Raw genomic sequence first — 71,931 nt, 5'->3', positions numbered from 1 at the left:
ATATACACAGACGAGTCTGGAAAAAACAAAGGCAACGCATGTTTAGCCTATGAAGATCCCTCTGCTGCACATTCAGCTGGTGGATTTTACAATTGTAACTCTTTTGCTTTTATTCTTCAATAAGATGATGTTTAAGCCGTCCTATTCTAACTGGGTATTGTGCTTACAGATTAAAGTCGTCCTATTCTAACTGGGTATTGTACTAGTGAAAGCCTTCACATTAGAAGTCTAGAATTAGAAAAGTTGAAGCATCTCTATATCAAGTTTCAATCAGTGACCTAATCATTTCTTCTTCCTTTTTTTTTTTTTTAATTAGAGGTTAGTTTATTAATCCATTATAAGAATGTAACCCTTAACACACCACCTTACAGCACAACTTGATGACAACCATGCGCTACATGCATCCATGTTCATGAAGGCATTCATCTTGTAGTTGAATATTCGTTCAAGATTTGTTATTTAAGAACCCATCATTCATGTTAATTAATCTAAAAATCCACTTTAACTAATTGCCAATATCCAATACATGACATATATAATATGACAGATAATAAGAAAATCAAACCAAAAATAACCATCCAAAACACCATTGAAGAAAAATACAAAGCAAGAACTCACCAGTAAGCAGGATGTGATTCAAAATCTTCCAATTTCCAAACTTTCCCAGTAAGTGGCTCCAGAATCTAAAACCAATTCCCAAACAATCAAGAAAATGCATATAATATTCTTCAAAATGCAGCAATGCAAGAAAATGCAATCAGAAGTGTCCTTAAATTATAGTAAATTATAGAACCAATATATTAATGAAACCCATAGATATATGAACCCCAGATTCGAACAGATCTACAAAAAAAATTGAAACAGGAAAAACTTAAAAGAGAGACTCTGGAATAGAGCTTCATGCTTAACAAACAAAGCAACAAAACCCATAAATTAAATGTCTAAAACAAGCTCTTTAAACCCAGAAAAAGCTATTAACCCAAAAAAACATAACCCAGAAAAGTTAACACATTTTCCATAAAAAAAGCAAAGAACCCAGAAATTCATAAAAAAACAACAGAACCCAAAAAAGATAACGAGAGAGATCGACCTGGAGAACGACAGAGATCGCTGGGAGGAAGGAAGTTTCAAGTTGGAGATTGGGTCTTGGGGTGATGAGTTGGGAGTTAGGAGTTAGGAAGTGAATGAGTGGACGGGAGGGAGTGAAGTGAACGGGAAGGAGTGAAGTGAGATGCCAGAGCAAGGAAGAAAAGTGAGAAGTGAGACGCGAGAGGGTAGGATGGCCATTTGAAAATTTTCATTAAATGGTATTGTTCACCCATGTTTTCATAATAAAAAGCTGTTTTTTGAAAGCAACAAATAGTTGCTTCCATTTTTCAGCTGTTTCTGGCAGCAACTTTAAAAATAAGTGCTTTTTTTTCTGGGTTACCAAACACAATTCAAACAGCAACTTTTTTTCATCCCAACTTTTAAAAAAATTTAAGCTATCCTAAACGCAACATCAATCTACTGGTTATGTCTAATCAAAGGCTGATTATTCTTTGTTCACACGACAGCAAGGCAAGTCTTTTACAGCACTCTTAATTTATGTTGATGATATTTTGATCACTGGCAATGGCCCTAATGCAATTGAGGCTCTCAAAACATTCCTTAATAGTCGTTTCAAGATCAAGGACCTTGGTGACTTGAAATACTCTCTGGGCATTGAAGTGTCATGTTCGAAGAATGGGGTTTTCATTTCCCAACATAAGTATGCTTTAGAGATTTTGAAGGATGGTGGTCTTTTAGGAGCTCGCCTGGTTGAGTTTCCCATGGAACAAAACCTTAAGCTTTCAGACAATGGTGAGTTGCTTAAAGATCCAGTACAGTATAGGAGGTTGGTGGGTCGATTGATCTATTTAATGATTACTAAGCCTGACATAACATATTCAATGCATGTGTTAAGTAGATTTATGCATGAACCTCACCGTCCACACATGGAAGCAGCTTTCTGAGTTTTGAAATATATAAAGAATACTCCTGGACAAGGTTTGTTTTTCTCTTCTAAAAATGACTTGACCTTGACTGCATATTGTGATTCAGATTGGGCAGGATGCCCTATGACATGGAGATCAACTACAGGGTATTGTGTTTTTTTGGGCTCTTCATTGATCTGTTAGAGATCAAAGAGACAAAAGACCATATCTTTGTCATCAGCTGAGGCCAAATATAGAGCTATAACCGGAACCTGTTGTGAACTATCGTGGCTTCGATATCTTCTAAGGGACTTGGGTTTGTTGCATCCAAAACCGGCCTTATTGCATTGTGACAACAAAGCAGCCCTTCATATTGCTGCTAATCCAGTTTTCCATAAACGTACTAGACATATAGGGATGGATTGCCACTTTATTCAAGATAAGATACAAGATGGTTCCGTTGTCACATGATTTGTTCCCTCTTCACACCAACTTGCAGATGTGTTCATGAAAGCATTGGAGAATGACACTTTCTTGACTATTATACACAAGTTGAGAGTTCTTGACATCCACTCTCCAACATGAGGAGGAGTGTAGAGAAGTCAACGATATCATTCCTGATATCTTGGTTTCGTTTAGGAAATAAAGTTGTAATTGATTTGTATAGATTTATTTTCCTATTGTATACCTAGAATGTAGGATAGTTTACTTCTCTGTTAAGAGTTCTTCTTTGTTTAAATGTCTTGGTATCAATAAAAGAAAATCACTTCAGCAAAATATATTTTTACTCTATTTTACATGCTACATTAAGGCGGAAAATCAGAATCAGAAAATGTACTGCGTTTTAGGATTGCTTTGACCAACAAAACGGTGCTGTGTTGATATGATTTTTACTCCTTAAAGGTTCCCCTACTTCAACTGGCACAGGCATTTCTGGGATTGACCTTATAAAATCCAACCACAACCTTATCCACAACTTTGTTCGCCAGTGGCAACATACTATGAGAAGATCATATCATCGATGATTCCAACATGAGAAGATCATATGCGCATAATCTCTTTTATACTTGTAGACATGGAAATTTTGGTGAAATAAATGTCACCAACAGCTTAAATTTTGACTCACTAAGACCATCGTCAATCCAAGGGAAATCTCAAATTCTAAGTGAAATGTCATTTAATCAAATTTAAAGGTAGGAATAAACTCCAACCAGTATGTCAATCCTATGTGGATTGACATATGAACTTTCATGAGAAAATGTGATGTCAATTTTTTTTTGGGTAAATTACATTTTCCCCCCTCAAGTTTGTGTGCAATTACAACTTCTTACATCATTTTTAAAACATTTCAACCTCATACATTTGTATTTCTTTCATTTCAATTTCATACATCTGTTAAAAAAATCTATGAAGTTAACTGTTAAGTGATGAATCAACAAATATGAGGTCATCATTTATGCTGACGCGGCTGCAAACTTATGCCATATGGCTAAACAATTAATTAAAATAATAAAATAATAAAAAAAATTTAAAAATTCCCAAATCTTCATCTTCTTCTTCCCCCCCGAGCCACCCCTTCTCTTACCACCACCCCCTTCCCTACCCAAGCCGCCCTTCTCCCATCACCACCCCCATCCCTCATCACTTCCTCACCAACAAGCTTCTTCCTCCAGCACCACCACCATCAATTTTGCCCCACCTTCCTCTTCTGCAAAGCCCAAAGCAACCTAGAAAACCCCAAGTCATGCCCTCCACCCCACCTCACCAAACGACTCGCCACCCGCCACTCAGCTCCACCTGTCTCACTTAACTGGGAGGAGTTTGGGGACTTCATCGCCACACAATCCTAGGAGGAACTCGACTCGGGATCATGGCACCCAATCTTTGAACCAGACCTCATTCAAACCTGACCCAGCCATTCACCATGACATTGCGCTTATGGACGACGACGTTTTGAAGATCGAGGATGAGCTCGACTTGAGCTCCAGGCATCTCTAAAGATGACTAGGGCCTGAAGGTTTTTCTGAGACCCATCATTCAATTGAATTACTCGGATTTGGGATCTAGGGTTTCAAACGTAAATTTGGAATTCGGACAAAATTAGATGCAAAAATGAGGAATTTGGGATTTTTAGTTAGAGAATGAGTTGCGAAAGTGATGGGAGATGGGGGTGATGATAGGAGAAGGGCGGTTCGAGTAGGGCAGGGGGTGGTGGTAGGAGAAGGGGTAGTTCGGGGGGAAGAAGAAGATGAAGATTTGGGATTTTTTACTTTTAAATTTATTATTTTAATATTTTAATATCCAAATTAAATTTTAATTTTTTTTTATTAATTGTTTAGCTACATGGCACAACTTTGCAACCACGTCTGCATAAATGATAACCTCATATTTGCTATGTCATCACTTAATGGTTAACTTAATAGATTTTTTAACGGATGTATGAAATTGAAATGAAATAAATACTAAATGTATGAAGTTGAAATGTTCTAAGAGGGGGAAATGTAATTTACCCTTTCTTTTTTTTTTTTTGAAACGAAGACGATATCATTAAACTGTGAAAGCTTACACTGGCTCTTAGATGAGAAGGTCTCGGAGGCTCCTCAATCCTGATAGTTTTGAACGCTAGACAATGCTACCCTTGCCAGATGGTGGGCAATTCCATTATTATTCCTAGAAACAAAATTAAATTTTGAGGCATTAAATATAGCTGGACTATGAAGTACGCCGCCCCCCAACAAAGTCGTGGAAGCAAAATCCACACAAGTGTTGATGATGGATATGGCTTGGGAGGAGTCACTCTCAATTCGTACCTTTTGGAACCCCAAATGTGATACCAATTCTGCCCCATGAAGGATGGCGTAACCCCAAATGTGATACCAATTCTGCCCCATGAAGGATGGCATGCATCTCTGATGAAATGGCGACGAGATTGCACGCAAAAACCATGCCCTCGTTGCCACAAAATTCTCCTGTGCATCCTACAAGACAGCACCTACCCCACCTACCTTGCCCTGCAAATTTGTCGCCCCATCCACACTAAGCCATACCCAACCCTCTTCCAACACCCCTTCTTCTATCCTATGGCTGCCCTTATGCGGATTGGGCAGCCTCGTTGTTGTGCAACAAACCCGAGAGCCGCAGCAGCCTGAAATTTCTGCCACCATGCCATGGCGCGTTGCGCCACCACCTCTCTCGACCCATGCTTTCCGCTCCAAATCCGTTCATTCATTTCCTGCCAAAGATGCCACTTCACCATACAAGCAAAATCGAAAGCAGGATTTCTGCGTTCTAGTAAAGTTAAAATCTACTCTTTGACGGTATGGCCGGGTATTGAATCAACCAAGAAAATGAATGGGACCGCAAACCATGTGGCTCTAGCGAAATGACACTCTTTTAGAACATGTACCTCTGCCTCAGGACCCCCATTACAGAAGACACAAATCATATTTGTCGATACTCTTTTCCTTGATAAATTTGACTTTGTTGGGAGAATGTTCTGGCAAGTTCTCCGCGCCAAGTTCCTCACTTTCAGCAAGACTTTAGCCCTCCATATAACTTTCCATAATGGAGAGAAAGGGCTACCACTAGTGTCTAAAGAAGAAGCACTGACCGATGGGGTGTAACGTAATCCCATGCGACCCAATAGGCATTCTTCACGATGAATATTATACGATCACTATAATGGCAAATTATTTTATTGGGTGCGTCACATTAATGCACCAATTATAGATCTCGAAAATGATTTTTTTAAATGATTTTTTTTTTAAATGGATTCTACAAATATCATTTACAAAAAACAAAAAAACAAAAAAAAAAACATATATGTTAAAGGAAGAAAAAATATGACATTGTCATATCAGCCATCAAATTAACATTTGACATTTATCTTTGGAAAATTGACATCAATGGACCATTTTCTTAATTTTGGGACCAAAATAGGATTTTTAGGATATGCATAGAACATGCACATGACATACATAAGAATGTGACAGAAATAGGATTTTCTTAAAACTTGAAATGACGAAATTGCCTCCCATATAAATGGTTATTTAGTCTAACCTAGTCAACATTTACTCATGGTCTGAAAATTTCTCTCGCTTGACCCCCAGCTCAAAGAACCCTAAGCCCCAAACGGCGAGACCTAAATCCTCTCCAATTTTCCGACCGACTCCCAGTTTCTAATCTTTTATATAAGTTTCGCGGCCAAGGCGAGTTTGGTATCCATCGATTCAAACAATTGTAATGGCAAAATAAAAAAAGAGGTATGTTTTGAATTGAATTTTCATTATTTGAACTTAGGTTTTCCCAATTTGGGAACTCAGGGTTTTGGGTGCAATTGACTCTTTTGTACAGTTAATTTGGGGAAAATTAACGGATTAGGCTTTAGGGTTATGTAATTACATGAAAGTTATCTATTTTTTGTCTATGTGAGTCGCAACCTAAGCGGGTGCCTAGGTCGGTTTGGGTAGGCTAGGCGGGTGCCTCGTCAGATCTAGGCGACCTTTCTTAATTTTCAAACGCCTAAGCATTAATCAGGGCGGTGGCCAGCCGCCCCACCTAGGCGACGCTAGGCGGGGATTTTTAGAACAGTGGTGCATACTATGTACGTATTTTGTGCATGTGCTTTGATATTGCTGGAAATTAATTGATTAAGTTGTACTTTGGTTATACAGTGTAAATGGTGGGCACACTTGCTTGAATTCGATTCATGACTTGGTTGAATTTGTGCATAGTATATACATATATTGTGCATGTACTTTTGATATTGCTGGAAATAATTGATTGAATTTGGTTCATAAATTGGTACATATTATGTGCATATGTACATGTTGGGTATACTTGCTTGAATTTGGTTCAAGAATTGGTTGAATTTGAGCACATAATGTGCATATACTATGCATATCTTGAGTGCATGTTATATGTTATTAATTTGATGTGCATATAGAACCTTATGTTTGTCATTGTTGGATTCAAAGGCTCTGTTAAAAATCTTCCAGGTTGAAAGTCAAATCTTCTCCACCTTCAGAACTCGTGTGTCCGTCGGATGAGGTGTTTCCTACCACCATTTCCTGTCTATCATACACATTGGGGTGTGTGTAATATAAGAAGCCAATTTTCAAAACAGCTCAAGAAAATCTAGGATTCTTGTTTCGGTCATTTGGTTGACGTGGACCGCATCAATTGGTTTGGCCAATCACTACGCTATCCTTAAGGCTATTAAGGATAGAGTGATTGACGATTCCATATTCCTTCTATTTGAGAAAGATGTCGCTAATAAAAAAATTTAAAGCGTCAATAATAATTTTTTGTTTTTATTTTATTTTCTCAAAACATCATAATAACGGTATATATATGTTCCATATAAAATCTCCAATGTCAAATTTTGATTCTTCGTTAATAATTGTAACTTCATATTAGTGTGTAGGTCTTTTTAAGTTTTATCCAACGAAGTTCCATGTAAAGCAATTTTTTTTTTTCCGTTGAAAAGTTCCCTGTGAAGCTTATTAACACTAACGTACAATAATCATAAGATGATGTGTTAGCATGCGACAAAATGGAGAAATGTTACAAACCCACATTCCATTTTTCTATCATTAAAAAACTACAATAATTAGCATATCACGTGTCTACTCTGCAGGGTTATAATAGTTGATCAAAATCAAATAAATGAAAGCTGAAAAATTAAATTAATTCAAATAATAATATTATAGTGTAGTGATATGTTTTTTTTATTTATAAGTGAGAAGTTTTATGTTCAATTCTTGTTAAAAATAGATTTGAATTGTATTATTACTAATCTTTGTGAGACTAGGTTCATCAATTTATGCACATCTAATCAATTTTTAATTTCTTTGACATGGGTCATGGAAATTATATCTTTTTCTTTGATTTTTTTTTTCATTTATTAGTAGCTGAAAATTTATTTGTTGTTCATGTCCAGGAGGAGCTGAGGTTGGCGCTTTTCAAAACTCCGGCTGGTGAAAATCTTTTTCTGGATAGAGTAAGCTTACTTGTGATATTCTATTTTAAACTAATTCTAACTGCGGGAAGGGAGATTGGCCGTCGGATGAATAGGGAGAAAACATCCGCTCTAATTTCTTCTAATTTCTTTGCCGGGTACATATATTAGTCGCTGCTTCTGTTTTTCGAGGAGGAAAGAAAGTGTGAAGCCTTCATGATCTCTATTCTGTAGTGATATTCTTTAGCGTATAATAGCAGATTTTTCATCCTTCATGTCAATGCAACATTTTACCAACCATGTAATGTGACGAAATGGGATGTAGGTGTTTGATGCCAATGCAATATTGTTTGAACTCTGAACCAATATATTGATCTGTTTCCCTTTAAACTGTGATGAAATGGGATGTAGGTGTTTGATGTTTTTGACGAAAAGCAAAACGGGGTGATTGAATTTGAGGGGTTTGTCCACGCGCTAAGTGTATTTCATCCGTATGCTCCTCTTGAGGCCAAGATTGATTGTAAGTAGTCAACCAACTTCAGCTGCTTAACATTATGTTTGGAGGCCCTTCGTGTTAAATGTTTTCTTTGGTCTTTGGTTGCTTGCAGTCGCGTTTCGGTGGTTTGATTTGACACAAACAGGATATATCGAGCGGGAAGAAGTAAGTATCTTGATGTGTTTGAGACTGAACAAGTTCTGTCGTTTTGATTTATCATAATTCTGTCGACGATTAATTTGTCTATTGTATTACTTCTACGGCTCTACCTAACAGCTGCAGTTGCTTTCAGGTCAGGCAAATGGTAGTTGCTACTTTGTCGGAATCTGGCATTCAGATGCCGGATGAAACTCTGGAAGCTGTCGTCGATAAGGCAAGAATTTTGGATGTTTAAAACTTCTGTTTCTTTACCTTTACTCTGAAGTTTCACACTCTCAAAGTAATGTTTTCTTGCTCAGACATTTGAGGATGCCGACGCTGACAGATGTTTCAAACTTCTGTTTCTTTCCTCCTCGAAAACAATTGAAAAAGAAGAGATGCGATCCATCATTTTTCCAGTTTTATTCTATACAAATCCTAAGACTTCAGAACTGTGAACGAGAATGCGACCGGACGAGAGATGCCCCGATTCAATCTCCGATTCGACGAGTGAAAGTGAGACGGAGGGCAAAATCCGTGTTTACACGCTCCAACAAGAGACATGATTCCTCCATCTGGCCATGTCGAAAAATCAGTTGTATGACACTTTTCTTTGTCAAAACATCGAGTTGCCTAGCAAGTGTATCTGAACTCGGTGAGAGATTTTGGGTAAGATGGCACAAAAGATTTTGCATCACTCTGCAGAACAATTGTTGGACTTCCAAATATGTGTGACTTGAACACCTTCCCATACCTACAAATTAAACACCCCCAAAGATTCAAATACGATTGGGATTTTCAAGTTTTCGACTTTCGAAACTAATGAAATAAATCAGCTGAATTAGAACTGAAAAGTTCTTATTGGGAATTTCAAGTTTTCAACTTTGGAAATTATCAGTAAAGTTAAATCAGCTGAAACAAGAAGCTGAATCATCAGAACTGAAAAGTGCTTATTGGGTTCTGTATCTGTAATGCAAAACACAAACCCAATGAAGCATATTCATTAACACAAGCTTAATCAAAAGTTAAGCATGGCACATTAATATTACAAAAAAAAAAGAAAAAAGCGTTTATATGAAAGTAATACAAGTTATTTGGGTACTAATTAGTTTCTGTTTTTACTAATTACGTTTTAATATACTTACAAGTGGCGGCGCTTGTCCATGAAGCTCTCAGGGCAGTCGGAGTAAGCACAAGTCACAAACTCAATGGTTTCACCAAGAAAAGGAAGCCCAAGAGTTCCCAAAGGAAGTTGGGTTCTTCTGTGTTTTGATCCGATGAGTGAAGTAGCAGCAGAAGCAGTAAAAAACCTCAGAAAGTTGGAGTTGGTGGTGTTGTTTCTGTAGAGGAATATTATGGACAAGATCGACACGATTGCTGTTGCTGTTGCTGCTGCTGCTGCTGCTGCTGATATTAGTACAATCAGTGAATTTTCCATTTTTTGAAAAGTTGCCGCACGAACAATGCAGTTCGCTCCCCTAAAAATAAGCTTATGCTTTGCCTTTTGCTTTACCTCTCTGCTCCCTCTTAAATAATAGTATTATCAATCATGGTTGCAATGAGGACATTTTTGTGACTGAAAAATAAATGTGCATGCGTGCAGTGCCCGCGTGTGGGAAGAGAGAGAGAATGTTTGTTTTGGTCAAAGAGAGAGAGAATGTTTAATTAAGGGAATATATTTGTATTGGGAGATGGATGAGAATTCGTTTTTTTTTTTTTTTGTGGCAGTTTTTTTAAGGTTTAAATGTAGAAGGTTAGTGTGGTGCCTTGAGATTTATAGCCAAGCATGAGAGCCAAAATAATTCTTGAGATTTATATAATTTTTTACTTTAGTTCTTAAGATTTGAAATCAATAAAATTGGTTCTTGAGATTGTCCACCATCAATCATTTTGGTCATTCCATGAAAAATCTCCATTAAAGAAGAATAAAATGACAAAAATACCTTCAATTTTTGTCAAATCATTTTGGCCTACTATTTATTAAATTGAGGGTATTTTTATCATTTAGATCCTTATTTAACATAATATTGGAAGGACCAAAATGATTGATGGTGAAGAATCTCAGTGACCAATTCTATTGATTTGAAATCTCGGAGACCAAAGTGATAAGTTATGCAAATCTCAGGGACAATTTTGGCTAAAAAGCCGCTAGTTTTAGGAGTTTTTTTTTTTTTTGTTAATATTCATTTTATACGAGCGATATTGTGAAAAGAAGAAATTGAACCATGATCTCATATATAGAAGTATATAATGCTATTGATAAGTCTAGTTATAAACTCTCTTGATTATGCATTGACAATGAAATATACGATCACTAATTCGTCGATTTAAAATTCAGTGATTAACAAAAAAATGTGGAAGATCCCGAGTTTGATGCTCCAAACTGGTGAGTCTGTTTGACTGTGGCTATGAGCAGAGTTCCCTATAGCCTTTCTGGGCCCTGAATGAGTGGATAACCATAGCTTACCACCAGTTGTCCACTTTTTTTATTTATATATAAAAATAAATAAAAAACAAGGAACATCAATCAAGTATTTGATACATTGTATTTCTTGAGAAGCCAACTTTATGAGTTGGATTGACTAATGAGTCAACACTATGGCTATTAAGCACAAAGGTAATCTGTTTATAGCAGAAGTTATATGTTTATAGCTTTAGTGGAATGACTAATTAGGTAATCTGCTTATAGCAGAAGTTATATGTTTATAGCTTTAGTGGAATGGCTATTAAGCACAAAGGTAATCTGTTTATAGCAGAAGTTTCCTAGAGCAAGAAGATCTCTACACCTGCTGCCCTTTCCTACGAGCAGCCTAGCAGGTGTGGGGGCATTTGTGGAGCCAAAAATAATCACAATGCGACATGTGGATTTTTGGTGAAAATGACAAAGTCACCCCTGAGACACACTGGTTGTCCTACGCGCAAGTAGTGGACAATCAGCCAAAAGTGTCCAAAATAGGTAACAAATTCCAAATTATCTCATCCATCCTCATCTTAGGTAATTACTTCATAACCTACAAATTATTCCATATAGATAGAGATTAATTGGCTAATTAATGGATTAATTCCTAATTAATCCATTAATCACCAATTAAATCACCCATTTTCACACAAAAAACCTCTAAAGCCCGGCCACCTCCATTCCCTATGTATATGATCTTATTTTCTCTAAAAAGCTAGTTCCACACTCTTGCAAAACTCCCAAAAACTCTCAAACACTTTTCTCTCTAAATTCTAACTTTGGCATCGGAGGTTCTTCGGCCAAAGCCCCCCCCCCCCCCAAAAAAATCATCGGGGTGCATGAGGCACTTGGCCTTGACCTAAGGTGTTATTTGTTTTGTAGGTGCAATTTTGTCCAAGATCAAGGAGGAAGAAATTTGCATCCACATACATGTTTATGTTATTAATTTGATGTGCGTATAAAACCTTATGTTTGTCATTGTTGAATCAGGTCGAAAGTCAATCTTTTCGTTCATCAAAACTCGTGTGTCTACTAGATGAGATGTTTCCTGCCACCATTTCTTGTCTATCATACACCTCGGGGTGTATGTGTAATATAAGAGGCCAATTTTCAAAAGATCAACTCAAGAAATTCAAGGATTCATGTTTTGGTCATTTGGTTGACGTGGACCGCATTGATTAGTTTGGCTAGCTCAACCACTATGCTATTCTTAGGGCTATTAAGGATAGAGTGATCGACGATTCCATATCCTTCCTGTTTGGAAAAAAATGTTGCTAATAAAATTTTTAAAATACCAATAATATTTTTTGAATGTTGCTAATAAAATTTTTAAAATACCAATAATATTTTTTGTTTTTTATTTTATTTACACAAAACTTCATAATAGCGGTATATACAAGTTCCATACGTATTCTTCTTTTTAAAATGACACATTTAGAAAATGAAAAGATGAACCCAATATCAAATCAATGCTTTTGATTCTTTGTTAATAATTGTAACTTCAGATAAGAGTGTGGGTCCTTTTTAAGTTTTATCCAATTAAGTTCCGTGTAAAGCTTATTAACACTAACGTACAATAATCATAAGATGACGTGTTAGGAATAGGATTTGACAAAATGGAGAAATGTTACAAACCCACAGATCCGGATCCTCTCCGATCTTCTTTGTAAAGATTTCAGAAATTCGTAAATTATGTTCATTTATCGCACATTATACAAGTAGAAATTATTTTAAATTTTTTATTTAAAATTAAATACAAACAATATCTAACAAAAATTAACTACATAATTTACGATGCATAAACACGATTTACGAATTTCTCAATCCTTACCAAAAAATCAAGAGAGAATCCGGTTGGCAAACCCACGTTCCATTTTTCTATCTCAATCCTTACCAAAAAAATCAAGAGAGAATCCGGTTGGCAAACCCACGTTCCATTTTTCTATCATTAAAAACTACAATAATAGCATATCGCTTGTCCACCCTGTAGGGTTATAATAGTCAAATCAAAATCAAATAAATGAAGAATGAAAAATTAAATTAATTCAAAAGTCCTTTTTCATGATTTGTTTTTAAAATAATAATGTACTCAGTAAGCAGTGAGATGATAAATTTATTATTTACAAAATTTGAATTAATAACTAAATTTTTTGTCTTTCTAGCATTTCAATAAACTTCAAGTTGTATTTAAATAAAACAAGATAATACGAATATTTTCCCTTCCTTCTGCATTCACAGGCAAACTCTCTCTCTCTCTCTCTCTCTCTCTCTCTCTCTCTCTCTCTCTCTGTCTCTGTGCAAACGCCGATGGCTGAGAGACCCAGATTGCAAATCCGTGACCTATTTCGTATAGATTATTCCGCCTACAGCTTTACGGTACTATTCTCACTCTCTAACTTTTATCCTTCTTTGTTTGTTTGTTTCCCGAGAAAATAATTAGAAAGAAAATTTCACTCAAACGCCAATCTGTGCTGCTTCTGTGAATAATTCAGACGAGTTCGAGCTCGCTGAAGATCGGTGAGACGCTCTGTGCGTTTTGCATACCACTGATTGGCCTGGTCGAGGCTTTCATCTTCAGCTTAGCTGGTTGCTTCGATTGCCACTGTCAACCTCACCGCCTTTCCTTCAGCCATGATGACGTCGTTCGACTCGCCGCCACCTCTCCATGTTTGTACATAGCTTTTCTTCAGTATATAATTTTTCAGAAATGACAATATGTTTTTAAATAAATAAATAATTAATTGGATAATGTTTCTCGCTCTCTCTCTCTCTTTCTCTTTCTCTCTCTCTCTCTCTCTCTCTCTCTCTCTCTCTCTCTCTCTCTCAGTTAGTGTGAATGAAGTGGAAGCATTGCGCGAACTGTTTAGCAAGTTAAGTAGCTCCATTCTCGACGATGGATTACTTCACAAGGTTCATCCACTTATGCACGTCTTCTACAATTTTTTGTTTTTTAATTTTAATTTCTTTGACATGGGTCGTGGAAATTATATCTTTTTCCTTGATTTTTTTTTCATTTATTAGTAGCTGAAATTTTATTTGTTGTTCATGTCCAGGAGGAGCTGAGGTTGGCGCTTTTCAAAACTCTAGCTGGTGAAAATCTTTTTCTTGATAGGGTAAGCTCGCTTGTGATATTCTAATTTAATCTAATCCTAACTGTGGGAATGGAGATTGGATGTCGGATGCATAAGGAGAGCACATCCGCTCTAATTTCTCTTCCGGGTACATATATTAATTAGTTGCTGCCTTTTTTTTTTTTTTCAAGCAAAAAGGAAAGTGTGAAGATTTCATAATCTTTATTCTTTAGTGACATTCTTTAGCTTAATAGCCGCTTTTTCATCCTTCCATGTCAATGCAACATTTTTTTCAACTATGTAATGTGACTCCAAGCGATTTACGTTATCAATCTTGTCTGAACACTGAACCAACATATATATTGATCTGTTTCCTTTTAATCTGTGATGAAATGGGATGTAGGTGTTTGATGTTTTTGACGAAAAGAAAGATGGAGTGATTGAATTTGAGGAGTTTGTCCACGCACTAAGTGTGTTTCATCCGTATGCTTCTCTTGAGGCCAAGATTGATTGTAAGTACTCAACAACCCAATGTCAGCTGCTTAACAACAAGTTTGGAGGTGTTTCGTGTTAAACGACATTGTCTTCTTCTTTCTCTTTGGTTGCTTGCAGTCGCATTTAGGTTGTATGATTTGAGGCAAACCGGATACATCGAGCGGGAAGAAGTAAGTATCTTGATGTGTTTGAGACTGTAAACAAGTTCTGTCGTTTCGGTTAATCATAGTTTTGTAAACAATTAATTCGTCTGTTGTATTACTTCTACGGTTCTACCTTAACAGCTGCAGTTGCTTTCAGGTCAGGCAAATGGTAGTTGCTACTTTGTTGGAATCCGGCATTCAGATGCCGGATGAAACTCTGGAAGCTATCGTCGATAAGGCAAGAATTGTGGATGTTTTAAATTTGTGTTCTTTACCTTTATTCTTAAGTTTTACACTCTCAAAGCTATGTTTTCTAGCTCAGACGTTTGAGGATGCCGACGTTGACAAAGATGAAAAATTTGGCAAAGACGAATGGAAAGCTTATGCTACTCGGTACCCAACACTCCTAAAGAACATGACCCTTCCATATTTAAAGTACCTTTCCCTTACTGTCATTCCTTCGCGTTCAATTCTTTTTATATTCTTCCCCAATCCATTTCTTCTCCTAAACGTGTTCTAATTATGTTATTGACACGCCAGGGACATCACGACTGTTTTTCCGAGTTTTATTTTCAACACTGGAGTCGAAGACTGAAAATCTTGGTAATGCTCTGCTATGTAGAGTATTCAACGATATCATTCCTATATCTTGGCTTAGTTTAGGAAATAAATTTGTAATTGATTTGTATAGATTTATTTTCCTGTTGTATATCTAGAATGTGGGATAGTTTATTTCTCTATCAAGAGTTCTTCTTTGTATAAATGTCTTGGTATCAACAGAAGAAAATCACTTCCGCAAAATATAATTTTACTCTATTTTACATGGTATCAAGAGCTAGGTCAAAATCCTAGTTCTTGCTGCTACCCCTTTTTTTGCTATTTTTCAATAGGTTTTTTCCGTCGACAGTCATGGCCACTAACGACCGCGGCTGATGCCAAGGCTGATGTTTCAAACCTATTGCTTATCCATCATTCAGATCACCCATCTATGATGTTGGTTTCAAAGCCCCTTAATAGGGACAATTACTCTACCTAGTCACATGCGATGAGGATCTCCCTAAGTGCCAAAAACAAGCTCGGCTTTGTTGATGGTACTGTCACACAGCCTACCGAGAAGATCAAACCAGATGACCATGCTACATGACAGAGAAGCAACAATATGATTGTTGCGTGGATTATCAACTCCATTGATTCAGAAATTTTTGTAGTATCCTCTACATGACTGATGCTCATGCAATTTGGGAGGAATTGCAAGAGCGTTATTCACAAAGCAATGCTCCTCATATTTCCCAATTACAACGGGACATTGATTCTCTTACTCAAGACCAACTTTCAGTTGCTGCGTACTACACAAAATTGAAGAAATTGTGGGATGAACTAGCGTCTTACAATGACTCCACTTCCTGCACATGTGGAGCGCGAAATGAAAGGAACAAGTTGATGCAGTTTCTTATGGGCCTCAATGTGTGCTATGGTGTCATTCGAAGACAAGTCTTACTGATGAATCCTTTACCCACTGTTTGTCAAGCCTATGCTTCAATTTCCCAGGAAGAGAAACAAAGATCTCTTACTGATTCACGTGGGGTCACTGAGACAACAGCTATGGCTGTTCGACAAGATGGTTCGCGATCATCTAGGTCCTCCAGTCGCAAGCCCCTGCACTGTATTCATTGTGATCATGACTATCACACAATTGATACTTGTTACCAGCTTCATGGATATCCACCGGGGCATCGTCTTCACAAAGTCAAGCCTCAAAAAGGAAACAAGCCTTCTAAAAAGGAAGGCAGCACTTCTTCAGTGAATCAAGTTTCTGAATATGCCACTTTGGAGGAGATGAAGTCGATGATGTCCGGGTTATCTAACAACCAATTCCAGCAAATCCTTCACATAATAAATAATAAAGGAGGTGATGCATCCGTTCCTCCAAAAGCTAATGTCGCTGCCATGAAGGCAGGTTTGTCAACATCCCATTTGCCCTTACATCGATGGATAATCAACAGTGGTGCAACGGATCATATAACCTCCTCATCAGATTTACTCACTAATGGTGTCAAAAATACCCATTTGTCACCAGTTTTATTACCAAGTGGAAAGCAAGCTCACATAGTCTCCACTGGGAATGTCCCTTTGAGTTCTACTTTTTTGTTGCGAGATGTGTTATGTGTGCCCACTTTCAAAGTAGATTTGATGTTTGTGAGTCAAATTACAAGTGGATTACATGTTCCGTAACCTTTTTTCCTTTGTGGTGTATTATGCAGGACTTGACGACGAAGACGGTGATTGGTTTGGGTAAGCAACGCGGATGGCTCTATTATTTGGTGGCATTGACTCCCACAACATCTGGTAATCCACACCGAGTCTGCAACCTTGTTCTCTCCCTTACATAGTTGTGGCATCAGAGTCTGGGTCACTTATGATCCTCTAGACTAGATTTCATGTCGAAACACCTGTTGCATTTTCCTTTCAAGTCAAATAATGCTTGTGATGTTTGTCCTTTAGCCAAGCAAAGTTGTTTACCTTTTGGTGTCAGTTCCATTACAACTACAAAACTGTTTGATTTGATCATTTGCGATATTTGGGGTCCTTATAAAATTGCTTCTACTTCTAGAGCAAAATATTTCTTAACCATAGTGGATGATTATTCCTGTTTCACATGAATTTTTCTTATGCAACACAAATCAGAAACACAACATATCCTCAAAGATTTTTTCTCTTTTGTTCACACTCAGTTTAATACATCCATTTGCCAAATAAGAGTAAACAATGGTGGAGAATTTTTTTTACTTCGTGGTTTCTTTCAAGACCATGGAGTAATTTATCAACACTCTTGTGTCTATACATTTGGACACAATTCCACCTCTGTATAAAACATGTCCTCTGGCTTAAGAATTACAACTCCCAATTATCCTACTGAACCATAACCCTTAAATTGGACTCTAGATAATTGCCGGAGAAGTCTAACTTGGCTATTTAGAGCATAAATAGGAACACTAGAGAGTGGTCTACAGTACCTTCACAATATAAATCACTTCAACCAAGCCCCAGAAAACTTGAACCTATACAAACAAGCCTTTGGTACACCCTCCTCCTCTGTTAGAACATCATATCAGGGTGCCCATGCACTGCAGATAAATATTGAGAACAATACACCAGATACGACTGTGCTGCAGAACTACTGCAATGAGGGCCTAAGCTGGCCACATTTCCAAAATCCATTATTCCAATACCAGCCAAAAGATATGGATACTACCAGGAACTTCTCAATAATGAAAAATTTTCATCCATGTTTGAACAGAAAAATCTAGTGCTTATCCAAAGGCCACTAATCCAAAGCAGCCACATAAATATGATGCTGTGACAGAGCTGCAGATGTTAACCTGGCAAATAAACCATATGGAATTCTGGGGTCCTAGTCAAAATATAACCTACAAATGGAAAAGCCTAAACCTTACTTCCAGAGCATTACAACTGCTTAGGCCCTAGCTACCCACCTAAAAGAGATCACGACTCCCATTTAATTTATGAATACTTTCATGTATGCAATTTTCTAAACCCAATAACTTCATATAATGGGAAGCTCCATTTACATCCTAAAAAATATTCAAGAAAGATTATTTGTTAGCAAGTCATCACACGATAGAACTCAGAACTCACATCCAGTAGATTTCATCTGATCACGCAGCAACAGGAAATGTTGTAATTTTTGTGATGCAAAATCGCCAGCATAGCTCCCAATCTTCAAATAAGTATATACTCCACACCCAGATAAATTGATGCATAAGAAGTAGCTTTATGTCCAACTCCAACACCAAAACCAGCAAGAGGGAATTTCCAAGAAATAAACCCACATCCCAGCAAATTGAACACAATATATGTTATGTTCATAAATTATGAAACGACACAACTCAAATCCAACAATTGCATCATCTACAGAAATGCAGGTTGCATTACTTTCATGCAATACAATGATCACATAGCTTCCCTTCAATTGCATTTCAGACATGCTCCTGCCTCCACACAACTTAGGGAAATTAGGGTTAAATTGGACAGAAGTAGAAAAAACGTCAAGTTCACAAAAGATATACTAAAGTATAGCACCATTCTAAAGTTTGATTCTACCCACCATGAAGAGAATGGAAGAAATCTAATCTAAAGAACATTGCTAGATAGAAAACAATCCTTAATAAGTTACCATGTCAAATGACCAATATAAGATATAACTGATGCAAATTAAGACAGGAAATCACAAACATTATATTACTATCACGGACATGGTAATTAACGTCTAGCTATCAAGCAAAGAGATATTAAAACCCTGTCTACATCAGTTTGAGATGACTAACAATGTATTGAGAAAAATAAAGGGCTGCTGATCTGGCGTGCACATATAGATGCTAAAGCTTCTTGACCACTTATGCTCAGATGACGAGCAACCAAAGGTGGGACGTACAACTCTGTAATTGAAACAATAATCACCCAGATTTCAACAACGAGTCATGCGAGGCTTTTCAGATCCTCCCCACGAAGCTGGACCCCGGCCATACATAGGCCCTTTGTCAGCAGCACCCTAACAGATAAGCATAGAGACAACTTTAGAGAGAAGTGTAAACCTAAAAGATACACCATTAGACATTTCTGAGAAAAGAGAACACCAACACAAAAAGCTACTGGATACGAAAAAATAATTGGAATCCCAATCATACAAGCAAGCATACCATGTGCATCCCATATCCATCTCCATATGCAGCGGGAAAAGCCCCTTCTGGGCTGGTGAAATTCATACCATATTGTCCACCTTCAAAGAAAGAAAAGGGCGAGATATGAATTAAGAGATTGAAAGTAAGATGTCACACCATAATCCCAAATGCACAAGAAACTCTTTTGTGCTCCGCAACCTGACCATTGGGAAAACAATTTCAAATATCGCCCATGCAAAGAAATAAAAATAGTTCATTTTTGTAATAGATTATAAGAAATACGAGATCTCAACCCAACTCCCAAGTGGTTGTGGAAGATGAAATTCATTCCTCTATTCAACAACCAGACAGAGCTCAACGAATCAATAAACATGAAATTAAGTATTTACATTAAAAAGAGGAATATAAGAACCGAATGTGATGAAATTTTTTTATGTTGGTAAGCAAAATACGATTGTTTCATCAATGTGTGAGTTTGTCTTCAAGTATACTTGTGTGTTTCTGGCTGTGGGCCTGAATGGGTCCAATGCACGCGTGTGAGAGAGAGAGAGAGAGAGAGAGAGAGAAAGAGGGGTTACCATTCTCATACGTATGTTACATGACATCTCATCTCTTCAGAAGCCAATTTTACCATATTAAGTGAAGGTTCAAGGAATGTGCAAGAAGCAGGAAATAAATGCCTCCAGAATATGGTAAGACAACTAAGTAATACCTGCACCCCATGGTCTACCATCAGCCCTAGAAAGTTCTGCACGTAGTTTCTCAACTTCATGTGCCATAGAAACTAGGTTCTTCTCCATTGCCTGTCTTTGCTTCATAAGCTCAATATTTGCCTTGTTTTCATAATCGATTGCATGTCTACAAAACAAAACTTCTAAGTTAATATACAAGCAGTCAATCTAATACACTCTCGATAAGATAGGTACAATGAAAAGGAGCTCTAAGATAAGAAAATGAAAACAAATACAATAGAAGCAGGTCCATACTGGCATGCATAAGCTCCTGATGCAGACCATCAATCTCAGTCCTTAGCATAGGAATCTGCTTATTGTTGGACTGCAACCTCGCAAGGTCCTGCGTGAGGTTCTGAACTTGTGTGGTAAGTTCCTTCCTAACACTAGTCAGCTTCTGAACTTCAGAGCGAAGTTGCTTAGCCTCATTTTTGAAGGGCTCAGTTGCCCGTAGATCAGCCTCCAATTTCCAATTTCCTACTTTTCTCATAGAGCTCCCTTGATTTCATTTCTTCTTCGGCACAAATATCTGACAAGGCTACAGTCATCCGATGAATTTCTTCCTTGGCAGCACCAAGCTCAAGCTGCAACGTCATCCGGTCTTCACCAGTCTCCGGTTATCAGCCAAAAGTCTTCGAATTTCAGCACGCTGCATTTCAAGTTCTTCCTCCAACATTGTAGGATGGGGAAGTGGCCACATAGGAGGGCCTTGGCCATAAGGTCCTTCAATAGGATAGCCACGCCAGTCCATCGCTTCACGCAGAACACAATGTCTCCCTGCCATTGTAAGTTATCCTGAAACCCACAAATTTGTAGGAAATATCAACCTAAAGAAGGGGAGGAACATGTCAGTGACTGCTAAATCATTCTCCAAACTAACATATCCATAGAAGTCAGGATATCTTTTGTAATAAAAAGATTAAACAGTATAGCATTTGCAAAAGCTGAAATTTAATCAATTACACAATTTGACAGTCAATGTGAAGCATATAACAACTACATTTTATCCAACTAATTAATCCACTCATATCTGATTAATCCTTATGGGTTAGTTTGGATTCCGAGAAACTGAAGGAAATTAAACAAAACTATTTTCTCAAAATTCCAAATTTCTCATCACTTCAGACAATATGCACACACACGCACACACGCACACACGCACATAATCCTGTATATAATCGTAATGCAACTTCTCAGGGCAAAAAGAAACGTACTTTTCTCAGTTGGGCACCGTTCAGACAGTAATTAATCACGGTTTCAATTCCATTAATACACGATTAAAATAACTGAGAATCCAAATTTCAATTTCTTTTGTATTCCAAAAAGTTAATAATCAAACTGGTGCATCGAATTTCTGAACGAATGAGAGGTCCTGAGCTGTTTGTTTTCTGGGCAAGCGAGCAATTTCTCAAATTTGTTTTTGCGTGCCAGGCTATATTGAATGCTGCTTCCAGTGACGTCGTTTTGTCCTATTGGGCCATCAGATTGTAGAAACTGTCGACCGCATTTCTTACGACTTTGGAGGGATTTTAATTTTTTTAGGGGTATTTCATTAAAATTTTAAATGATTCTCCGAAAGTTTATGTGTATTTAATTAGGACTTTGAGAGAGTTTTTTTTTTAATTTTTTTTTTTGGAAGGAAAGTACAATATTTATTGGAAAAAAAAATGAATACGTACATTAGAGAGGATAGTATGCATAATGGGCCGTGATAAAAACCTTGTTAAGGATTTCAATCCGGTCAAAGAAAAAAAAATTTCATACACAAACGACTTGGAAATTTGCTATCCTCAACGATACAATGAAGAAATAAAACAAACTAAAGTGAGTTATCTTCCAACAAAACGTCAGAGATGAAGCAAGGTGGTTCCACAAATTTTCAATCTTGAGAGAGTTTACTAAACTCAATAGAAATCTTGGTGTAAGAGTTTATAACTTTCTAGATGTATTCAATTAAGAATGGATTTTAAAGGATTTTAAAGGATTTTAAAAAGTTAGAGAATTTGAAAAAACCCACCTCTCGTAGTGAGAATTTGAAAAAAAATTACATGAAATCAGTTAAACTCGACCAAAATTCATGAATTAGAGGCTCATTAACGAATTAATTGGGCTTTTTTTAGCCTAAGATAGAAATTTAAAAATAAATGCTAACCACACGTCTGAATGATATATATTTGTGTTAAGTTTGATGTGTGATTCCATCTCCAATGACGGAAGATGTAGTAAGTTCGTATTTACACTTCCCGTTGTTTTCCATCAGTCCCTACACCATCAAAATTATCGGTAATTAGGGAAACTTTGTCTATACAAGTATTAAGCAAACCTTAGACATTGCAATCATGCTAAGCACTAGTTAGCTAGCTAAGTTTCTCTTTTTGTTCAAATTATTTTAGGAATTTGAATTTGAAACTTTTGACAATAGTGGAAAGAGAACGATCACAAAAATTTGATGTGCTCGAATTACGATTTAGAAATATTTAGAAAGACCTTTAACATTTTGGGATAGTCAAAATGTCGCTGCTCATGTTGTAGCATCATACGTTATCTCGTATGAAGGTGTTTTCCGTTAGGATGCTCTGGGTCTGGAGTTTCTATTTAATATTCTTGTTGAAGATGTAAACGTTTCTATTATAATTTAATAAATGTTATTCTTCGAAAAAAAAAGGATATTAATGTACATCAAACAAGCGTATATAAATTTAGTTGTAGTAAAAAAATTATAGATTTGATTGGATTTCATAAAATTGTGAATTTTGGTGTATTCTAGGATAGATATATGTCAAAGGATTTAAACAATCTCATCCTTCCACCAAAGATTTCATTAAATTCTGCTCCCCTCCCTACGCAACCTTACCAGCGGCTATCCATGTTGGCCAACCATTACCAGACTCACACCCACTACTCACCCCTCCTCCGAGCACTACCACCACCTCTTTCCAGTCTCCCTTCAAAATTTTGTAATTAGTTTTTATAAATTTGATGGTTATTCATATATACATACATATACATACATACATATATATATATATAACATACCATTATATTGATTGGAAAGTATTACATTAATTTAAGGTAGGTGAAAGTTTCAAACCCCAGACTAGTGATGGGCATCAATGCAAGGGGAAGGAATGTGGTTAAGTGATGGGGATTGGTGATGGCATGCATGTGGGTAAGCGGTTGGGAAGGAATTAATTCATTGGTCTTCATGAGGTTAAGATCTTGAAGGACTTTGAAGGATGTCCATGATTCATGTGGTACAGTGGTAGGGGTTGAAGCTTTGAAGCTGATGTACAGGATACGAGTTTGTGATCTGGTTCGCAGGGATGGTGGCAGGCTGGCAGCCGCTGTTAGGGCTGGAATTTGTCCCCAAATCTCAGAAAAACCAAAAACCATAAACTGATGAACTGTTCCGTAGTCGATATCAAAAAAATACCGATTATTCAGTACAAGATAAGCAATGTCCATCGCATACTATTTCTATACTAGAGATAAGATTTGTATGTGTTAATCGGTTTTATTTTTATTAAAAAAATAATACAAATAAATAATAAATATAGTACTAATCGGTATAAATAGATAATAAACATAGCACTACCTAAGAAGTTTTAATTAAGGACCCACGACGAAGACTATATATTTGTACTGTCTTTTGTCTATATGTGCAAATAAAGAGTATCAAATAGGACAAAAAGAGCGAACTTTGTGATATCTGCCGACTCAAACCACACGTGTGCAACTGGAGACGCAACCCAGCACACTCCTTTTCTTTTCCCTGTCTTTTCAGGTCTGGCTGTTTTGTATCATTGCTTGTTTACAAAATTGTGGATCAAGATTCTCTCTCCTCATAATCCTTCAGATCAAGTTCATTGAATCGTTGAAATTTTATTCAACAATTACAAACGGAAGATCTTTCTAAAAGTTATAATAATTATAATCATTGGATAAAATTTCAAAGACCCGATGATCTTAATCAGGAAGATCCTCACCTTTTACTCAGGAGAGGATCTGATCCCAATCTAGTGGGTCCCACCAACTTTCCTTTTGACCCTGATCGGCATCCTCCGCTTCATTCTTACTGTGGGGAAGTTCACAATTGTGTCCTCCTCAGCCGCCCACCTGCATTTGATCATTTCAAACCAATTTGTAATTTTCAAAAAATGTTATGTGTAATTAAACTATTTAATTATTTATTAGTTATACAAAAAAAAAATATTAGATCCAAAAACGACATCACAACAGAGAACAGACCTTCATATTAAAAAGTTGTTGTAAAATATTTGTGTGGGCAGAAGAAAAAGATTTAGTCAAAGTTAGACCTAGAGATCAAATGGTATCTTTTTAATTTTTACCACTTTCTATTTTTTAATATTTGATGGTAGTATGCAGCAACGCTATCGCAAGGCTAAGAAACCCTCCTTGATTCTGAGTGGTTTTGTATTAAAAGAAGATCCAGAAAACCGTGATTTGTCTGTCTACTGTGTATCCTCCTTATTTATCCATTTGTTTATTGTCCACTTTCATGATTGTTGATTTCGTCCTCCCACAGTACTGAACTAGTGGCTACTCTACTTATTACTACCTACTTTGACTGCTTTTGGGAGTGCTTTCCTAAGAAATATGCGCAAGTGCTTTTAGCAGAGGAGGAAGATTCTCTGTCCTTTCTTCCAATGCTTTTCTATTTATGTAATTACAATTAAGCATTGTTAATATTTTATATTATTATTTTTTTATCTTTAATATATAAAAAATATAAAATATTAACATAATTTAACCATGATCACATAAAACAGAAGAGCACGAAAAATAAAGGGCAGAGAATCTGCCTCCTTTAGCATAAGCTCTTTACATGCACATATAAACTTAAGTGCTTTCTTGAAGGAAAAAAAAAAGCACTTTAAACGAGTGTTGAGCACTAGATACATGGTGTAGAAAATTGTCGATGAAGGTGCCGATAAATAACTAGACAAATTCCATGCAAGCATGAGCTCAAGGCACTAACATGCATACAAAACATTGGTTTAGAACTATACTATTATTGTAATTTGTCTTCAATAATTTAGGGCTAGTCCGGAAAATGAATAACAAAATTTGACTGTAAGATTGAATCTTAAATATCGAATAGTAAAAATTATTTAAAAGATCGGACTATAGTAAATTGGATTACCAAAGACAAACCATATTATTAATGAATTAATAAGTTATATGCATGAAAAGTTGAGTCATTCAAGATCAATCCAGTCTGGTGAATCACATGTGGACTAATGGTTGAGTTAGGTCCAGGGAAGAGAACATCGTCTGTTACTCTCAAGAGCTCGGGTATCTGCCACTATCTGTTATGATGTTACTATATTACCAAATCATGTGTATTATGGGCTTCTCATGGAGTCTTTAGATTTTTTTGGTCTTAACTTTCCTCACACATGGAAACCCATGTGGGTAAATTGGTGGTTGATAGCAAAGGAGGGTTGGAACATTCTTAAGTGACTAATTATCTGTATATAGGGTGTGACTTAGATGTTATGTAGTACTGAGTGTGCAATGCTACGAGGGTTGTGTTTTTTTAATTCAAACTTAAGTACGTAGAACGTAAAACACAATGCTCAAGCCCATTTAACTAAAGTCAGGTTTTCATAAATATAGCAATTTACCCTAGCAGTAAAAGAGCATGGTTGAAAGCAAATATGAAAGGGTGCATGTCAAAGACAAGCTACTGATAGTGGAAGTGCCAGAAAGTTTGATGTATGCAATATTGTCTTTTGCTCAAATGGTAACAAATGTGGAAGAAATGCAGGACTACTTTTAACAGACAACTTTGTTCAATATCTCCCAAAAAGCATAAAGTTTGCATCTGGTTGAAGAAATCCCAAAAAGTATACATGCCATGTATATTCTTTCATTTTCCCTCGAGTTTTTGTGTTTGACAAACAATATACCATACTACTCTAATCTACAGGAAGTAATATTCAGGTATAAAATGACCGACATAATATTCTGATCAACTGACCTAATTCACATCTGTTCATTTTCTTTCATAGTTTTGAAAAACGCACGATATTGTGCAATATAACGTTCTATATCGCTTCATGGAAGAATAAGCTATGCAAGTCTTGAATAGCTTACACAAAACTGCTACATAACGCGACATTGCATAGCAAAACCTCCCACGCGATATGATTTCAAACTATGCTTTTCACTTAAGTTAATCCCTTAATATTATCTATTCAGTGAACTTAGACTTCATTTTCCACCAAACTCTCCCCACATAGACCTATGAATTAATTAACAAAAGCCTATAATTAAGGAAGAGGGATGCTCATTCTGTCATTCGTATCTAATTACCTGAATCGAGTGACAAAGTGGTGTAAGAAAATGGAGGCTTCAAGCCTTGCTAAGTCAAGTCCAGGACACAGCCTTTGTCCTCCTCCAAAAGGAGTGAAGTTGCAGCTGCTCATATCTTTGTCCTGCAGAGATTATACAGCTCCAATCCGTTACTTAAAAACAAGAGTCCAAATTAATGTACTAACTGGTTAGCGTTTTAACGCTATTGCATGCGTATATATGTAGTCACTATTGCATGCGTATATATGTAGTCATTCTTACTTGCCACCTCCATGGATTGAAGTGATAAGGCCAATCATAGTTATTCTGATCAAGATGAACTGATCTGAAATATGTGAAGACACACCATCCCTTTGGTATTAAATACCCTTTTATCTCCACATCTTTCATGGCCTTCCTCATCACCCCAGTTATGATGTTTCCCATCCTTAGGGTTTCTGTGATCACCTGTGTAATTACAATAATTAAATTAAAAAGTTTAAAAAATGCATAGTGTTCTGGTGAGTTACTGCTGTGAACTTTTAAATTACTGTGGTATTCACTTACATTTTGTGTAAATGGTAAGGACAAGTAATCACTCCAACACAGTGGCTCTCCAAGCTCATCTTTCAGAGCTTTTAACTTCATGTTCTCCTCCTGAGTTCATCATCAAGAATTCAATTTTAAAAGAACAAAACAACAATGGATTTTTTTTTGTAAATTTCCTATTCCTTCACAGACAATAACAGATATGTTGTTTCTTTGGGAAATTTGCATACAGTACTACTGGTAAGAGAGATTTTATATTCGAACAACAAAAATAATGGGTTCGCAACTAATTTATTCATTTATCTCTCAATGTAAATGTATTGTTATATGAAGAAAATATAATATACTGTTCTTGTAATGTGCTCCCGAATACCATGTGTTTATACGTCTTAGAATTCCACTTGCCCCATAAACTGTATTGCTTAGACAGCCACACGCGAAAAGAGCAAAATCACCAAAACGACAAGGAAAATGAAAAATGGCACATATAAAGTAGTCAAAGAGTTGGACTTGAGTGTCACAAAGTTCCAAAAAAAGAGATCAATCTTAGAAAAAAGATGGTGTGACGTTTATTAATAGTAACTGTGCGACGAGTAATGAGAGAATCTTACATGCAAATTAAATATTTTTTTTTTTTCACTATTCATGAGCAAAGGTGGGATTGTGTAATTAATAGTATCCGTGCAGCAAGCAACAAGAAAATCTTGCATACAGCTAGAAGTATATTCCTTCTTCCTATCTTCATCACGCTTATTAAGTTAGTATGACGAGGGCAATGAAAAATGGATGTATTACTAGGATGAATCATTGCAGTAAAGAGAATTTGCTATTTACCAAAATGAAAGCAAAAAAATGAAAGAGATCTTTGCATACAGTTAATTGTTGGAGAGCAGTGGGGGAGTCTGAGAGGTATTTGATTGCAAGAGTCATGAGAAGTGGCACTGAATCCTCCCCTGGTATCATCATATCAATCATGTTATCTGCTATCAGATCCCCTGTTAACTGCTCACTTGTGTCTCTCAGCAGAACATCTACCACATCTTTGGGAACCTTGTTGGAGATTATATCACTCTCTTTTTTTTTAGCTTGTATGATTTCCTGTACTAGCTTGACCATTTTCTTCTTTGCCTGAAATTAATTAGGACTCAAAATATCATTACGAGAATACGATTTAAAAAACAACGATAAACTACTTATATTATCAGATTGTGAATTCAGATCACATATTAAGACAAACCCAACTTAACCTAAGTTTTGAAATCACGGTCCAGCAACATAAGACTCTCTGACAAATGAACTTTTCATTAAAAATTGATAATTAACTTGCCTGTAATGATCTGTAAAGTCTACTTCCAGGAATGTTTATGGGTATAGACATGAGGCCTGCAATGAATTCTTGGAACTGTTTCTTTAGGAACTCCATGTCCTCACCAGGATCCAAACTAATCAATGCTTTGACAAGTACTTGGAAAGCAATCTGCAGACAAAAAGGACAATTTCTTGGTAAATTTTAATAAGGACTGTAAAGAGACTTAATAATTATGAATCTATTTCCACAGACAATATCATTCATGCAGAATTATTATGAATCCCATTTGGCATTTCATAACTCGGACAGGAGTAAGATTCTCTTCTTTCTAAATTTCTTCTATTTTCCTCTTTTTCTCTCATAGTTTGTTCTCTGTCATTCTCTCTATAAAAACTTAATATAAAATATTGACGCGAATTAATCGTGATCGTTCAAATAGAATAAGAGAAAAATAAAGAAATTTAGAAGAAAAAGAATGTTACTCTACTGGAAAATGCTTTTTTGCAGTTCATTTTTATCCTCTTGCACTACCCCTCTTGTTTCTAGTCATATAATTAAATAAACAACGGCGAATTAAAAAGACGGAAACAAGCATCGGAGTGTAGGACACCACAAAATTATAAAAATCATTTCCCTTTACAACTAGGTTCATTTCTTTATGGAAGATCATAAATTCTGCCACTTAACCTAAGTAGAAGCCACATATAAAAATTCAAATATCAATGATTTATTATTTGGTCACGAGAGAGAGATTTGTTTAACCCAAGTGCTTAATGGAGCATTTATTGAAGAAAGATGATGTTTTACCGAACAACCAATTGAGATTATAAACATATGCAAGGTTCTTTATCATCAATAACGTTGAATTTTTATTATAAAATCAATTGGCAATATGAAAAATAATCCAATTATTTATAAACATATGCAAAATCTCTTCTTTTCTCAATGTGAGATTCAATCTCAACACTTACTTTATTATAAAAACATTTTAATAGAAGAGAAAAATCCACCAGTAGATCTAAAGAGAGATGGCATCTTTTGTTTTGTCTTCTGTCCATTGAAACTCTTCTCGAAGACCAAACAATCTCAAACTTCAAACTTAGAGAGAGAGAAAACAGAGAGAGAGAGAGAGAGAGAGAGCTAACATGTTTGGTTTCATCTTGTATGTAAATGGGATGGTCGTCTGTCCAATTTTCCATGGATTGTTGGACATAGTTTTGCATGTCTGTGGTGATTTGAGCTTTGAGGTGTGGGGACTTTAAAAAGGCTCCAATGAGTCCATGGATTCTTCTCTGCAGGGCTCCGTTGATGAGCAAAATTGAGGACTTCCCCATCAACTCGGTGAGAGATTTTGGGTAAGATGGCACAAAAGATTTTGCATCACTCTGCAGAACAATTTTACTCACTTCGGCATCTGTTGATACAATTGTTGGACTTCCAAATATGTGTGACTTGAACACCTTCCCATACCTACAAATTAAACACCCCCAAAGATTCAAATACGATTGGGATTTTCAAGTTTTCGACTTTCAAAACTAATGAAGTAAATCAGCTGAATTAGAACTGAAAAGTTCTTATTGGGAATTTCAAGTTTTCAACTTTGGAAATTATCAGTAAAGTTAAATCAGCTGAAACAAGAAGCTGAATCATCAGAACTGAAAAGTGCTTATTGGGTTTTGTATCTGTAATGCAAAACACAAACCCAATGAAGCATATTCATTAACACAAGCTTAATCAAAAGTTAAGCATGGCACATTAATATTACAAAAAACAAAAGCGTTTATATAAAAGTAATACAAGTTATTTGGGTACTAATTAATTTCTGTTTTTACTAATTACGTTTTAATGTACTTACAAGTGGCGGCGCTTGTCCATGAAGCTCTCAGGGCAGTCGGAGTAAGCACAAGTCACAAACTCAATGGTTTCACCAAGAAAAGGAAGCCCAAGAGTTCCCAAAGGAAGTTGGGTTCTTCTGTGTTTTGATCCGATATGTGAAGTAGTAGCAGAAGCAGCAAAAAACCTCAGAAAGTTGGAGTTGGTGGTGTTGTTTCTGTAGAGGAATATTATGGACAAGATCGACACGATTGCTGTTGCTGTTGCTGCTGCTGCTGCTGCTGCTGCTGCTGATATTAGTACAATCAGTGAATTTTCCATTTTTTGAAAAGTTGCCGCACGAACAATGCAGTACGCTCCCCTAAAAATAAGCTTATGCTTTGCCTTTTGCTTTACCTCTCTGCTCCCTCTTAAATAATAATATTATCAATCATGGTTGCAATGAGGACATTTTTGTGACTGAAAAATAAATGTGCATGTGTGCAGTGCCCGCGTGTGGGAAGAGAGAGAGAATGTTTGTTTTGGTCAAAGAGAGAGAGAATGTTTAATTAAGGGAATATATTTGTATTGGGAGATGGATTTGAATTCCTTTTTTTTTTTTTTGTGGCAGTTTTTTTAAGGTTTAAATGTAAAGGTTAGTGTGGTGCCTTGAGATTTATAGCCAAGCATGAGAGCCAAAATAATTCTTGAGATTTATATAACTCTTTACTTTAGTTCTTAAGATTTGAAATCAATAAAATTGGTTCTTGAGATTGTCCACCATCAATCATCTTGATCATTCCATGAAAAATCTCCATTAAACAAGAATAAAATAACAAAAATATCTTCAATTTTTGTCAAATCATTTTGGCCTACTATTTATTAAATTGAGGGTATTTTTGTCATTTAGATCCTTATTTAACATAATATTGGAAGGACCAAAATGATTGATGGTGAAGAATCTCAGTGACCAATTCTATTGATTTGAAATCTCAGAGACCAAAGTGATAAGTTATGTAAATCTCAGAGACCATTTTGGCTAAAAAGCCGCTAGTTTTAGGAGTTTTTTTTTTGTTAATATTCATTTTATACGAGCGATATTGTGAAAAGAAGAAATTGAACCATGATCTCGTATATAGAAGTATATAATGCTATTGACAAGTCTAGTTATAAACTCTCTTGATTATGCATTGACAATGAAATATACAATCACTAATTCGTCGATTTAAAATTCAGCGATTAACAAAAAAATGTGGAAGATCCCGAGTTTGATGCTCCGAACTGGTGAGTCTGCTTGACTGTGGTTATAAGCAGGGTTCCCCATAGCCTTTCTGGGCCCTGAATGAGTGGATAACCATAACTTACCACCAGCTGTCCACCTTTTTTATTTATATATAAAAATAAATAAAAAACAAGGAACATCAATCAAGTATTTGATACATTGTATTTCATGAGAAGCCAACTTTATGAGTTGGATTGACTAATGAGTCAACACTATGGCTATTAAGCACAAAGGTAATCTGTTTGTAGCAGAAGTTATATGTTTATAGCCTTAGTGGAATGACTAATTAGATAAGTGTTCGAGAAAGTAAATCAAACTGACAAATTTAATAACATAAAACGTCGGAAGATATATGCGTAATACAACATGCATATGTTTATAGCACAAGGTATATGTTTATAGCTTTGGTGAATTAACTAAGTAAATAAGTGTTTAAGTAAATTAAATCTATACATCTAATAACATAATATGTCAAATGATCTATTCATAACAAGACTTATATATGGCATGGGAATATGATAAGAAACAACTTTCTCTTTTGCTCTTTTTCTTTTGATGCAAAAGTAGCAGAAAGAACTTAAAATTCTTTCATGATTAAGTTGGTTGGGATATAATACAGATATATCTATAAATTGAGAGACAAGTCCCACAAGTTGATGATTGATCGTCTTGTGTGTAATGTGTACTAAGGCGGCCCCCCATTGGCAGACGCTCAGCTGCGCGGCCTCGTGCATTCATGTGAGACCTTGATTTATCCAACCACACTTCATCATCATTCCGTTACCCTTACCCTTACCCCCTTTTCTAGGAGAAATTTTTAATTTGCCGAAAAACACGGTTCAGTATACTCTTGTGTCATAATATTGGTTGGAGATTTTTTTTTTTTTTTGGCAAGTTTCTAACCAATTGTATTATTACATTTAATGTATCAGCTTGTGTTTCCTGTCATTTGGTACTATGATCAGTGATGGACCCACAAAGGGACTTGGGAGATCCCAAGACCCCTCAAAGACCCCTAAATCGTTGCTTGAAATTTTTTAGAGACCCCTCGTACTTGAATGAAGGATGTGCAGTTGCAGCAATGGCGTCCTCACAGGGAAGACGAACGTGTGGAGGAAGAAAGAAAATTTTGCCTTTTTCAACTTTGGCTCAAAATGCACGTTTTAGCCAACTGATTAAAACCTTTTGAAAAAAAAATAAAAAATTAGACAATGTCATAACACTGCCATTTGCTTCCTTTTTGTTTTAAGTCTCCAAGACCTCGTCACTCTTCCCGAATCTCCATACCTTACTCATCCCTTCCCCCATCCAAAACCTAAAACCCCCCATTTTCACATATCCAATCCTCAATTCCCAATTCTCAGAACCCTAAAATCCTAAAATCCCACCCAAACTCATATTTTAATTTTACTCGAATATCATATCTCAATTTGTTTCAAATATCCACACCACCACCATTTGGTTCAAGATTTAAATAAGATTTTTTGGTATTCTAATCTCAACTAAATTATATTATTTATTGATGGAGATTTATAATCTATTATTGATATGATTATAAATATGTTTTATGTTTGTGTACTCATTTAATTATTGGAATTTTGTTTATTGATTAATTGGTATATGTTTTTGTGTTTTTTTTTTTTTTTTTGTTAATGTGTAGTGTGGAGATAAGAAATATGGAAAGGTTTTTCAAGCCAAAGAGCATATTTGTAAATGGAACATTTTCAAACTATGAACATCATCGTAGACGCTTGAATTAGAATTTTATAGTTTGTAATGTTGTTTGCGTATGATTCATGAATGAAATGTATTATAATTTAACTTTTAAATGTTATTTTTATCTACATATTTTTTTACCTTTATTATTGGGATCCTCCAAATGTAAAATTATGGATCCACCACTGACTACGGTTTAGTGGTATATTCCTTTTCACTTGTAAGTAAGAGGTCTTAAATTCGATTATCGCCAAAGCCGATTTTGAACCACATTATGTTAGCCCATTGTGAGGCTTAACCCACTCTCTCCCCTTAGTGTAGATAAATATCGTTTGTTCAAACAAAAATTAGGTTGTAACACACTGAAATATCTCTCCTCCCTCCCCCTCAACTTTTGTCCTCTCTCTCTAAATCTCTATCTTTCTCTCCTCAACATCTACAAGCTTAGGCCAATAATTGTCAAGCAATTGGGCAATAAGCAATTATTGCCTTAATGAAAGTAATTACCCAAGTGCATATGCACCTCGTAAATGAATAGTCAGGGCAATTAGCTTTAAAATTTTATTTTTAAAAAAATAATAAAAGATAATAATATGTTTGTGCAACAAAAAATAATCTCAAAATTCAGAAAATGACACGTGGATTTTTTTTTCCGAAGAAGACGAGATTGCCCTCATTAATTGGGCAGGGCAAACAAATGCTCCCATGCGCAGTTCAATACTAAAGGCTCGAGCAGCTGCCTACGACATCACCAAACTCCCTGCTCATGGCATGGAAAAGTTAAAGGCATTAAAGATAAGATTAATCACCAAATTCTATCTTTAATACATTGCTGATTAAAGACCAACTCAAATAAGTAAGGAATCTTCATCATAATCAATCAAGGATGCCTATTAATCCCAAATATTTTCTCCTAATTAATAGCTTGGGATAATTCTTTCCTCATTCATCCTACGGATAACACAACCTGACCAATTGGAAGCCGACATGCGTAGGGCAAAACCCTAACCCCATGGCTGGCCATCTCCTTATAAATACTTCATCTACATCATTTTCTAATAAGTTATGGCTACGCATACAAACCGTAAAAACTCACTCTTCTAAGAGATACTGACTTAGGTATCGGTGATCCATTATCCAACCCCTCCCCCCTCCCCACCGACAACCTAGTGGATGCGTGCGGCTTTGGTCCTTGATCAAAGATGTTGATTGTTTTGTTGGTACAAATTTGTTAAGACTGAAAACAACAGATTTTTAACACCACAATGTTAATTTCGAAAAGGATTTTTAACTAATCCTATCACGCCATGTGTTATTATCCGAAATTACAATTTTTGTGGAAAACTATGGTTGGGTATTTTGTGAAAATATATAATAAAAAAAAATTTAATGTTTAACATTATTTTCTAACCAAATTAATGTGGACCTTAAGATACAATTTTTTTTTTATTATTTTTTTTTTTTGCAATTCAATAGGCCAGGTTGTGCCAAGTGGGCCCAAAATATTTTTTTTTTTTCTTCATATTTTTATCCCTAAATTAAGGACGGATTAAGATGAATCTTTGGATTATAAGATGGTTATAAATTCAATGGTCCATGTCGGTTGGCAGGCCTAACGCAAAATAATAATAATAATAATAATGTAGTTGACGTCAGCCAAAATGTCAAACGGACTCAAGCACACACACGGGCGAGGATTGTCCGGTGACTTGGTCCGGAAACCTTCGGCCCACAATTTTCCCGACTTTCTGAGGGAATTGGATTGCTCAATTCTCTTCGCAGTTGGCTGGGGTTGCTCTATCAAGACAAGAAAATGCAAATTTAATCTCTTGTAAATAACTCTTGGGCCGAAGATGTTGCAGAAGCGAAACACTTTTCCTTCAACTTTTTACATTTCTTTGTTACGATGGACGAAATAAAATTTAAACTTATTGTAATCTTTACTTTATCATCCTTTATCACTTAACTAGTAACTAGTTTCCCAATTATACAATTCCAAATCTATATCCAAATAGATTAATGGACCATTTGTTACTGCCCATGTCCTTTATGATGCAGCATTGCTTTATTTCCTTGTCCAAACTTCAAACTAACCTAACTTGTGATTTTCTTAAACATAATATAATACTTTAATTAGATGATCTCATCATTTTATAGGTAAACTAATTAATACTTTAGTCACACAAATCATCATTTCAACAAATAATTCGGCTCTTAATCGGCCCCATTTGTTGACTTTCCACTAAATCTTCAGAATCCAATATAATATTTTGGATATATTTGTTGGAATTGGATCCCATCCAGATCCATTTTGTAGGGATCCTAGGGAACCTCACATCTTAGTCATTTATCATATATCGTGTGATCAGAAATTATTTGAACATAAATAGTATCTGATGAAAACTGACCACACAATATACGATGAACAGTTAGAATGTGGAAATCCTTAAGATCCCAACAAAGTGGATCCGGAGAGGGATCCTCTTCCATATTTGTTTATCCTCTCCAAACCATGGGGTTTTGGGATCTTTGGAGCATATATTATATTTGTTGCACTAGTCTAGGTTGTGTGTATACCAATTTCTATTTGTTAATGCCCATATTCTTTCTAGGAAGTGTGCATATGCTTTCAGAGAAGACGACTCGAATTTAGGACCGCTCTCAACAGCGAAAAAAGACATTATTGGACTAATTACTAGTAGGTGGTGCACGAGCTTTCTTAGGGCGATTAAAAAGACAGTGCACTTACACGTTGTGCAGAACACAAATGAAAATTAAACTTTATTTTCTCCCTCTGGAAATGCTACTCAGCAGAAAGAGGCCAGAGACAAACAGATATGACAGGGAAAGAGTCATGGGGTTTGTCACCATTCCTAAATTTCACAATCAGAAGAAGGGAGGGCAAAACATAATTATATAAGCATAATCACCAGAAAAGCTTGCTTGATTCTTGATCTACGGTTCTCTTTTTAAATATCGGCATAGTTAGGTTGCGTTAGGATTTTTTGTTGTGTATAGAGTTTGCATTAAGATTTAGCAAACTCATTAAGATACTGAATTTCGTATCAATCTTATAAAATAATTTCGTATGGAAATTGTACCTTAATTAAAAAAAAAAATCTGAATTTCTAACTTAATAAGTCAATATATAAAATAAAAATCACTATCTCCATAAAGAAATCATGGAAAGGCTTCTGCCGTTTTAACTCCCGAACTATCACGTGATTGTCAATTTACTCAAATAAAGGGTAAAATGGCTGAGAAAGTAATCTATGAAGTAAATTAACAATTGCGTGATAGTTCAGAGGCATAAACGACAGTTTGCTAAAATAAAAATCACCATCTTCACAAACGGAAAGGTTTCTTTATTGTCCTTTCCTCTTTCAGATTATGTGAAAGTTTTGTCGAGTCTGTTGGGCCACGTTTGCACCAGCAAACCTGAGTCCCAGCCAGACCTCACACTGCTGTGTAAAAATCGACAAGAGCAACCAAGATTTATTCCAGGTCCAAAAGCACCACATATTCACTGATTCAAAAGAACAATATTCCTTGTATTACACAAAGCAACAACAACGAATTTTAGAACTTTTTTCAATTGACAATGACACATAAATTTATGCAGACACGATCCACTCCCGGAACAATCCAAAAGGAAATGTGGTAAACCAGTCAATCAGGAGAAATGGCTATTTCTGTTGGTAGCAGTTAGATTTTTGGAAGGGATTTTGCCCGGATAAACTGTTTAAGAATGGCTTTCTCCTCATCAAGGCGCTTCTTCTCTTCAGGATCTTTTGGTTTAACCTTTCTTTTCTCTTCCAGCATCCACTTGAAAAGTTGGCGTTGTTGATCCTCCGGGATTGGTTCCCGCAATTTCACAGGCTCTGTGACGGTTGGTGAAGGTAGGGGTTTCTCGGTAGTAGGAGTTGTTTGAGCTGTTGTTGGAACGGTAGTAGTCATGTCTTCCTCTATATCTTTCTTCTTTGTTCTCATAAACAGGTAAGCTACAAAAGTAATTCCAAACATCAGTCTCCAAATAGAAGTGCATTAAGATCCATAATTATGCAACAAAGAAGCAAATAAGGTATTGAAGCAATCATATTCCTAGTGAGGTATTTTCCATTCTACCATGCATCCCATGTCCATACACGCAAGTGTAAATAAATCACGGGCAGATAGACTAAAGGAAAGCCAGTTTTACAGTTTCAGAACAATTCATAAAACTTCTTCCCTAATCTGTTGCAAAAAGAAGCAGATAATGCCAAACTGTAAATAGCTGGTTCAAGTTAACAGGGATTACGATCTGGCAAGAAGACATTCTATGCTGATACAGTTAAAAAGATGGCTGCATTGGGTATATCATCAGGTCTCTCACCAATAAATAAAGTCTTTAAACTGAACCACTTCTAAAACAAAAAAGTGAACTGCAACCTACGCTCAATGGCAACTTCCATGATTTAGTTTACTCATCAGCATCCCTAGTTACAGTATTGACCATGTTATTGTAAGTAACAAAATAAGTTGAACTACACTAGCAAATCACAAAAACATCCTTCATATGTGCCGTGTCCACATGGGCAACCATCAGTTTTCTCAAATTTCCACCTTGACCCTTTACCAGCATGCACAGTCCCATTTGAGCATTACTAAAATCATACCGAATGGAATGTACAGAGTTCAACATATAAAACTTACACCGAAAAGTAATTACCAGTAGCTTATACCAAGTAAATACAGACTACCCTTCATCACTACATCTTGTCATGTAGTACAACATCTGAGGGTAGCGTTCAAGAAGAAGTTGGTGAAAGCTTAAAAGTCACCCAAGTAATTTTAAGTCCATGCTGATACAATTTCCATCACATAGAATTCACAAGCAACTACCAACAACTGTAGAGAATCTAGAGATCTTCTCTTGAAGGCTGATACAGCCTAGAATCCCGTCTTATTACAATAATTGTGACTGTTACAGGAAGTAGGATGCTGGAAAAATAAAATTCAATCTGTCTAATCAACTATATTTAATTAGCATAATAGCTTTTGATTGTAATTAGCAATCACATGTTTTGGGATTTGTAATTGTTTACCCGCATCACACACAGCAAAATTTAGACATCCAAACTTCTTTTAAAAGGACTTTTGAACTATCATTACCCTTTCCCATAGATATACGTTAACATACAACCAATCAGCCCTACTTGTGAACGACTTCAGCATATAGAAGCAACTCAGGCCTAACTACCTACTCAGTATGCACACTTAACGCCCCTTAAGGAGAATTTCAAAATGAAATTCATTCTTTCAAAGTCAAACTTGGATCAGAAAAAACGTTCAAGGGTTTTTCCCTCTAGATGATATGATAATTAAATTTAAAATTTTAAACAGAACACAGCGGCCCCAGAGGGTAGAGGGCAGAACTTACCCCTACACAACTGACTGACAAGAAAAAAAAATGCCAAAGAATTCATACCCTGCACCAAAATACCCTACTCTTTCGAGACGTCCTCATTCGTATTCAGTCACAGATTCACAACACAAATCATACATAATACCCAAGGCACTCTAATCCTCTAGCCTACAGGCCACACGGTGGAAACTACTCTGATGCCAAATTCAATGAACCCACAAGTCGAAATTCTCCCCCTAAAACCAACATAAAACAAGAGCTCATAAACTAACCCACTATGTTTTTCTTCTCTTCTTTTATGTGGAACAATTGGGTTTGGGTTCTGACCAAACAAATAAAATCAGAGTCAATCATTAGCAGTTAATCAACAACTTATCGAACAAAACCGCCATCAAGAAAAGCATGAAGAGGTACTAAAATCCATTTCCAATCCACCATTATCTCATACTTTCTTTCACAAACAGATACCATGATTACAAAAAGCTGGCAGAAACAAAAAAACCAACAATTTATTCAATCAACTTAAAAGGAAAGAGAAAGGGAAATATACCTCCAACGCCCAGATTGACAGTCAAGAGCAGAGGCCAGAGAAACTTGTAACGCCGAGCAAACGACTCCTTCGGGGGCGGAGGTGGCGGCGGAGACGAAGACTGAGCCGACGTCATTGTCGATGACGATGGCGGAGACGAAGACTGATCCTGAAACTGTTTCAGCTGCGCTGTTTATTCGAAAACACAGAAAGCGACCAAATAAGATTCCAAAACCCCAATTACTGAAAAGCAAACAAGATTCTGATTTCAACAGCGGTTGAGAAAAAGCTGCTTCTGATTAAGAAAAAAGCAGAAATGATTGGCAGGGAAGTTGGGCTTCTACCTTTCTTGGGTTTGTTGGCGTAGAGCTTGGGACCGTCTTCTATCATTGTTGCTGGAACGCCTGGAGCTCCAAGTCCTTTCTTCTCTCCAAACTTCCAAAGTCCTTTTCCTTGCTTCCTCTACAATCTACACTACGTTTGGTTTTCCAACTTTTGCAGTCAGGTCGTGATTGGGCCGAGCCGGGCCCTGTTGATGACGGTCCGGTCCAGTCCGGTTTAGACCGGACCTCTGGCTGATGAAGGGCTCGAGTTTCCCGAGCTTGGATTCCAGCCCAAAATCAAACATGAAATCTCAGCCCCGGTGTTGAATTTGGGTTGAAATTCAAATGTTATGCACTCAAAATTCTTTATGGCTTGTCTATGATCTATATCGTTGGGTCGTATGTGTTCATTCATTCAATTTTCTTAATAAAAAAAATTAAAAATTAAAAATAAAGTAAGTTAAAAAGACACGGGTCACTTAATAAAATTGGTCATAGAGAAACCACAGAGGATTTTGGGTGCAGGAGATATCAATTCAATCACTTAACTTCGACTACAGGTCACTCAGGGGTTTTACGAACCTACAAGCGAACTTCTCGCTCAATCAAATGGTCAAAGCTCAAAAAAGGATGTCCAGCGATTTGTCGCTGCTTGTGACGTGTGTCAATGCCAAAATTATGAGGCTATGAAGGCCCCCCCGGTTTACTCCAGCCTCTGCCAATCCCGGAAAATATATGGCAGGACATTGTAATGGACTTCATTGATGTTTCGTCCAAGACTAACTGACTAGGTGGAGCTCCAGGCCGAGTGGTGGTGTAACACCACCTACCAAAGCGCAATAAGGATGACACCATTCGAAGTAGTTTATGGCTAACCACCGCCTACTGTGGCTTCTTATGTTCAAGGTTCCACAGCAGTCTTACAGTGGATTCTACACTACAAAAGCGAGATTCTCTCCTTAAGCAGCTTCACCATAACCTGCAGATGGCTCAGGATCGGATGAGAAACTATGCGAACAAAAATCGTACTGAACGCGAGTTCAAGGCGGGCAATTTTGTTTATGCGCGCTTCCAACCTTATTGCCAGACCACAATGAAGAAAAATCATCGTCACAAACTTACTCCCGCTACTTTGGACCCTATAAAGTCCTGGAACGCATTGGTAAGGTGGCTTACAAGCTAGAGTTGCCCCCAACTACTCGAACCCACCCTACATTCCATGTCTCTTTGTTGGAGAAAAAGGTGGGTGATCATGTCAGCTCCTCTGCCCAATTACCGCCACTTCAACCAGATGGACATATGGTGTGGCAGCCTGAACAAATTCTAAGCAAGGGTCTGTTCAAACGCAATAATAAACCTGTTACTCGTTGGCTGATCAAGTGTGGCCATACTCCAAGACCCGGGATTTGAGAGGCGAGGTTTGAGCCGAAACCCTTGACCCAAAACACAAACTCCAGTCCAGGCACCCTGACCCAAACCCTAACTCTCAATAACTCAACCCCTGCACCCAACCAAAATAACATGCTACGAACCCATAGTATCCTAAGCAGTGGCATATATCATCTTGGACAACTTGTTTCCAGTGTGTGAGAAGAAAACGAAATGGGGACAGAGTAAACAAACTCTAAAATTTCTGTTAGTTCCAACAAACTCCACACATCCTAGTAAGCATTCATACAAGTTTTTTCCTGTTTTGTGAACAGAATACAGTTGTAGTTTGCCATATTGGATGGATTCGGTTGCTCAGTTTTTCTCTCGTTATGGACGTCCAGTTCAAGCGCACCATCATTAATCAGTTCCAAGGACGACCGCCTCCATAGCCCCTACCACGATCTCGAAAGCCCCCATGACCTGATCAATTAAAAATGACAAAACCATACAAATTCAGTAATGTTTATTGAACCACTCATCGAGACAATTTAGCATGCTGATTCATGGACGCCAATATGCACACCAATACATTAAACTGACACGCACATTTTCAGCGTGTGCATAGACATTTCAAATTCCATGAAACTGTAGTACACAGATTTAAGAAAACATAGTTTCATACTTCTAATCAACTTCAAACTAATCACATATGATCCCCAGAAGATGGTCCCTCTTCAAAAATTAAACTATTTGTAAAGATATTGGAAAAGCTAAATTTTGGTAGATGGTCCATACGTTTGTGCATTATTTTTCAACAAAACTCTCACATTGACATCCAAACTACAATGAGCAAGACCGACAAGGTAACCTATTCAGCAAAGGGGCTATCCACTACTTGTACGTATGTGTCCAGCAATATTTTCTGAAGGCGTCCAGACTAACTGACCTGAAGGGGGAGGTGGTGCACCACGACCCATTGCTGCCAACTCAGGACTGACCTTCTGTCCAGCTTCCTCAAGCAAGGCAATAAGTTCCTTTGCGAACCTAGCGTTAGCAGCTGTAAAGAATGTGTAAGCTGTTCCTTTTGCCCCAGCTCTTCCGGTTCGGCCAATGCGGTGAACATAATCCTCAAGGGATCCAGGAAAATCATAGTTAATAACAAATTTCACATCCTTCACATCTGCAACCATATCAAACATCACAAAGAGAGATTAGAAACAAGAATGTAGGCCAATTCATAGGTTAAGTACATTCAAGAAATTCTGCTAGATTAACACACCTATGCACCCCAAAGTTAGCAGTTTTTGCCTACCAAAGACCAAAGGCAAATCCGATGCACTCCAAAACCTTACCTGGCTCAAAGGGAAACAATTATTCACAGGCAGAGATGATTACCACCAAAACCTTAGAGGATGAAGTGTAGGCTTCCATATGAAACCCAAAATCAGTACCATCCAGCCAAATGTGGATGGCAATAGATTTAAATTAACTACTGTGAATACGTATTTGTTCCAGTCCAATCATAGAGTCTAAAATTTGGTACAGATGCTTCAAGTATGCACGAATAGCCTTAATAATCAGAAAAATAGTATTCTCCTTTGTGGGGTGGGTCTCATTCCACATGGGAAAGTTGGGAAAGAAATTGAAAAAAGAGTTGGGAAGAATATCATCTTTCAGTAGATAAGTAACGAAAAAATAATGGCTGATAAACAAGAATGTCATATATAGAACATGGGAAAGAGAAAAATAAAATGGTGTCCAGTGTGCATTTGACAATCGATGCTACGAAATTCTCTTAAGTGAAAACACCTTCCATTTTCTTAAGTTACTACCATGAAACATGATTTTGGAGGGGGGCGAAAAAAATTCTATTCATAGATTAAATGAAGTCTTCAACTCTGAAGATAATGCAAATAACAGTTAAAACCTAACCAAATAAGAATTCTTTTCAAGTCTTTTCACAAGCTTAAGAGAAATTCTTTCCATACCTAGACCACGAGCAGCAACATCTGTTGCAGTCATTATGGGGCTCTTGCCAGCTTTAAACTCAGAGAGAACCCAATCCCTTTCTGCTTGACTCTTGTCACCATGAATCGAAAGAGCAGGCCAACCATCCATGCGGAGCTGCCGAGTGATCTGATCACATCCTTTCTTAGTATCCATGAATATCAGTATTCTGCTGCCATCCATGATATCCTCAAGCAATTTCACCAATCTGGAAATTTGAAAGGAATCAGAAAGATAACCTGCAGAAATATGACAAGGCCAACCGTTTGAAAGTTACAAACCAAAACATAGATGGCACCCTACCTGTTATATTTCTGATTTTCAGTAATGATGTCAACGATTTGGCGGATCGAATGGTTAGCTTTCAAATCTGGAGAACCTATTATCACCTGTTCAACATAAAAAATATGTACGTTAGTTGTTGGCAAAATAATATTATATATACAAAAAGACCTATTGCAACCACATGATAGAAGAAAATGAAATTTTATTGTTGCCAGTTTCACGCAGTATAAATAACTGAAGGTGACAAACTGACAACTGAAGATTGTACTAATAGATGCAGAGCGCTTTTATACTAAATGAAAGATGGAGTACTTTGTATGGGTTGTAGAGGAACTGCCTTGCCAGTTGTTCAACCTCCTTTGGCCAGGTAGCACTCCAGTATAATGTTTGACGGTCTGGGCGAATCTGGATTCAATGAAACATTAAAGTATAATGGAAAATTCCAACTGAACATAAACTAATAGAGAGGGAGAGAGAGATGTGCAAGGGATAAATTCATTTTCACTCGTTTCTATAGACATTTCAGGATGCACCATTTATGCAAAAATGATTTGACCTACCTAGTTGGGCTTGACTAACATGTACCTACGTCATAATACTTTCTATGTAAGTCATACTCTAACAACTTACAGCCACTAGAATAAGGAGTAGATCCAGAAGCTTCCCAGTTCAGCAGTATGTTACAATACAGGATCATAAACAAACACACTTAATGTTGTTTTGCGATGTCCAACAGCTCAAGAAAAATTAGAAACATCAAAACCTCACTCTTGTGTCAAAAATCAAACTACTGATACTTTGTGTGCTGTTTATCCAAAAAGTAAGTTCTCAGCATGTGTAATGGTAACAAAACTTCTTACAATATGATTGAAATGATGGAAATAATCATCTCTATAAGTACCATTTGAGGCACAATGCTTTTCAATGGCCTTATTTTGTTTTGTTGGAGATGCAACCGAAAGAGCAAATGGTCTACGGTCTCAATAAAAATCTTAAAGAGGAACTGTATCTTTGAAACAGTGGCTACCAAACATAAACATTGGGGAAAAGAAAACACACAAAAAAATAAATAAATAAATAAAAATACATGCACCACTTTCCTACCACGCAAAAGCACATACATTCACTGATAATTCACACATGATACCCTATCGTTTCACCTAGATATTGACCCTACCATATCGTATGCATTCTAAAAGTCTTGATTTGTTTACAGATCTTCAGTATGGTAGGAATAATTTTTGAATGACCCGTAACTTTCTCCAGATAATTTGAACTCAAAATAGTAATACATGTTTTAACTAAACAAGCATTACCCAGATTACAGAGTTTAGAATAAGTTTCCTAACAAATCAAGACATTTTGTGATTAAGAAACCCAGAGTAAAAACTTTAGAACTACTCAATTTCTTCTGAGCTAAGTTGTAGACTTTAAAGACATTCAATAATGTTTTCCAGCTTTTCAAGAAATCATAAGTCCACATGAACATCAGTAGGTATCAAAAGCTAGATACGATTTTAGTAAGAGAGAAAAAAAGGGTTTGACAAGCGGAGGGAAAACTAAGTAATAAATCATCCTGATACACAGATAAAAGTAGAACATGTTCTAATTCATACAGATTGGTAAAATCTCAAACCTGTGAAACGATCTTCCTTATCTGTGGATCAAACCCCATGTCTAGCATCCGATCAGCTTCATCCAATACAAGGTAAGTGACCCTTCGCAAGTTGGTATGATGTGATTCCATCATATCAATCAACCTCCCGGGTGTAGCAATTACAATCTCAACTCCTGATCCAAAAATAAGAATGACGTCAACAAGAAAAATAAGCAATTACTAAAACAAGAGCTTTATTTACCAACTATACCTAAACGAATTGATAAGTCATCTTAGCCATGATTAATGTCTTAATAGGATATCTGAGTACATAATATTAATATATGATACAATAAAAGTTACAGCAGTACAATGGCAATTCCAAAAACTAAGTTCACCATTACCACCACATACCTTTCTGCAGATCACGAACTTGAGGTCCCTTTGGAACCCCACCATATATGCATGTGCTTTTAATTTTCGACGATGAACCAAATTTAGTAGCCTCTTGTTGGATTTGAACAGCGAGTTCACGGGTTGGAGCTAAAACTAGAACTATCGGGCCATCTCCAGGAGCTAAATAAATATTATAAAGTTAGATTCTTATGCCCAACCAATACAAATGTAATTCAAAAGGTAAAAAGAAATACAATCAATATTTGAGAATTTAACCATCTTAATGATTACATACATAGAATTGGTTGGGCATTGACATGGACAATTGCAGGCAACAGGTAGGCTAGTGTCTTCCCTGATCCTGTTTCAGCAATACCAATGAGATCACGACCTTTCAAAGCCATTGGCCATCCTTGAGCTTGGATTGGTGTAGGTTCCACAAATCCAGCCTTTGTAACTTCTTCCAAAACGTATTCTGCAGCCCAAGAGGAGCCATTCAATTAGTGCACTATTTATTGAAACAACTTATTAACATCCAAAGGGGACATTCCTTGAGTAAGTCAGCTAGCTAGTTCCAAGAACAAATCTGACTACGTGAACTTATAATACAGTTGAGCTCATAGTGTACATGAAAAGTTACGTGAAAGAATAATGTAAAACGAGCATAACTGGTACCTAAACTACTGATAATTCGAAAGTATAGTATCACTGCTGGCTGTTAATCACTCTCCAACTAAGTTACCATATCCTTTAATCACAAAGAGTTTCAAGATGGACCAAATAATGGAACCTTTATAACATGTACTCACGATAAATCAATGTGACACCTCAAAACATAGTTATAAATTTGCTGTATGAAAAAATAAAAAGTACCTGGAAATCCAGTGTCACGGAAACTCTTGATGGGTTTTGGAACATCACGGCCTTCAACAGTAATTTCCCTCCGTTTCCTATATTCCTCAACCTCCACCTCTGACATTTTTTCCAATTCAGGCGACTCAACATAGAAATTCTTCTCAAAAGGTATCAATCCGTCCAAATCCAACTTCCCTGGTGACTCAGCACCATCATTCTCCCTCCTGCTTGAAGAAGACCGTGTTGAGCCACCATAGCCGGTTGCCCCACCAAAACCGGAATCACTAAAACACCGAAAAATTTATAAAAAATTGAGTTAATTCATACATGTAAATGAACGCCCCACCAAAACCAGAATCACTAAAACACCACAGAATTTACAAAACAAAATTGAGCAAATTCATACATGTTAATGAAAAGCAACAGTTTTTCGTTCATGGGTCAATATTAGAAAAAACAACGTATCAAATTTATCCAAAATTGATAAGTTTTTGAGTTGGGCCCAGGAGAACAGAATCATGTTACACAAACAATGCTAATAGGTTAAAATTAAGCACAATTTTACAAAGGGTAACTCAGAAAACAACAAAATTCAGGCAAATAAAAGAAGAAAAATGGATTTGAAGGCAGTAAATTTTGAATTGACTGTATTTTGGTTCAACCCAATTAAACCTTACAAATCAAGTCAACAGAATTAAAAAAAAAAAAAATCAATTTGATGTAATGTGAACCAATACAACGCACAGAGGAGAGTAATTAAATTCCTACGAAAGAGAATCAGAAGGAGGCGTTACCTTCTCCGGTCACGGTAGGAAGTGGGGTCGCCGGAGCGGCTGTCGTAGCGGCTCATGGTGGCGAGTTACTCCTGCTGTGCGTCACCGCCGGTGAGATTATCAGGGAAGTTTGAGGGTTTTAGAAGCAGCTGTTCGAACAGCAAAGAGGCCAGAATGTTCTCCTCTCTCTCTCTCTCTTCTCCTCTTCCTATGATTCTCTGCGGCTTGTTGTATGCTAAGCCTTTGGGTCTAATGTATCTGAGTACCTGGATAACCAATAACGAGAAGCCACGTGGAATCGGTGAAAGTCTGCGACATAGGCTTCTAAAACACAAGGCCCATCGTATGAAGCACAAGTTTATACCCAATCGGCCCAATGTAATGTTCTTCCCCTTCTGAAATCCAATTAAAACCCAATAACAAAATAAAGCAATTAACACTTTGCACCCCTAGTTTTGGATGAGTGATATTTTGGTCCCTGACTTTTAAGAATTGACACTTCACTATTTTATTATTGGAAATTTTTGTTGAAAAGACTGAGATTACGAATTCTTACTATTGCTCATATACTACGGTCTTCTGGTATTCCTCTTTACTTATAAGTGAAAGATCTTATGTTCTATTTTCGCCAAAAGGGAACGTGAACCACATTATTACTAGCAAGGTTAAGCCTACCTCTTTCCCCTTAGTGTAGATAATATCGTTTGTTAAAAAAAAAATGTCATTAATTTGCGAATCATGTAAACAAAAGGTAGGCATATTGAGTATTTGTAAGAAAAAAGAACAATTGTAACTTTAATATAAGTGGTGTATTATTCTTGTAGTTAGACCTTTTACAGTGGATTGAACAAAGTTAGTGTGATACTAATATATTGACTCATATATCAACCGCACTTTTGTAAGGCATGAAAATTTTGAGCGTGATACTAATACATTACTCACGAGTTTAATATATTAAATTCATAAGTGTTAATACGTTGAACTCACACTAATGTAGTAGTAGTATCATATGTATCAAATTCAGACTGTCTAATTCCGATATAAAGGTATCACAATCATTTAAACTACTGTAAAATACCTTAAAGCATTCATTTTTAATTAACAGCGTTCCGGACTCAAACTCTTCTCATCCTTATGGTTTGTAATTTAGTGTTACAATATCATTTGTACTTAAAAAAAAGAAAGAAAAGAAAGAAAGGAAGGGAAAGAAAGCAACTTTAGGGTAGTGAAGGGTCAATTCTTAAAATATAGGGACCTAAATTACGAGAAGTGAAGTGAGAAAATCCCAATTCGTTGGGAGTCGGACGAGCGGAGCTACCACTATCAGAGCCGACGTAGGAAAAGAGCAAGCATGCAAACTCTATCAGTGGCTTTTCCGCCGATGAGTGCGAGAGTAGTGACAGTGAGAGCTTCCGTGGATACACAGCAAAGACTCTCATACAACCGCAACGCTCCAAGAAAGATACAGAAAAGCGAAAGCCCCGCCACCGCCAAACCCCCTCCAACCGTCACACTAACCACCACAACTACCCGAACGGCCGACTCCGTTGTTGACCTCCTCAAACGCACACCTCAAGGTATTTAGTATTTACATTCCCCAGTTGTTATTGCCTGCTCGTTTTCATCTGGGTTTGTTTTGCTTTGCAAATTTTTGGATTGTATGCTTCTGGGTTGCTGAGAAAATTGAGCAGACAGTGAGAAAATGTGGGAAAGTTGTTTAATTTTTGTGGGTTTTGTTGTTTAGGATTATGGGAAATGAAAACTTAGTCTCAGTTAGGATTATGGGAAATGTTTGGTTTGAGTTTCTCACTTTAGTACCGAGAAAATTGAAGAGAAAATGAGAAAATGTGAGTGAGTGCTTGAATTTTATGGTTTTGTTTACTTGGTAACGTTTGGTTATCGTGAAAACTGAGGAAAGTGAATGAAAATTGGGTTTGCAGTTTTCTGTATTATACTGTTTTTTCGTTTCGCTCGGATGGAAAAAATAGCTTTCTAAGCACAATTTAATGGAGCTTTAAAATATATTTTTGTTCTGTAGGAGTGTGTATATATTCTCCTGAATTTATATAAAGACGGCGAAAATAACATTGAAAGTTTCAGTTTGCTTAGGTGTTTTGTATCCCTTTAGTATTGTTGTTCTTCTATGAAGCATTACGATAACGGTGTTCTGCAATATTATTTTGGTAGGGGAAACAGTACAAATGGATGAGTTATACTTGGGCTATGAGCGATGGTCACCTACTCCAACAAAGGTACAAAAGCGTTTGCCTAGTCCACCAAAGGTACAGAAGCCTCGGTCTGTACTCAATGCGGCATCGCTAGCTTATATCGGTGATTGCATTTACGAGGTGTGTTTCTGTTTCAACTTATATTTCTGCCATTTTGCATTCTTATAGGGAACTGCACCCGACCACTATTCAAGACTTGGATTTGTGCTTCTGTATTGAGGATACAGCTGTTTACCCACGATAATTAAAGTTACATGTGTGCCGTACTTTTATATATGTAGGTGCATTGTTACAAAAACAAAATTCCATACAATATACCATTAGCAATGAGGCATAATAATTGGGTCTGAAGTTGAGTTTGGATGTCTTTAATGTTGAGATCGAGCAAAGAGCTTGCATGTCACATGTAGAAGCATGACCACAAGGGAGGAGGTAAATGCATTGAGACATGAAGATGGCTTAGTAAGTAAGTGCAGAATTCCACTCCAAAAGGGTTCAAGGAACCCGCATAGGGGGTCAATAAAATTAAAATAACATGATCATATTGTAAAACAACTGTTTCCACACAAAAAATTTAGCAAAGAAATGGCTCAACAATTCACGCCATGCATGAACATTGAGTGTAAAAGGTCTAAAAAGAATTTAATGCCATATATAGAATGGAATATATTTTCATCATTTGGAAGGCACAAGAGAAAAACATATACCTTGGTGCTGCTTAGTTTGCAGTATAATAACTGACATAATTACTATACTTCTGAAGTTTGAACTTCCTATCTGGTTCACTACGATTATTTCTGTTGCAGCTATATGCTCGCAGGCATTTTTTGTTTCCTCCCCTGAATATTGAAGAATATAATGATCGTGTGATGGCAGTTGTACGTTGTGAAGCACAGGTACGATATATTCTTAAACAGTTTTAATGTTTGTGTCAAATAGGCAATATCATAGTGGTATGAGGAATTTGTTCCCTCCGTGCTGATGTGTGTCTGTGTAATGTGGTTCTGCTTTGTTGCTGTTATTTTAACTTTTTATTGTCCTGTGCTCGCTCATGCCAATGAACTATCCCATGAGCTGCATTGTAAGTGGTAATCTTTATGTTCCACAACCTCAAGAGTAAATAAGAAGGAAAATACTTCATTATTTTGAGAAGTTGCAACCCAGCACCAGTCATCATAACTTATGTCCCATAGATATTCTTGTGGACAGTAAACAATAAAATGTGGTACTCCGTTCTGTTTCAGCTGCCAATAGTTTGACATATATCTATTGCTTTCACTAGCTGTCTAGGTGCCCATTTTTTGTGTTTCCAAAGTGGTTTTGTAGTTCTTACATGATGAAGTGCTCCTTTCTTATATAGATTGGAGTTGAACATACTTTTCAAAGGAGGCATTAAAAAGTTTGTCTTTGCATTTCAGGATGCACTGCTCCGGAAACTTCTGAGTGATGATTTTTTATTAGAAGAAGAAAGGTCTGTAAATTATTTTTTGGGCTCAGTTATTTATCCTTTGTTCTATATATCAACTATCATCTTTCAATGAATCAAGCATAAACTGCAGGATCCCTTCTACGTCATCCCTTCACTATGTGGAGGGCTGTAAAAAATATACCGAACATACTGGAGTCATTTACATTTCAAGTGCAGTAGTTGTTATGTCGACTTATGTCATTTGATAATTTTTTGCTTCAGGAATGTTCTCCGGTGGGGAAAGAATATTGGTTCAGCAAAAACCCGAACAAAAAAACGTGCTGGTTCAGCAGCTTATAACAGAGCATCTTCCTTGGAAGCATTGGTCTGTGCCTTTGGACCTTGTGGTTTCTTTGAACATTTTTTATTCACTCTCATCTTTGGAATTTTAAACTCGTGGATTCTAAAGGAAGCCGACAATGAAACCCCTGCTGGGTTCATTTGTCAAGTTCCTGTTGATATTCATTTGAACCAACAAACACATGCACACACATGTAAGGCTTTCTATGATTATGATATGAGACTGTATTTTCCTCATTTTATCCAGCATAATCTATAAGAATGCTGGCGGGGCAATAAACCACCACTGTTCTTAAGGGAGACGGTGCTATTACAATTAGGCCTAAAGAGCATTGACATATTGAGTTTTTCAAATAGTACAGTTCGCTAATGCAGGAAATCTTAGGATCTAACTGTTATGCACATACATAAGCTAAGCTTATGCACGCACATGCATATATATGAATTGTAGAGGTTTTTTTTTTTTTATTGGAATAATCAAGCATGTTCTTGATGGCAATCGGCATGTTAATATCCTACATGCTTATTTAAATTTAAGAACCTCTAAGCAACTTGCAATTCACTATCCAGGAATGAGATTCTGAATGTTTAACATAAACTGACCCTGCATGTTATGTAGGTTGGTTATCTCTACCTGACAAATATGGATCGCTTAGAAGAAGTCATGATAAAGTTGGGATTCTCAACTGATTCTTCTGTGCAGATAATTTCAGAGGAGCCTGAGGAGGTAAACGGTAAGTCAACACAAGCCGTTTCATGCATCGATGCAGTTTACTATTTTATTTTTCTTAAAAGATTGTATTTGACAGGGGGAAGGGCTTTATGTTAATTTACTTTGTCGTTGGTTTCCGATAGTCTATGTCAATTTGTCGTATATTTGCTCAGCAATCTGTTTGTTCTTGGCAGGCACGCATCCTAGTGAATGAAGACGCCACTGAATCAGGTGTGCTGTTTGTACCGTAAGCAGAAGGCTGGCCGCCGTTTACTAATTGTTTAGATGTAGCAATACCGTAAACTGAGAAATGTTGTTTAGGATACACGAGAACAGTCGTGCCCATCATATGTTTTTGTATTGACAGACAATTTTGAGTAAAATCCTTAGTGTGTTTGTTAATGTTTGCATCCCAAAGTATAATCTCCAAATCCGCGTAATTATAACACGTGGTTTAGTAGCAGCAGCAACGGTGTTGCGGATTCATGCAAAAAGTTTTGCTTCAACTCAACCTCCAACTTATAATTTCTAGTTTTGTGCCAGGCTTAAGTTTGCAGTTTAAGTTTTCAAAACTACCAAACTAATTTCATATTTCTTCAGTTTAGTGGTAGTTGTCTCTGCTTTATTTTAAGAGGGTCCTAGGGGCTCTAGCCCATACCTGAACTCGAAGAAAAATTGTCTGTTAGGTGGATTTTGGGTTTGGGTGGTTGAGCCCATGGTCCCCTTGTGACAATTGACCAAGATGGACAAATGTTTAGAACATGGGGGTTTGGAACCGTCTTAACAAGGACATTAACGGTGACGGATGACAAATCCTTATGGATATAATACCTGCATCCCTATGGCAAGAATGTACGTATTTTGCTCCTTGCAACTAGCCTATCTTCACTACATAACTTTTCTAATTGAAATCGTTCAAATTTGTAATCTCTATTTGAAGATCTATCTCTACAAAAAAATTATTCGAATCAGAGATCATTAATCATCCAAATGTATCAAATAAATGGATGGTTCATCATGAAAACGTCAATTGATACTCACATCGGCAATTCTTTCTATACATTTGGATGTGTAAACAATCTCTAATTCAATCTTTAGATAAATATTAAAAATTGAAAGGCTTTGATTATCAAATATATATGGTGAAGATAAGTTATTCATAAAAAGTGTGATGCGTATATTTTCCTATGAGAAAAAGCAAGTATTATCGAATCTCACGAAATTTTGTTCCTTTATTTCAAAACCTCCTCCTTTATGTATTAATTTACTTTTATAGTAATCAATCAATCTTCACTAGTCAGTATATATAGTGATTGATGCCGCTTTCGAATCATTTGAGAGTCAAAAGTGGTTGCAAGTGCTTCTCTCCGGCAGAAAAATAATGGCTTCAAACTTTATATGATTCCTAAAATAAAAAATTGGTCCGTAGATCTATATATTTGCTTAATAAAAATTATTGGTGAGCTATCACTTTCTGAGATGAAGAATCATAATGCCAAAGTCATCCATGCCAAAGGCTATCTAAAGGTCCATCTTTGAGGTATCACTTGTATTTTCACGAAGCCCTCGAGGCCTTGAGGACGAGCAGGAAATGAGTTAAGATTAAATCATGTAAACTTTTCGATTCTCTTTCATTATAACTATTAAAAATCAAATTTGTCACGTAATGATCCTGCATTTTTTGCTGGTGTGTCATCACTAACAAATTTTCCCTACTATTTAATCAATCCGATTAGGATGCTACAACCAATGCTAATTAGAGGGTATGGCCAAGATGAAAGACATGCATGCAATGGTTATCGTATTATAATTCAAGTATTTGTTATGGTTGGTGATGATTAATGACGTGGTGGAGTAGGGGGAAAGAGGGACATAACTAATCATCTAACAAATGGATATAAGTGCGATTAGAGAACCTTCAATTATTTGTTTAAGCAAACCCCTTTTGTCCTACGCAAAAATAAAAAGGAGAAATATATTAATAATTAGATAAGAATAATATAATAAAACTTCGAGAAGTAATGTGCAAATTGTCTTTTTTTCTATTTTCTTTTCGCATTTCAAACTTCAAAACATAACTAAAATCATTCGAGTTGCATTGTCTTTTGTTTGGTGATAATATATTAGATTATATTCTTATATTAGTATCTCTCTTTTCATTTGAATCTGTTCAAATTGTGAGCCGTCGTGAATCTATTCATATGTGAGCCATCGTCGTGAACGAATTTTCATGCTGATCAACTCAATTCAAGTTGGGTAACATTATTAGCTACATGTCATTTCATTCGACATAATTCAAACTTAATCTTCGAATCAAATTCAATCTAGTACTGCTTAAACAGTAGGAAGAAGACGATGGGAATCATAGGATATGCATGCATGTGATCGTTGTTGCGTATATTGAGCCAAGTAGGACCAACATGCAAGACCAATTGTTTTCTGGATATGGTTTTATCAATATGTAACAATAATCTTAATATCTTATCAACAAAAAAAATATGTGGCATTACAATCTCAAAGGCCATGCTGCATGGCCATTCATAAACTATGCAATGGACTGATAACTAATTATGGTTATTTTTGGGTAAGGATTTTGGCACTCTTCGAGTGACTTACGACACTTTTATTGTTATTGTGAAAACCTATAAAATACTTAATATAGAGTGTGATAACTGTTATCCTACGTAAACCTCTTTCACTTCAACCTTCTATGGTATTTTATTGATTCCTTATGTTCCATAACTCGTCAATTCAAGATAAAATTTGAGATTTTCCACGAGAAATCCCGTGGTGTCATTAGAATGTTAGATCATAAATGTAGTGTCTCTCTTCCATGAGTAGGATGATAAGGCCTATCCACTTTTGTGCATATATAACATGAAAAACCTATGGTGTTGAAATGGATAACTGCATATCATATCACAATGTTGAATGAAAGCAAACGAAAGAAAGAAAGAAAACCCAGAAAAGTGGTACCATCTGGCCACAGGTATTGTGATAAGAGTAGGGCCATGTTACTTTCTGGATAAGCTTCCCAATATAATGGAGGCCTTGCTGAAACAGATTCATATACACACAGGCCAGTGATTAGTTGTCTCAATGAACCAATTTCAATAATTAATGAGTAGAGTATGGCACAAGGAAACCAAGCTATCTGCCCTTCATGCCATTGGCATGCATGGTGGTCCAAGAAATTGGGTATGTGTTGGACCCTCTTTGTACCTCATAGCCATTATTTAATCATATTTTGCAAGATATATAGTGACCAAATATGTCATCTTTATCCTTGCCAAAGGATCACAAAAAACCCCATCGCAATCATATACATATTATTGTATATCATACACAATGTATGCGCTTTTTGCTACATTTACCTTCATGTGTATTAGTAGACAATTTATATAAAATCAGTATCATTATCTTACTCCGATTTTGGATAGTTGATCATACATCTTTCAATGAAATCTGAACCCTAACTCCTCAAACCAACTCTTCCTCACCCGTTTATGAATTAGTAAACGTATCATTAAAGTGCCTCTATGTCAAATGCTTGAACCATATACAAATGTGTATTAATATTCTTTAATTTCATTAGGAATAGTGAGAAGGCATAAAACACTAGGCCCAACTACTCCTTTATGGCTAACCAAAAGTTAAAATCCATTTAAGATGACATCAGATGCTTAAGCTATCACATGTCATATCTTTAGGCCCACAGATAGTGTTGCAGGATCAAGGATCAACCTTGCCAATCCAGAGGATCAAAATGTACTTATCTGCAAAATGTTTTTTGTGGGGAACTCATCCAGAATAGAGCTTCAAGTTTTTGGTGGCAACTGGAAAACTCATCCAAAAGAATAGGAGGTGCTCCTTACACAATTTCAAGTGTATAAATCTTAAATAATAAAAAAATTGTTGGCATGGCACTAAGATGCTATATCAACGGTAGAAGTAGGTACAACTTTGTGTTCATAATATTGGAGGGGAGTCGGAAAAAATTCGCATAAATTATCATGCACTCGTTAGTATGAAATACGGATGTATGCATAGATGCGTGTATGATCTTGTTCCTCTTCTGTTTTGTTCTAAGCTCAATCCTTCTAAGATGATGTATATCAAACTGTTTGAATGGATTAACTATACGTAGTGTTGTTTCATGATCCCATATATATATATATATATATATATATATATATATATATTATGGATAAGGAATCACACTCATCAAGTTGTCTCGCATGGTTTTGCTACTTGTATCTTTTCATCTGTCATCATCATGTTGCTGAATCAAGAAAACTATTTTAAGAAATAAAATTATAAACACACACACACACACATATATACATGGGTAATGATATAAAAACAAAATTTGTAGACAAAATTTACAAACTGAATAATGTGTCACCAATAAAAATGAGCACGTTCATCAACGCTTAAATAATAATTCAATCATCAACTTCCATTTCATTTAGTTTATAAAATTTTGTCTACAAAATTATTCTCCTTGACATTATTCTAGTATGTGTGTGTGTGTGTGTGTGTGTGTGTGTGTGTGTGTAAAAGCCATGCAAATTGATAGAGCTAGAGCTAGAATATATTTTAGGACAATTAGCAGGAATGATCTGTTTTTAACATTTAGTTGTAAAAATGGTAGTGTTTATTACGTTGTCATTATATCATCATTGTGTGCTTTGTTATGTTATCATTGAGTCATCAATAAACTATCAATATGTTGTCATTACTAAAAACTGATCATTTTTACAACCAAATGTCAAAAACTAATCACTCCTAGTAATTGCCCTACATTCTACCTAACACAAGGTACTGATAGTTTAGGTAGGACAAATCATAGAGTTTAAACTTCAAATTTGAAACTGCAGTTGACAAACTTATGAAGCACTTGACTAATGGAAATCTAGGAAGCATAGAATTACCACAGAGAATATAAGAAGACAAAAAAAAGTCAGTGGTGCGATGGGGACCTCACGCGAAGCTGTAATACTTCGTTTTTCAATTTTAAAAGAAATTACAAGTTCGAATCTTCCATGTTCATCATTTTACGAAGAATTATATGCAATTACCGTGAAGGAAAGATAAAAGAAGACTTTAATGAATTTGGAAACCCTAGTGCGAAGGCAAGAAAAACAACAAATTAAGGGGACTTTCACAAATTGTCAGTTTCTTTGAGGACAAACATTTGTATTAACTCATTCACCTTCACAAGTCCGATTAAAGTTTGCATTCTGACAACATCTTTGGAACCTGAAGACCCCAAAGAGAAAAATAAAAGTAAAAGCCCTTACAGGCTTACACAGGAAATTAAGTAGGTTGGTTTTTCTTTTTATATTTTATTATGCATTTGGTAATGGATTCCCATATTTTCTATAGATGTTTAACAACCATTCTTTGCTTGTATGAAACTCCAAATCTAGGTTTTGGCTTTTGGCTTTTGGCTTTTGTCTTTGATTTGTCCCAATCAAGGTTGTTGCATTATTCATAGTTTTTTACGACGTCCCTGCAAGCAAAAGAAAATCCAAATCATACTCTGCAATTCACATGTTCACAAGTTTTTGCAAAATTGTACAATGATTGCCAAAAGATAGATATTATTTAGATTCATGTTTGTGGTTATAAGTCAATGCTAATTTTACAGTTCTTTTATATATATATATATATATATATATATAGGTTAGGATCGCAGGACGCTCATTTTTTCACACATAGGGCCAATTGCGTAATGTATTTTAACGATCAAACCATTCATCTTTTAGGTCTTCCATCAAAGATCATGTCTATCAAAAATCAACCAAATCTGAAACTATATGACCGTGAGATTAAATAATAGTTATTTTAGTGTTTCTGTGCAAAACCATAAACATTCATTTTCTTCACTACAATTGAATATCTTAATAGTTTTGGATTTGCCTAAAAATTTTGCAAAGATGGCCTATGAATAACAAATTGAAACTTAGACTGTACGGATGGTTGAAAAATGTTATCAGGTGGACCCTAAGAAAGTGTGTAAAAAAAAATATTTGTTCCCCGATCTTGACCATAGATCTATGTGTGTGTGTGTGTGTGTTATACAAGTGATATTTGAGGAAGGAGGAATGAAACCGAAGACCTCGGCTCAAGGATCGTGCTTCCCAATTCTTACATTTCAATAGTAACAACTTATCTTGGTAGTTACTAGTACTGAACCAGACTGTTAAATCATTAGATAATTGTAATCATAATTAATCACATATATTAAATCATTGTAGTTACTCGTACTGAACCAGACTGTTCAACAGGTGATACTGTAATAAACAAGAATTCTATCCGGATTCTTTTTGTAAGGATCCCGAAAATCCGTGTATCGTGTCCGTTCATCATACATTGTGCGATCAGAAATTATTTAAAATTTTATTATTTAAAATTAAACATAAACATTATTTAACAAAAATTGATCACACGATATATAATGAATAAACAAGATTTATGAATCCACGAAATCCTCACAGAAAGAATCGAGAAAGGATCCGGATTCGTCTATAATGGGGTCGTGCATGTGATTTTAGGCTAATATGGTGTTCAGTTCAATAATTGATGAGTAATTGACAATGCATGCAGATGTGATAGTCGCGTATATTTAATATTTAATGGAGTTTAGGTAACCCACCATGCAATTATAGCTGAAATGAAACAAAACCTTACACTCCTGAGCTGGCCATTACATTTACATATGTTTTTAAGAAATTTGTCTTGGCGGTGCTAATTAGTGGGGTCAAATTTATTAACCTCGCAGTTAATACTCATCTATAAGGTTAATTTGAAATAACAAATTAAACGATTACGTTGATAATTTAACAACCATAACTGCAATTATACTAATATTTTTTCTTGTATATATAGTAGATTTGGACATTATGCGTGTGTGCAGATACCAACCAAATTAAAAATCTTGTCAACACGAACCTAGACTCTACTTTCAGTGTAGATATACCACCTATGTCAATTTTCATTAACAATTGCATCCAAAGTCGTCATGTGTTGGGTACTTGAGCACCTTGGGTAAGAATTTTGGTGACGATAACTTGTTTTTGGATAAGCCAGAAAATATGGCTCACGAACTTGGGTAAACTGAATTCATATCTAATCTTTTAATTCTGAATGTACTTATTGAAAAAAAATAAGTTTCTTGAAATTTTTAATTTCGAATTGTATTCTCACAAAAGATCATTGAAATTGAAAAAACCGCCTAATCTTTTGAATGAAAAAAGGACTTTTAGAAAAATGTCCCATATAACTTGCAGACGATACGATTTGACAAAAATTAGTGAAGGTGGCACATTCTCGTGTGAGTTTGGTTGGTAAATTAGTACGGGTGTTTGGGAAAGTTTCCCCTTTTTTGTTAAGGGATAAAAAGTTTGGTTGGCATAAAGATAACCGGAGTGCAAATTGCAAGGGGAAGCAGGCCGCAGCTGCAGCACACTTGCAGAGATAGTGGAAGACAGACCATGATCAGATGTTCTATATCTTGTAAATCAAAAGACATTATGTCATTCTTTCTATGCTTGGACCCGCCGTTGAATTACATCGCATCAATATTTTGTTTTTCCCTCGCGCGCACTTTTCTATTTGTCATTCTAAATGATAAAGTTACTGTCAGGAAACTGAATCTTTTAATCAAATTTATTATTTAGATGTAGATTAACATACTTATTTTTTATTAGTAATACATAATTTAGTTTATAAATTTAGTTTAAAATTTTGGTCTGTCTAACATTATCCAAATGATAAATACGTAAACAACTACATAATGATATTCTGAAAAAATTAATAAAAAGTTAAAAGTCACTTAATACCATAGTTTAATCGTGTTTTTCGTTAGTTATAAGTGAAGGATCTTAGGTTCGATTTTTTTGGATGACGAATTCAAAATTAATTTATTTCAACACTCTTTAGTGTAAATATATCGTTATATTAAAAAATAAAAAATAAGTTTTATAAAAACAAACTAATAATTAAACACTTATATTATCTTCAACTTAACCACACGTGTAGTCTTCTAAAAAGTGTGTTTCTTCATGTGAATGAAAGCTGTACATGTTGGGCAATTGCAAGGCATCTACAGTCAATGTCCAAAACAAAGTTTGACCACCTCCCTCGAATAACAATAATGAATAATATAATAATAACATGCACCGTGCGTGTGTGTGTGTGTGTGGAGCAAGGACTTAAGATCTAATTTGAGAAATACCGATGGATTATGATAAACTTTAAGGGTGCATTTGTTACACCAGGTTATTTTGAACTAGACTAATTTTAAGAATTAAGCTGGACTGATTTAGACTAGATTAAGCTAAACTGACTTGGTCAAGAATTTGATGTAGTGCCAGATTAAAAAGCAAGATAATAAAAATAGTTCTGTTTACACCACCAAGTTTAAGAAAACAAGTTTTTACTTGGGATATTGATAGATCCATAACATTTCTAGGTTCTACGCCACCAAGTTTAAAACAAAAAAAAATTCAGATAAATTAGCTAACCATAAACATTGAACTTTACTAAACTGTAAATTTGAGAAGTAAAAATCTGGGTCATATTATTTTGTTGACAATAAAATCATACAACCTTTGGATATAATCATACAACAAAGAGGGAAACAAATTAAAAACCTTAATCAAATAGAAAAACAGAATGAACTCGCATAAAACGTAACAACTCCATAAGTGTGATCAGCATGTAGCTTAATGGAAGCACTGAAAATCCCATGCTAATAGAGGTCCTGAGAAACAAATCCAGACCTTGTAAATATACATAGCCACCAAAAACCAAACAAAGACAACAACTTTAAGATCAAAATATGCCACCAATTCAAAAACCCTGAAACCAAAAAATAAAAACCCTTTCCCATGATTCTCAAGACGGAAACCTAAAAGGGAAACGATTACAAACCTGTTCGTTCGTCTAGTGAGAGATGGACGGATTTCCCATCTCTAAGGATCAACAAATTGTCAAGAAAAATAGCAGAAAAATTGAAAAAAAAAGGGTAGCAATCAATTAAAAAACACACCCAATCACATAACACAATCGCACCCAATTTTTGTGATAAAAATTCAAAAATTTCAGAGACTCTGAACCCAAAACAATAAAATCGATAAAAAAAAAAAAAAACCAATAATAATTTCAGATCTGCAAAACCAAATCGGAGAGGAGCAAGATGAGGACGAGCATGAAGAGGATGAGAGAGCAAGACTAGGATGAGGGAGTAGGAACTGCAAGATGAAGACGAGAAGCAGGACGAGCGAACTCTTTCAAAGACGGTCTTAGCAATCCCGTCATATTTGAGGGTGCTCGCTAAGAACTCTTAGCGAAGGAGATAGTCAGAGCGAGTCCGATTGAATCCCATTTAACTTAATCCCGCTACCTAACAGACATGGGACTAAACTAACAATCAGTCCAATCTAATCCAAAGAAAATTTGTGAGCCCAAACAAAAACACCCTAATAATATAAATATTGGTAAAGATGGTCTTTCATTAGACATATTCGGATTTGACAACATAAACGTACATGGTTGAAGGAGATGGGGAATCTTCGCTCTTTTATTTTGTGTTTGGGCGACCTTATTGTGTCATATCTCCTACTTTGCCCTATATAGCCAAGCTACGATACGATTAAATTATATCAATAATTTTATAATTGAATTCCATGACTCTATAATCATGATTGATTATCATCCTCAAAATTAATGTAATCCTTCCAACTTTGTTCTTTAACAAAATTAAGATGTGACCCTAATCCATTAAACAATCAGTTTTTTCGACAAGTAATATTCAAAAACTAGATTCGAATACAGAACTTCGAGTGAAGGATAAAGTGTATTGAGCTACAACATTTGAATTCAATCATGATTTTGGACTACCATTTTCATCTTTTACACGGTTTTGAAGCCATCATTAAATAAATCAAAGAAAAACAAAGTGAAAATTTGGAAAAAGGGCAAAAAGAAGGCGGAAATTCACTTCCCTTTGCCATGCTGTTTGGTCATGGTTCTATCCTTGTGTAGGGTTATTGTCTTTTTTTTTTATTACAAGCGATATTCTAATATTAATTTACATAAAAAAAACTAGAGTAAGATTTGAACATGAACACAATGAGTTTAAATAAAAAATCCTAACCACCGGGTAATACACTGCTTTCAAAGTTATTGCCTATCAGGAGTAAATTTTCTTTTATTGTCCTAATAAAGCCTCCCAAAGGGAAAAGGATCATGTTGTTGAGAGTTACTACGTACTAGCTAGTAGCTAGTAACTCCTAATTGATGTAGAAGACAAAGACAAGTTGACAACCAGCGACAAGCTACCACATTGACGTAGTAGGAAAATGATCAACTTGCTTCCTACCGGCAGATAATTTTTTACCTCAACGTATGTACCAAGCCTTTCCACGCATCCATGCACCATGCACCGTTACACTTAACCCACCTGTAATGTTGGTTTGCTTTGCTTGATGTCGTCTACATACGACATACATGCAGTCTTTCATCTTTGCTTTCAAAGATTAATATAAAGAAATTCCAAAGGTTCTTATTTTTAGGGTGATTTGAATTATCACCTCAGTACAAATTAAATTCCTGAATTATTTGTTTTGATAAAATAAGTTCTTAAATTTATTAAAAATTATTAATTTCATTCTTACAATTATATTCAAAGCTATTTTATCCAATTTTCGTCAACTTAAGTCATTTTACACACTTTAGAGTGTAATACCGTCATTTTCTCACATGTAAACCCTTAAAATTTCATATAGGTTGCGAATCTAACGTATAATTCACCCTCCAAAATTAACTTCATACACTATTTCTCTTTGAAAAATTACCAATATATCATCAAATGTGTATCCAATACAAGTAACGTGACTTAGAGTGATGAAAAATTGAATATAGTAGCTTCGAATCTAATATTAGGATGTAATTGGTAAATTTTTATAATTCAATGACTTATTTTTCTTAAAATATAGTTTAGGGACCTCATTTTTTCTCTGGTGATAATTTTGGGACTAAATTGGCAATTCACCCTATTTTTTAACATGCCGTCTTAACACTCGTATTAACTAATTCTAGTTATAAATTATGGTAACTAATTACTCGTAGTAACTAACATGGTCGTCTTAACACTCGTAGTATCCATGTCATTTAGTTACAAGATTTAGTCTACAAATTTAGTCTCTCTAGTAATATCTCAATGCATGAAATAAAAGTATTCTCCTAATCTTTTAGTATTCAAAATGAAAGAAAAATTTAAAATGACGAGTCATTTAGTAATGAGTAATGCTAGGAAGATCAAATATGTAGTTAAAATTTGTAAACTAAATGACATGGAAGTTGATAATTGAATTATTATTTAAATATTGATTAACGTGCTTATTGCTATTAGTGATACATCATTTAGTTTGTAAATTTAGTTTACCTAACATTACTCTATTGCCTGAGCAGCTTGACATATCATTACAGCAGTACTGTATATAGAACATTTTCAATGGAAGATGCAAATGCCTTGCAATGAGCATTTTGTATTTTCAGTTGGCCAGAAATTTTAACGGATGAGAACTAAAATAAACATATTTTAAAAATATAAAATAAAATAAAATTGTAAATATAACTTTTACATCTCAATTTACGAGTTCGGATTCTCTTTGTGAGGATCCCGGAGATCCATGAATCGTGTCCGTTCATCGTACATCATGCGGTCAAAAATTATTTTAAATATTTTTATTTAAAAATAAACATAAACAATACTTGACAAAAACTAATCGCACGATGTACGATTTATGAACATCATTCACGTATCCCCAGGATCTCTATCAAAAAAATCTGAAGAAGATCCTGTTGGTCAATTTACAACCCTGTATAATATAGTTCTGAAAAAAGTTTCAAAATTATAATCATTTCCTAACATCATTTCCGAAAAGTTGGTTGGCATTCTTTGCGCTTCGCTTTGGGGACAATTTAGTGAAAAAGAAGTCCAAGTGATGCGCGCTGCAACTAGTGGAGCGTGGTTAAGTTGAAAGCATTTTTGCTTTTTTTTTTTCTTTCCAAAAAAGATGAACCGGTGGTAAGGTATAATCATTTATTTTTTTGGGTCAGAAGAAGCTATAAAAAATTTCATTATGTTCATTATCACAGTCAAGCAGACTCACTAACTCGAAGAATCGAGCTCAAAAGCTCTTACATTTTTTTGTTTATTGGGGAGCCGCAGTCCACTTCGTTACTTGCTCACTACTATAACTCTAGCGTATGCTCACCATACATATAATTATCTATTATATCTTTCACCTAACTCTAGTTAATTTTCATGTTAAATGCTCATTTTTCAATTTTGAAAAAAAAAAAAAAAACCAAGATTAAGTGAAAAGACATGTGGCAAATGATTAGGTATATGCTTTACCTACACTATAGTTTATGATGGTAGGACATACTCCAATCATTGGAGTAAAATTCAAATTTTAGGTTTTAAACTTATCCCAACCTACTCCAACTCTTGGACCAAAATATGAGTTAAAACTCAAAACTCATTTCTGGGACAAATTTAGCTCAAGATTCTCCCTAGATTAGTGAGGCTGACCCATCATATTTTTTTTAGTTTTATATTTATAAATTTATTGAATCCAACATCTAAGATCTAATTTGATCAAATCTAATGGTTAAAAAAAAAAAAAAAATCTAATAGCCCAAATTTAAATCTAATTGTTAAAGTAATTAAAAAAAATAGTTTATGTGTTTCATATTCTTTGTAGTGTTTTACGAGTTTCATGGTACCAATTTAGTAATTTTTTAATATTTATTGGTATCTAAATATTTTTAGGTTAAAATATTAATAAAATTAAATTAGAATAGTCTACATATGTCACATCCCGCCCTGGGATCCACCACATCCCGAGCCCTCTCCTCCACCCGTAGCACGATATTGTCCGCTTTGGGCCCCGACCACGCCCTCGTGGTTTTGTTTTTGGGAACTCACATGAGAATTTCCCAATGGGTTATTGTAACATCCCACATCGCCTAGGGGAGTGGATCCTCTAAGCCTTATATGTATATTATCATCTCTACCTAGCACGAGGCTTTTTGGAAGCTCACTGGCTTCAGGTTCCATTGGAACTCCGAACTTAAGTGAGTAGCGCGCGAGAGCATTCCTATGATGGATGACCCATTGGGAAGTTTTTGTGTGAGTTCCCAGAAACAAAACTGTGAAGACGTCGTCGGGGCCCAAAACGGACAATATCGTGCTACGGTGGATGAGCGGGCCGGGGATGTGGTGGACCCCAAGGCGGAATGTGACAACATATATATATTTTTTAAAGTTACTTTAAGAAAAAAAAATTATCATAAATTCATTTTTTAATAATCGTGGGTTAGAATTTTAACCCAAAAAAGTTGAATGAGAAAAATTATTTCTCAATTAAAACCTAAATTGTTTAGATTAAAATTTTAAATTTTAACCTAAAAATTGACAGCCATACAGAAATTGGTTACTTTTTGTTTAGATTCGCATTTAATCAAAACCAACCACACATGACATGAGTGATGACTAAACATGACACAATTGCCAGACATACCCTCAAATTTATCTTCTTCATTTTTTCTTGAAGGTTCATTTAACATAAATAATCTATTTACAATGTCATTTTGTACTTTCTGTTGTATTGCAGCGCGTGTCACGTAGCTCGTTGATTCCTTCCATGACCAAAAAAAAAAACCCTTCTTTTTGTCACGTCTCTTGCGGTTTCGAATTTTTAACAAAACGCGTGCGTGAATTCACTGAATTGCATGCTGTGTTGATGTAGTTTCTTCAAAATTGAGCTCCTAAAGCTCAATTGCAGCCGTGCGTGTGAGCAATTTTGATAATTGATGAATGGATGGCGGAACCTAGGAGAATAACTTGCAGATAACGAGCATATTGTTACCATGCTGTTTTAATTTAATTTATAATATTATGTGTAAATTTATTTTGATATAAAATTGTATTATTAGATCAAGATATCATAGTGATGACGCATCTTTTTTATGCAAGTTGCTCTTCAAAACTCAAGTAATGAAAGTGCGTTTGAATGGAGAGTTGGGGGTCGTACATTAGACCGAAGGTCCGAAGCATTGGACCAAATTAGGGCCGAGCATGTCCAACCTCTACTTAGTTTTGTCATTGATATGAACCTCATCATTATTTATGATCATAAATATCATACACAACTAACCTTAACATGACCCATTTCTTACTAGGAACTAATGAACACATATTATTTTCTCATGCAATACACCTTTGTTTAATCATGTTCATTATTTTTTATTGAATTACTCAATCCGAAAGCCATAAATGAAAAGAATGTGAGAGCCTAAAAATGGTGTACAAAAAATCAACTCCCTAAAGTGATATTTTTGGCAGTCCGAAGTTACTATAAATTAGTTATTTACTTTTCAGGTGCAAGATGATAGAATAGTGTGGGAAGTTAAACGTGAAGTGCCAAAATAATGTCCCTAGATAAATTAGGAAAAAGTAAAACCTCTATATTGTAGAATGTTGGGACCAAACTAATTTTATAATTTTAAGAAAGATATTAATTAATAGAGGAATAGTTAAAAATATAATTTAATGAAAGTTGTACGTTTGATATAAAAGTTTACATTAATAGTGGAGCATACCAATTTTCAAGATCTAACGTTGAAAAAAAAGAGACACTTAATTTTTAAAAGCTAATGCATGTATGCATATAGTGTCACATCCCGGCCTGGGTCCCCACCACATCTCGGGCTTGACTCCACCATAACACGATATTGTCTGGTTTGGGCCCCGACCACACCCTCACAGTTTTGTTTATGGGAACTCACACAAGAACTTCCTAGTGGGTCACCCATCCTGGAATGCTCTCGCCCCCAACTCGCTTAACTTCGAAGTTCCGATGGAACCTGAAGCCAGTGAGCTCCCAAAAGGCCTCGTGCTAGGTAGAGATAGGAATATACATATAAGGCTTACAGGATCATCACCCATGGACAATGTGGAATCATACAATCCACCTCCCTTAGAGGCCAGACGTCCTTGTTGGCACACTTCTGCCCAGGGATTGGCTCTACTACCAAATTATCACATCCCGACCCGAGCCACCACCACATCCCAAGCTCGACTCCACCGTAGCACGATATTATTTGCTTTGGGCCCCGACCACACCCTCCAGATTTTAGCTGCTAAAAGTTCGTATCGACGAGGATTCATAGCGAATCTCAGTATAGGCAGCTACCTCTGAGGGTATGATCTTTACCCACACTACTATACTTTACTTATGCTCTAACGTCACATGTGAAATGAGCTCGTTCTCGCTCACAGCGCACTCTTGTCTTTAGACATTATTAGGTTTAAATTTATTCACATTTTCCACATTATTATACTTTACGACTTCGTCACCTTCTAGGTGTCGGCCAACACAGCTCGATTCGGAGTCTTAGTGGACATTTCGGGTTGGGGTGTGTCATATAGTGCTCTATTTGATGCGATCTATTTAATATAAAACACCAAATGCAATATTCAACCAATTCAAGTGAATACTTTTTCTTCTTCTTTTATCAAATCAGTCATGCTACCCATCAATAAGTGAAGTCAGCTAAATGAAAATATTTGTGTTAAGCTGTGTTAGAAGTTGTGTATGCTTTAACTGAAGAAGAAATCATTGATGCATTTGGGTAAGAAGAGGAAAGAGATAATTTTGAGGATGATAGTACTGAACTATCAAAAGCTTCATGTCAAGAAGCTGTAAACATGTTTGAGAAGTTAGAAATATTTGACTTCATCGTGAAGATGTCCATGCTGACGAGGTATTACGTACTCGCAAGTTCAAAGACGTGGTATTAACTGTAAAAAATAAAGTATTGTCCCAAACAACTTTAGAGAATATTTTCGTTCATCTTAATAAACTATTATATGTGACATTTCATATTTTTGTATTTATTGACAATTATTACTATATGGATGCAAGTTTCCTTAAGACGTGACCAATAATTTATAAGTTAATTATTACAATGTGGAGTTTATTCTTATAAATAGTTAGGCCACATTGTGACGGAAATTTGTTATGATTATAAGAAAATTATTCTTCTATAGAATATTAATATAAAAACGTTACCATAACTTCTGTACACTTTTTTTTATCTCTTTCTACACATTTTTATTATTTATAAGTTTTCAATTTTTTAATTTATTTGATTTTTTTTATCCAATTTATTTGATTCAGATGTCAAATAAAGCATGACACTAACCCAGCAGCCAAAAGTCCAAGATGTTCTTAAATTGTTCTTTTGTTTTTTAGGTAAAGGGGACCTTAATTTAGGCAGCTGAGCTTTCTTGTTCTGTGAGACCGTGAGTGCATAAAATAATTAAAGATCGCATGCATCGTGTATGAGAGACAATTGAATGCAGTTGCAGAACAAAGATAATACATAAAAGTGAAAGTTAGAGAGATTAAATATGTAGACTAAATGACATATAAGAAGATGATCAAATTATTACTTAAATGTTGATTATTGTACTTATTTTTTTATTGATGACATATCATTTAATTTACAAATTTAATCAACAAATTTAACCTACCCAACCTTACTTTACGAATTTCAAAAACCTGAAAGCTGTTGGGCCTTCACGCAATTCGGTGCATGTAGTGGAAGAACTGTCTCAGAAGACATTAAATGGCGGGAAAGAGGAATGTCGATCAAGAAGGTTGGTAGGCTAAGCCAGATTTGGTATATCTTATGCATGACTCCAAACCCAGACGATATGGGCACTACCAATATTGGTCATCAGCTGGCAACTTTTGGACTTTCTTTCGCGCACACACGATGCCTATGCATTGCCAGAGCAACTCTACGGTTGTTTATTACTTTGGGATAGGCAATTCACTCTCCCATTTCTCAAAACACTCCAGTTCACTCGAGCAATTGGATTCAAGGTGAGTTTAATGGGGAAGTCGGACAATAATCGCCTAGTCCAGCACTTTACCTATGTGACGTAAGGTTGATATCATCATGACGTCAGCCACAATTTAAATTATTAAAAAATTATACAAAATTATAAATAAATAAATAACTAATTAAATATAAAAAACTATAAATATCATTATCTACTTCTTTTGAAAGATTTCGGGTCAAGCACATGCGACTTCTTAAGTGAAGAAATTGATGAAGTTCATTGTAGGTAACACATTGCAACAACGTTTCAATTAAGGTGGCATATTACTACGATTAGTTTTCAGTGAATCTTTAAGCAAAATATTATTGCAACTTAATTTGTTGAATATATAAAAACTTAATAAACAAGTTTAATAATGTAACAATACATATACGTTTTGGATATGTTACTCCTATAATCTAACATGTTATGATGTCATCATATCAATCTTTTTTCTTTTTTTAACGAACAATAGTATTTACACTAAGGAGGTGGGGGAGTAGGCTAAGCCTTACAATAGGCTTGCCACAATAATATGGTTCAACTTTGCCTTCGTCGAAAGTCGAACTTAAGACCTTACAGTTACAAGTGAAAAGGAATATCATTAGACTGTAATAGTAAATGATGTCATCATTCAATCTTAATCACTTGCATAAGTAAAAACTTTATTACCTCCAAATTTAATTCAAGTAAACTAACAATTTTTTTTTTTTTGAACAAATTCAAGTAAAATAACTTCTTTTTTTTTGGGTAAATTACATAATACCCCCTCAGGTTTGAGGTTTATTACAACCCCATACAACATATTCAAAACATTTCACTTTCATATCTCAAGTACTATTTTATTTCAATATAATACATCTATTACATTTTCCATCCATTAATCCGTTAAGAGCTAACGTGGTTACCACATTTGTGCCACGTGGCAAAAAAAATAATTTTTATGCATTAAAAATATTATAATATTGATCCTATTAAAATTAAAAAACCAACCTAGAAACCTCTCCCAATCCACCTTCTCTGCTCCCATCACAATCAAGCCAAACAGCAGTACAAAACCTAATTTTGATGACAGACCAATAAGCCTATAGCAAGTGTGCCTGCTTTGTGGCTAAAATTCACTCTGCTTTTGACTAAAGGATCCTTCATGCTTTGTGAAATTTCCAATCAGCTTCCATATTCTCTCTGAACAAACCACGAACCCCAACACAATCTCTCTCAAGACCTGTTAACCACAACACAATCCGCTCCAGACTCCACCCTCCCCCGCCTCTCCCACCGCCATCTCCTCCACTAGACTTGGACCTCTTGACTTCCCCACGCAAGCGCAGACAATCGGGTTAATTGGTATGAACCGCGGGCAAGCGGTGGGCGCGATTCGTTGGGCAAGGTGGGGGATCGAATGAATCTAGGGGAAAAGGTTTGAATATAGGGTCCAAACCAACTTGAATAGATTGGCTACATCTGTAGCACCATGAAGACGATGCGGCCATGGAGCCATATGAAGGTATCAAAAACCCTAGAAATTGCAGAGAATGTAGAAGATGGACTAAGAAGATGGGTGGGGATATCAGACGCGGAAGATGGTTTGGACGAAGAAGGGAGAAAGGGTGATAGGTGTGTAGGAGGGGGAGGGGAAGGAGCGCCATAGGAGGGAGGTAGAGATGGAGGAAGAGAGGGTGAGAGTTGGTAGCCACGTGGCACAAATGTGGTAGCCTTGTCAGCTCTTAACGGATTAATAGATGAAAAATGTAACGGATGTATTATATTGAAATAAAATAGTAATTGAGGTATGAAAGTGAAATGTTTTAAAGATGTTGTATAGGGTTGTAATAGACCTCAAACCTAAGGGGTATTATGTAATTTATCCTTATTATTATTATTATTTTTGAACAAATTCAAGTAAACTAACACTATATTCTAATTAGAGATAAAACCCTAAAGAAAAACAAAAACCTAGACTCTCCTCCCCTCATCTCATCGTTTATTATTTTTCGTATTGGTGAATTAATGAGAAGTCTCTTCTAGTGACTTAGTCTGTCTGAGTCATGCTCGGAGTTCAGTACCCGAAAACCATTTTTATACTAATTTCTTGTTCCAATCCGTCCCTCGCAACGCTTCCACTAAATTTCCCATTTCTTTTAATTTTATTGCTACCCCGATCTGAAGCACTTCGGTCTGGTGCGACCATGTGCTTTTGACCATCCATATCACTCGACTTTATTTAATTACTTATGCGACTATAATATGCTATTAACTGGAGTTGGATCATTCGTAGATTGATTCTTTTCCAAATATACCTATTGTACTCGTGTTCTTCTTAGTTAGATGTGGTGAATTCTAAGGTGGGCGTGGCTGTGGTTTTGTGGTGGTAGCTATAATTTAGGGTTATGGTGTAGCTTATGATTTTTGTTGTTTTGAGCTATGTGGTTTTGGAAACAAGTTATGTTTTTTGTGTCGTGAGTAACTGGTAGTGCACATATTTAACCTGTTTTGTATTGACCACAAAGGGTACGTTGAGTTTTGTGTCGTGCACACATCTTTGATTTGTAAAACTAAACAATGTAACATATTTTAGCATATATATATTTATATAACCTTGCGTGGAGCACAAATGTGTAGCTAAAATATGATCAGTATTCTAAATTAGCAATGATCATAAAGCTTAATTAAGCATCATTGGCCAATTGCCACCCAAATTAGAAAAGCCTTGGTGGCTAAAGTATTGATATGAGAATTGGTTGGTGTCATGTAAGCCATGATGGACATTACATTAGTTTACAAGTAACTCTCTCTTGCAAGAAATTGTATCCCTAAAGTATCCTTAAATTATATTAATTTAACATATACTTCATAAACTTGCAAACAAAAACATATTTCATAAACTTTCTTGATGCTTCAAATTAGATATGCAAACTCCCTTTAAATTATACCCTTCCCTTTCGTTTTTCTTTTCTAAAGATCTCTGAAAAAAATTTGGAAATTGTGGGGTTATATATTATGTATGCATTATACCATAGAGTACAAAACTGAACAGGAAATTACTGCACTGTCTTAGTGGGGTGTCCCATATGTTTGAACTGTTTGCAGGAAATGAAAGTTCCAAGTCCTGCATCTCATAACATATATGTTTAATTATCGCATGCATAAATAAAAATCAATTTTGTTTTTGGAATGGAGCTCTATTTTCTAATGTATAATGCAAAACGCGTTCATGCATGTTTAGTCATTAATTTAATTTTCTGATTCTTCTCAGTACCACAGCTAACATGCACATAAAGAAGAGGACAAATTTTCTGAATACTAAATCATACGACCTTTTTCGTACCACAGCTAACCTCCTTTTTTTTTTTTTTTTTTTTTTTTTGAAAACAAGGCGCGTTCATCCAATTGATGGAAGGAAAATGTAGAAATGCCCTTCGTTAAGTGAAACAAGATCTCTGAGCTACTAAGAACAAATTGCCAGTTTGAGGAAAGAGGATGCTAAGCTTCTGGAGACGGGTATATTTCTTAAGCAAATGTCTATTAATTAAAGAGAAAATAATTTTCACAGACACCTTTGCGTCTTCTGTACAGCTA

General features: G+C 35.8%; 5 protein-coding genes and 1 pseudogene across 8 annotated transcripts; 2 read left to right on the top strand and 4 right to left on the bottom strand.

Annotated features, from left to right (window-relative positions):
- Positions 1-13,248: 13,248 nt before the first annotated feature.
- On the top strand, positions 13,249-16,250 carry LOC137739811 (calcineurin B-like protein 10). 2 transcript variants are annotated; one of them, XM_068479527.1, is made up of 9 exons: positions 13,249-13,382; positions 13,499-13,673; positions 13,834-13,916; positions 14,060-14,119; positions 14,481-14,589; positions 14,690-14,742; positions 14,873-14,953; positions 15,038-15,150; positions 15,256-16,248. In XM_068479527.1, exons 1-9 carry the CDS (start codon positions 13,314-13,316, stop codon positions 15,308-15,310), a joined length of 798 nt encoding a protein of 265 aa, XP_068335628.1. In that variant the 5' UTR covers positions 13,249-13,313; the 3' UTR covers positions 15,311-16,248. The 2 variants fall into 2 exon arrangements, with proteins under 2 accessions (XP_068335628.1, XP_068335627.1); XM_068479526.1 differs by having other exon boundaries at positions 15,038-16,250.
- Positions 16,251-18,881: 2,631 nt separating this feature from the next.
- Positions 18,882-20,934, bottom strand: LOC137741142 (protein FLX-like 3; annotated as a pseudogene).
- A 2,815-nt stretch (positions 20,935-23,749) lies between these two features.
- On the bottom strand, positions 23,750-30,476 carry LOC137741005 (3-epi-6-deoxocathasterone 23-monooxygenase CYP90D1). The gene is made up of 8 exons (XM_068480813.1): positions 30,178-30,476; positions 29,468-29,792; positions 28,341-28,490; positions 27,887-28,141; positions 27,032-27,121; positions 26,747-26,932; positions 26,486-26,607; positions 23,750-24,262 (listed from the first exon to the last, which is right to left on the bottom strand). The coding sequence occupies exons 1-8, from the start codon at positions 30,474-30,476 to the stop codon at positions 24,163-24,165; spliced, it is 1,527 nt and encodes a 508-aa protein (XP_068336914.1). The 3' UTR covers positions 23,750-24,162.
- A 6,137-nt stretch (positions 30,477-36,613) lies between these two features.
- On the bottom strand, positions 36,614-39,547 carry LOC137740126 (uncharacterized). Its single transcript, XM_068479935.1, has 3 exons — positions 39,410-39,547; positions 39,087-39,254; positions 36,614-37,133 (listed from the first exon to the last, which is right to left on the bottom strand). Exons 1-3 carry the CDS (start codon positions 39,453-39,455, stop codon positions 36,838-36,840), a joined length of 510 nt encoding a protein of 169 aa, XP_068336036.1. The 5' UTR covers positions 39,456-39,547; the 3' UTR covers positions 36,614-36,837.
- Positions 39,548-41,002: 1,455 nt separating this feature from the next.
- Positions 41,003-46,885, bottom strand: LOC137740141 (DEAD-box ATP-dependent RNA helicase 20). 3 transcript variants are annotated; one of them, XR_011069139.1, is made up of 11 exons: positions 46,694-46,885; positions 45,918-46,183; positions 45,340-45,519; positions 45,063-45,224; positions 44,688-44,842; positions 43,364-43,456; positions 43,070-43,155; positions 42,748-42,974; positions 42,039-42,111; positions 41,706-41,939; positions 41,003-41,239 (listed from the first exon to the last, which is right to left on the bottom strand). XR_011069139.1 is itself a non-coding variant. In XM_068479954.1 (10 exons), the coding sequence occupies exons 1-10, from the start codon at positions 46,747-46,749 to the stop codon at positions 41,181-41,183; spliced, it is 1,518 nt and encodes a 505-aa protein (XP_068336055.1). In that variant the 5' UTR covers positions 46,750-46,883; the 3' UTR covers positions 41,003-41,180. The 3 variants fall into 3 exon arrangements, 1 of the variants encoding a protein (XP_068336055.1); XR_011069138.1 differs by having other exon boundaries at positions 42,039-42,106; XM_068479954.1 differs by lacking the exon at positions 42,039-42,111 and having other exon boundaries at positions 46,694-46,883.
- A 1,035-nt stretch (positions 46,886-47,920) lies between these two features.
- Positions 47,921-51,784, top strand: LOC137739961 (uncharacterized). Its single transcript, XM_068479719.1, has 7 exons — positions 47,921-48,249; positions 48,860-49,020; positions 49,707-49,796; positions 50,319-50,371; positions 50,591-50,693; positions 51,288-51,402; positions 51,575-51,784. Exons 1-7 carry the CDS (start codon positions 48,024-48,026, stop codon positions 51,592-51,594), a joined length of 768 nt encoding a protein of 255 aa, XP_068335820.1. The 5' UTR covers positions 47,921-48,023; the 3' UTR covers positions 51,595-51,784.
- The last annotated feature ends 20,147 nt before the right edge of the window (positions 51,785-71,931 follow it).

Source organism: Pyrus communis, chromosome 7, assembly GCF_963583255.1.
Source record: "Pyrus communis chromosome 7, drPyrComm1.1, whole genome shotgun sequence".
Classification (NCBI taxonomy): domain Eukaryota; kingdom Viridiplantae; phylum Streptophyta; class Magnoliopsida; order Rosales; family Rosaceae; genus Pyrus; species Pyrus communis.
The sequence above is the reverse complement of the archived record's forward strand: the minus strand, read 5'-3'. Positions and strand labels throughout refer to the sequence as shown.

Bases quoted from the DNA above. Each gene is read 5' to 3' on its own strand.
- LOC137741005 (XM_068480813.1), bottom strand. From the start codon at position 30,476: ATGGAAAATTCACTGATTGTACTAATATCAGCAGCAGCAGCAGCAGCA. The intron at 26,933-27,031 runs GTAAGTGAATAC...GTAATTACACAG, and splicing joins CCTTACCATTTACACAAAAT to GTGATCACAGAAACCCTAAG. The intron at 26,608-26,746 runs GTAAGAATGACT...TAATCTCTGCAG, and splicing joins TCAATCCATGGAGGTGGCAA to GACAAAGATATGAGCAGCTG.
- LOC137740126 (XM_068479935.1), bottom strand. From the start codon at position 39,455: ATGATAGAAGACGGTCCCAAGCTCTACGCCAACAAACCCAAGAAAG. The intron at 39,255-39,409 runs GTAGAAGCCCAA...TCGAATAAACAG, and splicing joins CGCCAACAAACCCAAGAAAG to CGCAGCTGAAACAGTTTCAG. The intron at 37,134-39,086 runs GTATATTTCCCT...TTACTTTTGTAG, and splicing joins TGTCAATCTGGGCGTTGGAG to CTTACCTGTTTATGAGAACA.
- LOC137740141 (XM_068479954.1), bottom strand. From the start codon at position 46,749: ATGAGCCGCTACGACAGCCGCTCCGGCGACCCCACTTCCTACCGTGAC. The intron at 45,520-45,917 runs GTACTTTTTATT...CTTGGGCTGCAG, and splicing joins CCGTGACACTGGATTTCCAG to AATACGTTTTGGAAGAAGTT. The intron at 43,457-44,687 runs GTTTGAGATTTT...CATTGAATCCAG, and splicing joins TAAGGAAGATCGTTTCACAG to ATTCGCCCAGACCGTCAAAC.
- LOC137739811 (XM_068479526.1), top strand. From the start codon at position 13,314: ATGGCTGAGAGACCCAGATTGCAAATCCGTGACCTATTTCGTATAGAT. The intron at 13,674-13,833 runs GTTTGTACATAG...TCTCTCTCTCAG, and splicing joins ACTCGCCGCCACCTCTCCAT to TTAGTGTGAATGAAGTGGAA. The intron at 14,743-14,872 runs GTAAGTATCTTG...AGTTGCTTTCAG, and splicing joins GATACATCGAGCGGGAAGAA to GTCAGGCAAATGGTAGTTGC.
- LOC137739961 (XM_068479719.1), top strand. From the start codon at position 48,024: ATGCAAACTCTATCAGTGGCTTTTCCGCCGATGAGTGCGAGAGTAGTG. The intron at 48,250-48,859 runs GTATTTAGTATT...TTATTTTGGTAG, and splicing joins CCTCAAACGCACACCTCAAG to GGGAAACAGTACAAATGGAT. The intron at 51,403-51,574 runs GTAAGTCAACAC...TGTTCTTGGCAG, and splicing joins GGAGCCTGAGGAGGTAAACG to GCACGCATCCTAGTGAATGA.